Source organism: Lolium rigidum, chromosome 2 (genome assembly GCF_022539505.1).
Source record: "Lolium rigidum isolate FL_2022 chromosome 2, APGP_CSIRO_Lrig_0.1, whole genome shotgun sequence".
Taxonomy (NCBI): domain Eukaryota; kingdom Viridiplantae; phylum Streptophyta; class Magnoliopsida; order Poales; family Poaceae; genus Lolium; species Lolium rigidum.
In genome coordinates, this window is record NC_061509.1 from 286,774,858 (window position 1) to 286,846,946 (window position 72,089).

The following is a 72,089-nucleotide window of genomic DNA, read 5'->3' on the forward strand; positions in this document are numbered from 1 at the left end:
CACTGGAAAAGCACTAGCAACAGGGGTGATGTGAAAGTAGCGATGATATGAGAGCAATAGTAACAAGTAACACAACAGCAGTAGTAGTAATATGAGAGCAATGGTACCGTAAAATAGTTGACATGTAGAACGAGTATATGATGATGAAAGATGGACCGGGTTCCCAGCGATCTACACTAGTGGTAACTCTCCAATAACAAGTGACAAGTGTTGGGTGAACAAATTACGCTTGGGCAATTGATAGGATTGATAAGGCATTAAGGCAGAATATCAAGATCATTAATCATGTAGGCATGTTTTCCATATTTAGTCGTACGTGCTCGCAATGAGAAACTTGCACAACATCTATTGTCCTACCAGCCGGTGGCAGCCGGGCCTCAAGGGAAACTACTCGGATATTAAGGTACTCCTTTTAATAGAGTACCGGAGCAAAGCATTAACACTCCGTGAAAACATGTGTCCCTCACATCACCGCCATCCCCTCCGGTTGTCCCGATTTCGTCACTTGGGGCCTTTGGTTCCGGACAAGTGACATGTGCATACAACTTGTAGATACAATCTAAGCAATAAGTATAGAGCTCAAATCTAAGATCATGCCACTCGGGCCCTAGTGACAAGCATTAAGCATAACAAGATTGCAGCAACAATAACTTCATAAACTTTGTAGATAGACAATCATAATGTAACAATCCATCGGGTCCCGACAAACACAACACTGATTACATCAGATGAATCTCAATCATGTAAGGTAGCTCATGAGATCATTGTATTGAAGTACATGGGGGAGAGTATACCAACTAGCTACAGCTAGAACCCGTAGTCCATGGGGGAACTACTCACGGAGCATGATGGAGGCGATGGCGATGATGGAGATGGCTTCCGGGGCACTTCCCCGTCCCGGCAGGGTGCCGGGACAGAGACTTCGTCCCCCGAATTGGAGTTTCGCGATGGCGGCGGCGCCCGGAGTCTTTCTCGGAGTTTCGTCAAGTGGTACGGTGTTTTTAGGTCGAAAGGGGTTAAATAGGCGAAGAGGCGGCGAGCAGAGGGCCGACAGGGTGGCCTCCTCATAGGGGGCGCGGCCTCGGGGCTAGCCCGCGCGGCCCACCCTCCCCGGTGGCCCCCGGCTCTCCTCCGACTCTTCTTCGGTGTTCGGATGCTTCCGGAAAAATAAGATCTTTGGCGTTGATTTCGTCCAATTCCGAGAATATTGCCCGAACAGCCTTTCTCGGAACCAAAAACAACAGAAAACGAGAACCGGCACCGTGGCATCTTGTTAATAGGTTAGTTCCGGAAAACGCATAAAAACATCATAAAGTGCAAGCAAAACATGTAAGTATTGTCATAAAACAAGCATGGAACGACAGAAATTATGGATACGTTGGAGACGTATCAGCATCCCTAAGCTTAGTTTCGCTCGTCCCGAGCAGGTAAAACGATAACAAAGATAATTTCTGAAGTGACATGCTACTTACATAACCTTGATCATACTATTACAAAGCATATGAAATGAATGAAGTGACTCAAGGCAATGATCTATAGTTGCTAACAAGTAGATAACATATAGCAAAACTTTTCATGGAGAGTACTTTCAAGACAAGCATCAAAAGTCTTGCACAAGAGTTAACTCATAAAGCAATAAGTTCATAGTAAAGGCATCGAAGCAACACAAAGGAGGATATAAGTTTCAGCGGTTGCTTTCAACTTTCAACATGTATATCTCATGGATATTGTCAACATAGAGTAATATGATGAATGCAAATATGCAAGTATGTAAGAATCAATGCACAGCTTGACACAAGTGTTTGCTTCTAAGATGGAAGGAAGTAGGTAAACCGACTCAACGATAAAGTAAAAGAATGGCCCTTCAAAGAGGAAAGCATCGATTGCTATATTTGTGCTAGAGCTTTGGTTTTGAAAACATAAAGAGAGCATAAAAGTAAAGTTTTGAGAGGTGTTTGTTGTTGTCAACGAATGGTAGTGGGCACACTAACTACCTCATCAACCGGACTCCCAAGAGCGGCTCCCATTTTATTTATTTTTGGGTGGCACTCCTTCCAACCTTTCTTTCACAAACCATGGCTAACCGAATCCTCGGGTGCCCGCCAACAATCTCATACCATGAAGGAGTGCCTTTTTATTTAAGTTTTATTATGATGATGACACTCCCCCAACCTTTGCTTACACAAGCCATGGCTAGCCGAATCCTTCGGTGCCGTCCAACAATCACAAACCATGGAGGAGTGTCTATTTAAGTTAATTAATTTGGGACTGGGAATCCCATTGCCAGCTCTTTTTGCAAAATTATTGGATAAGCTGGATGTGCCACTAGTCCATATGAGAGTCCGTCAAAAGTAAATGACAAGGTTGAAAGCTAAACACCACATACTTCCTCATGAGCTATGAAACATTAACACAAATTGAGAAGCATTTTGAATTATTTAAAGGTAGCACTCAAGCAATTTACTTTGGAATGGCAGGAAATACCACATAGTAGGTAGGTATGGTGGACACAAATGGCATAGGTTTTGGCTCAAGGTTTTTGGATGCACGAGAAGCATTCCCTCTCAGTACAAGGTTTAGGCTAGCAAGGTTGTTTGAAGCAAACACAAGTATGAACCGGTACAAAGAAAACTTACATAAGAACATATTGCAAGCATTATAATACTCTACACTCGTCTTCCTTGTTGCTCAAACACTTTTACCGTAAAATATCTAGACCTTAAGAGAGATCAATTATGCAAACCAATTTTAACAAGCTTTACGGTAGTTCTCCACTAATAGGTTTAAACTACATGCAAAAACTTATGATCTACTTGAGAGCTCAAAACAATTGCCAAGTATCAAATTATCCAAGACATATGAGGCATTTTCTTTTCTCAACCAAATAAAGATAAATATTGTAGCTTCCAACTTTTATTCATTGAACATTAAAAGTAAAACGAAGAACAAGTGTTCATATGAAAAAGCGGAGCGTGTCTCTCTCCCAAACAAGGATTGCTAGGATCCGAATTTATTCAAACACAATCAAAAATAAAAACACACAGACGCTCCAAGTAAAGCACATATGATGTGACTGAATAAAAATATAGTTTCAGGGGAGGAACCTGATAAGTTGATGAAGAAGGGGATGCCTTGGGCATCCCCAAGCTTAGACGCTTGAGTCTTCTTGAAATATGCAGGGATGAACCACGGGGGCATCCCCAAGCTTAGACTTTTCACTCTTCTTGATCATATATCATCCTCCTCTCTTGACCCTTGAAAACTTCCTTCACAACAAACTTCTCATAAACTTCATTAGAGGGGTTAGTACTCAAAAAATTTGAATCCACCTTGGTCCTGTAGTGGCACATTGCAAGAACTCAATAAAACATTAGCTACAGCTCTCCACGTCTAGAAAGCCTCACATAAAGTCCACAAGAGACAATGCAAAAACAGAGACAGAATCTGCCAAAACAGAACAGCCAGTAAACACGAATTTTAAAATGGTACTTCCGTTGCTCAAATCAGAAAACTCAAAACTAATGAAAGTTGCGTACATATCTGAGGATAACGCACGTAAATTGGCATAATTTTCTGAGTTTCCTACAGAGAATTAGACCCAGATTCGTGACAGATAGAAATCTGTTTCTGCGCAGAAATCCAAATCTAGTATCAACCTTCGATTAGAGGCTTCACTTGGCACAACAAAACACAAAACTAAGATAAGAAGAGGTTGCTACAGTAGTAAACAACTTCCAAGACACAAATATAAAACAAATTACTGTAGCAAAATAACACATGGGTTATCTCCCAAGAAGTTCTTTCTTTATAGCCATCAAGATGGGCTCAACAGTTTAATGATGCACTCGCAAGAAATAGTATTTGAAGCAAAAGAGAGCATCAAGAAGCAAATTCAAAACACATTTAAGTCTCACATGCTTCCTATGCAAAGGAATCTTGTACACAAATAAATTCATGAAGAACAAAGTGACAAGCATAAGAAGATAAAACAAGAATAACTTCAAAAATTTCAGCATATAGAGAGGTGTATTAGTACCATGAAAATTTCTACAACCATATTTTCCTCTCTCATAATAATTTTCAGTAGCTTCATGAACAAACTCAACAATATAACTATCACATGCAGCATACTCTTCATGATTTGCAAACACATAATTTTTATCGAGCTCAAATATAGTAGGATCAAAACTTCCAAACTCACTTTTATCAATAATATAACAAGGTGATCGATCAATCTCAAGAGATATAGGACTCTTAAATAAAGTCAATACTCTTCCAATCCCATTTTCATTAGTAGTACAATTAATATTATCAAGTAACATAGGACCATCATCTAGAGCTTTATCATAAACATTTGCCAAGCAAAATTCTTTAGTACCATGCATTTCGACATCAGTGCACAAACAAAGCATTATCATAAGATTTATCAAAGTAGCATGGATTATCATATATAACAAGTAGCATAATCATTCTCACAAGTATTACTCATAGGTACTATTTCAAGAGAATCCACAGGAACATAACATTCAACCTCTTCCGGTAAGCATGGAGGACAATCAAATAGTGTAAGAGATAAAGAGTTACTCTCATTAGAAGGTTGACATGGGTAGCTAATCCATTCTTCCTCCTTTTGTTCATCACTCTCCTCTTCTTTTTCATCCAATGAGCTTTCAGGTTCATCAATTTCCTCCTCTTTTTCATCCAATGAGCTTTCAGTGTTCATCAATTTCTTCTTCCACCGGTTCCTGCAAATTGTGAGTGCATTCTTGTGCATTAATGTGTCTCTCTTTATAATCAAGGATATACGGATTCCTACCGTAGCATTCTATGCAAGAATTAAGGATAGTAGAGACATAATCTTTAAGGTCCTTACAAATAGCACAAGTTTCATAATTCTCAACCATGAAGGATTCTATCTCGGAGGCTCCCATAAATAAGACAAATTGTTCTACCTCTTCGAACCCATAATGAATATAGCAATTCCGATTATAGTTCTTAATTAAAATTTCCTCACTAAAGCCACATTGAAATTTAAGATGTTTAGTATCATGTTGAGAGCAACAGTTTATATCATGGCGTCTAAGCAAGATTCTAGCCATTGTATTCAATTTTTCTATCATAGCACTCATTATTTTACCAGTTCTTGATTTTCTATAATTATTATAACATTCTATAAGCTCCAAGTAGGTTGTAGGTTCTCCCATAACAGCAGTTTTTAATTTTTAGGTTTTTCAAATTTTTATGGATTTTTGGGTATATAGGGAAAATAAAACAAGACAAAAAGTAACTAGGCAAAAGTAACCTAAGCAAAATAATACTAGACAGAAATAAACTAAGCACAAATAAACTAGACAGAAATAAACTAGCAAGACAAAATAAAATAAAAGCAGAGAGAGTTGTAGAGTGTACTCCCTGAGTGAACTTATGAGTAGAGCTAGGCCTCCCAAGCAACGGCGCCGTAAAATAGTCTTGATGACCCACAAGTATAGGGGATCGCAACAGTCTTCGAGGGAAGTAAAACCCAAATTTATTGATTCGACACAAGGGGAGGTAAAGAATACTTATAAGCCTTAACAACCGAGTTGTCAATTCAGCCGCACTCGGAAAAGCACTAGCAACAGGGGTGATGTGAAAGTAGCAAGTGATATGAGAGCAATAGTAACGAGTAATACAGCCAGCAGTAGTAGTAATATGAGAGCAATGGTACCGAAAAATAGTTGACATGTAGAACGAGTATATGATGATGAAAGATGGACCGGGGTTCCCAGCGATCTACACTAGTGGTAACTCTCCAATAACAAGTGACAAGTGTTGGGTGAACAAATTACAGTTGGGCAATTGATAGGATTGATAAGGCATTAAGGCAGAATATCAAGATCATTAATCATGTAGGTATGTTTTCCATATTTAGTCGTACGTGCTCGCAATGAGAAACTTGCACAACATCTATTGTCCTACCAGCCGGTGGCAGCCGAGCCTCAAGGGAAACTACTGGATATTAAGGTACTCCTTTTAATAGAGTACCGGAGCAAAGCATTAACACTCCGTGAAAACATGTGTCCCTCACATCACCGCCATCCCCTCCGGTTGTCCCGATTCTGTCACTTCGGGGCCTTTGGTTCCGGACAGGTGACATGTGCATACAACTTGTAGATACAATCTAAGCAATAAGTATAGAGCTCAAATCTAAGATCATGCCACTCGGGCCCTAGTGACAAGCATTAAGCATAACAAGATTGCAAAGCAACAATAACTTCATAAACTTTGTAGATAGACAATCATAATGTAACAATCCATCGGGTCCCGACAAACACAACACCGATTACATCAGATGAATCTCAATCATGTAAGGCAGCTCATGAGATCATTGTATTGAAGTACATGGGGGAGAGTATACCAACTAGCTACAGCTAGAACCCGTAGTCCATGGGGGAACTACTCACGGAGCATGATGGAGGCGATGGCGATGATGGAGATGGCTTCCGGGGCACTTCCCCGTCCCGGCAGGGTGCCGGGACAGAGACTTCGTCCCTCGAATTGGAGTTTCGCGATGGCGGCGGCGCCCCGGAGTCTTTCCGGAGTTTCGTCAAGTGGTACGGTGTTTTTAGGTCGAAAGGGGTTAAATAGGCGAAGAGGCGGCGCAGGAGGGCCGACAGGGTGGCCTCCTCATAGGGGGCGCGGCCCGGGGCTAGCCCGCGCGGCCCACCCTCCCGGTGGCCCCCGGCTCTCCTCCGACTCTTCTTCGGTGTTCTGGATGCTTCCGGGAAAAATAAGATCTTTGGCGTTGATTTCGTCCAATTCCGAGAATATTGCCCGAACAGACCTTTCCGGAACCAAAAACAGCAGTAAAACGAGAACCGGCACTCGTGGCATCTTGTTAATAGGTTAGTTCCGGAAAACGCATAAAAACATCATAAAGTGCAAGCAAAACATGTAAGTATTGTCATAAAACAAGCATGGAACGACAGAAATTATGGATACGTTGGAGACGTATCAATGTGCTGTTGCCACTAGGGATAAAACATTGATTCTATGTCTAAGGATGTAGTTGTCGATTACATTACGCACCATACTTAATGCAATTGTCTGTTGCTTTGCAACTTAATACTGAATGGGGTTCGGATGATAACCTGAAGGTGGACTTTTTAGGCATAGATGCAGCTTGGATGGCGGTCTATGTACTTTGTCGTAATGCCCCAATTAAATCTCACTATATTTATCATATCATGTATATGCATTGTTATGCCCTTTTCTATTTGTCAATTGCCCGACCGTAATTTGTTCACCCAACATGCTTTTATCTTATGGGAGAGACACCTCTAGTGAACTCGTGGACCCCGGTCCTATTCTTTAAATCGCATACAATCTACTGCAATACTTGCTTTATCGTTTTCTTGCAAACAATCATCTTCCACACAATACGGTTAATCCTTTGTTACAGCAAGCCGGTGAGATTGACAACCTCACTGTTTCGTTGGGGCAAAGTACTTTGGTTGTGTTGTGCAGGTTCCACGTTGGCGCCGGAATCCCCGGTGTTGCGCCGCATCACATTTCGCCACCATCAACCTTCAACGTGCTTCTTGGCTCCTCCTGGTTCGATTAAACCTTGGTTTCTTTCTGAGGGAAAACTTGCTACTGTGCGCATCATACCTTCCTCTTGGGGTTCCCAACGAACGTGTGAGTTACACGCCATCACTGCCTAGATCGCAAGATGCGATCTAGGCAGCATGATGCTTACCCGGGAGAAACCCTCGAAAGAAGGGGTGGCGATGCGCCTGATTTGTGTTTGTTGTGAACGTGATTGTCCTCCTTTTCTGATAAACCTAGATACATATTTATAGTCCAAGGGACTTTCTAATTCGGGCGTGCACCTAACCGTGCACGAGATAAACTCTATCTTTTAATCTAAACTACCATACGATCTACTATATTACAGATACACGGGCAATTAAGCCCAAACTCCTCGCGCAAGGCCGCTTCAAAGATGCTCCATACGTGTATCTTTCAAGCCCATCTTCACTTACGGCCCATCTCCTGATTTGGCCAAAATCCGGTGATAACACATGCCCCCCTGGTTTTGGTAATGATAATTTCAAAACCATTTTGTTTTTACCTTCGAGGGGTCATGTTGTGGCAGAGCAGAACCGTCGCAGTATTCTTCATCATGATGCCTTGTCTTCTCAACTTCTCTGCACGATTTGACAGTTGTGGCACCACATCCTCGAAAACTGCTTGAGCATTAAATCTCTGCCATATCCCCTTTTATTTAGCCACTTTTCGTAATTCCCTTCCTCATCCCCTTCGCACTAGCACTCCAAAAGCCCTCCTCTGCCACCATGTCTTCGTTTTCTTCCTCCTCTGCCGCATCAAGCCTCTCTGTCCAATCCTCCCCCCTCCGAGAGCCGACGCCAGAGTGGGGCCCGCAAGAGGCCCACGCGGCCAACATCCGCCGCGCCATTGCCGACGGGGAAGAGTCGAGCCACGACTTCTCCGTCTGGTCGGAGGACGACAAATCCTCGACCGATGGGAGAGCGACCTCCGATTCCTTGCATACGGGGAATCGGAGGAGGAGAGCGACGACGATCGCCTCTCCTGGGGCGATTTCACCTCCTCCGAGGAGGTGAAGGAAGAAGAAGAGGAGGAGGACAGCACCTCCTCCAACGAGCCACCGGCCAAGCGCTTCTGCCCTTGGCCGGGCAACCTCAGCGACTTCGACAGCGACGACGACGACGCTGACGAGGAGGACGAGGATAATGAGGGTCCTGCCGGAGGTCGCTACAGCAGCGACGACGAGCCGGCCGGGAGCAGCGCCGACGGCGGCGATGACGATGATGAGGGCAGCAACGACCCCTAGATAGGACCTTTAGCATAGAGCTAGGGGTAGTAGATGGGGCAATGTATCCCCTAGTTCCTTCTTTTGAGAGCAATCAGCTCTTTGTGTAAGAAATCTTGCTATCAATGAAAAATTTCCTTCAACTTGATCTTGCTGATTCCTTCTACGCTATTTTAGCCGATTTCTCCTCGCACTGCTTCTGCCGATTGTTACCTTGATGGAGGCTCAATGAGCCGATGGCAATGCATCAGCTTTTTATAATGAATTGCAAGATAGGTCAACCTAGTCATCCCCTCAGATGGTAACTTGCAATCCTTGAAATTCAGATCAAACTTCCAATCGAACAGGTCCAGCACACAGCCTTGAGACCCCTAGATCTTTGGACTTCAAAATCATCCGATCGCGACGTTTGGCCTGACGGCAAAATTCCTGAATTAACGCCTCCAGGAAAGCTTCCAGGACCGTGGCTGAGACAGCTTGATGCTGAAGCTGACACTTCTGCAGAACAGGCACCACTTGCTCACAAATTCTCTTGTGATAGTTTACAGTCACCCTGCTCTGTTTCTTTGTAGCAACAAGATGGCCCGGAGCCTATCAATGATGATGGCTCCCTCTCCAAGTTCCTCCCACCAGCTCCGGTGGTTCCCTTCTGCAACAACTCACCAATGTTTAAAAAGATTGTGGTGCAGAGCTAGCCGATTTCAGTCAAAATCGGCTCCCAAGAGCAAAGGATCTTCAGGGCTAGCTGCCCCCCGAGCCTTAGTCAAGGCGAGAATAGCAGCAAAAAAGGTGGCTGCCAGGAAAACTTTGAAGGGCAAGAACCCTGTGCCGGCTCGAAAAAGGATACTGAAGGTAACATCAGCGAGAACATGCAAACCAGCCGACGAAGCTCCAGCTTGGGCACCTCTGGGGACGCCACAACAATAAAACTAGCCGGATGTGTCACCATCGGCTTCCAAGAGAAGGTCAACCCTCAACTCCCACCAAAACAAGATAGGGAAGCTTACGCACAAGGAGTTGATGCACCACGAGGACTCGGCCAGACCAGCAAATCCCTTCTTTGAACAGAGAAGCTCCACATGTAATGGCTGTTTAACTCCTCCTGACTCAATTCTTGCGCTTTGCTGCTCAGATCTGCTCACCATCCTTGACGAAATCCAGCCCCACGTCCCGAAGACGCTGCAGTTGATGCCCTGGCCAAACGTGACGTTGCTTATCTTCAGGTCAAGGATGTAGAAGTGGATCGCGTCCGTACTGGTGTACTCTGTGCCTTTCAGATTTTCCTTCAAATGAGGCCTGATCAAGTGGCAGCTTAACCTCTGTACTTCTAAAGTCGATGTCCTAGCATCGGCTGTGCTTAAATTTTTTTGTATTTTCGATTTTTTAGCCGATCGATCTCATGAATCGGCTTCCCCTGGGTACATACTTCATGGTGTCTTGTACCTTTTCCGTGTGTATGCCCCCCGAGCCGAATCCTTCAAGTGATTGAAGATATCGGCTTTTCAGCCCATTCAAGCTTGTGTCGCAACTCATCATGCCAAATAGCACATCAGTGAATATGTATGGTGCGAATAATTTTAGCCGATTGCTGGAATCGGCTTCCCTTGTAGTTGTCGATCTGATTATTTGCTGATAAATGTTGGCCATGGCCTATCCCCAGGACCAATTTTGATCTCTTCTAGTCCATCAGCTGCTGTAAACCCCATCTTCCCATCGCCTGCTACATCAATGATGAACACAAGCAGAAGTTATGTTGAGACTCTATGTGGCCGATTGCTAGAATCGGCCTCCTTTTCCATTGCAATGTGTAACAATGGTTTACAACTTCTTGGTTCTCTGCTACGACGACATGGCATGCTTGACGTGAGATCCTTGTTTCTTATTTTTTGGGGCCGATCACAGGGATCGGTCTTGCCACGTCCGTCCATAGACTCGGATCTTGCTACTCTGTGAGGCCAGTGGATAAGACCAGCCTCACCCCATTTTTTGTAGCTTCGATGCATTCACGTACCGTCTATACTGATTCCAGAGAGCGGCTCTTGGTCATTTGCTTCCCAGATGTTCATAGTAGCCAAAGAGATATCAATAGAATCATCTGCATGAACAACCTCCACTTCATCCCCATCCCATTGAATGATGCACTGATGCATTGTGGATGGAATGCAGCAGTTAGCATGGATCCAATCCCTTCCTAGCAGAACAACGTAAGTGCTCTTGCTTTCGACGATGAAGAAGGACGTAGGGATGGTCTTTCGGCCGACAGTTAAGTCCACGTTCAGAACACCCTTGGCTTCTGACGGTTGGCCGTTGAAATCGCTTAGCGTGACGTTGGTCTTGATCAGATCTTCAATAGAACGTCCCAAACGTCGTAACATGGAGTACGACATTATGTTGACTGCTGCTCCCGTGTCAACCAAGCATCTTGCCGATAGGCTGCCCATTGATATAACCCTTCGGGTATAGGGCCTTCAGATGCCTATAGCTCCTTTCTCGTGGCTTCTCAAAGATAACTGGCGGTGGCCCGCAATCAAACTGTGCCACTGATACTTCCTCGTCTTTTGGAGCACAAAACTCTGACGAGAGAACGAACACCATGTTTGTATCAGCCGATGTCCCTGCATCGGCTTGCGTCTGCTTGCGTCACCACACCTTCTTCGGTGGGCGAGGTTCTGTTTCCAGTGTTTGCTGAATTTTCACGGCCAGATCGGGCTGTGCTTTCCTCAACGTGTACAGGTACTGTGCCTCGGCTTCTTCTAGGTTTCGTAGCCATTGCACTCTGCGCTTTTGGGAGTGGTTGAGTCCATCAGGACACCACCTTGGTCGGTGATATCTATCTTCTTCCTCTGACTCCTCGAAGTCTTCATCTTGGGATGACTCAGCTTGTTTGTTTTGAGGTGGGAGAGGTCCTAGACGATCGAACACTGAAACTTCATTTGTGCCCTTCCTCTTCTGATTACATTCTGGGCAATTCTCGATTGTAGGCAATCGGCTCATTCCTGAATCCCAGCAGTGTTTGAAGAAAGGACAATTCCAATGCCTGTCCACGTCCTCTTGCTCTCTTGACCTCCCTCTGGCGTGATGCTCATACCCTTCGTATCGACGACCGACGATATCTATCATCATCTTCGTCGTAGCGTCGACGTCGGTCGTACTGCTGTTCATATTTATTAAGGAGGTGCGCAGAAAGTGGTCGTTGATACCGCACGCTTATCACTTCCTTCTCAGTTAAGTACCGTCTGTCATCATGCTGGGGCCGGTCGCGTGGATCGGCCTCCTTCTTATCTTTGCCGCGAGAGCGACTACTCTCCGACTTATCCTCGCCATGGCGATCTACAAACCCTGCCATATTGATATCAAACGAGAAACCTGGCTCGCCTCTTATGCAATGGCTGAGATCCACCATGTTGACCTCTGGAAACGGCTGCGTGTCAACTCTCATGGCAAACTGACCGAAGAGTAATCGGCCTTGTTCTATCGCCATCTGAATCTGTCCGCGCAAGACTTTGCGATCGTTGGTGGCATGGGTGAACGTGTGATGCCATTTGCGGTATGGCTTGCCGTTCACTTCTTGTGGCGTGGGGATTTTGTGGCCTTCGGGTAACTTCAGTCTGTTTCTCCTTCGATGACGAAATCAAAAATTTGCTCCGTTTTGCTCAAATCGAAGTCAAACCCCTTCACGAGCCCCGGTTGCTTCACCCACTTACAGGACACGGGTTTTGCCCCCGAGTCCACTCGGCTACGCCGACCTCCCGATCTCCTGCAGAATCTTCATCTTCGTCCGTCTCGATCGTGGCGACGCGCTTGTACTTGTCCCGGTACAATTCTGGATGGCGCCTGTTCATATGCTCGTCAACTTCGAACCATGTGCGCCAGTGAACTGTACTCGGCTTGGAAGGTCACATCTCGGAGCGGCGCTGATAATCCTGCTACCGCCAGCTCAACTGCTTCCTTCTCAGATAGGCGAACCGAATAACATCGGTTCCTGACGGTCCTGAACCTCTGGATGTACTCAGATACCGTCTCTCCTCGTCTCTGCCGAACTTGTGTCAGATCGGCAAGGCCAGCTTCAGTAGCTTCTGTATGGTATTGCTCGTGGAATTACTCCTCCAACTGCTTCCACGACCGAACCGAGTCTGGTAGTAACGAGGTGTACCACCCAAAGGCCGGACCCGTGAGAGATTGTGAGAAGAACCTCACACGCAGCTCGTCTGAAGCTGAGACCATGCCCAACTGCGCCAAGTATCGGCTCACGTGCTCGATTGAGCTGGTTCCTTCTGATCCACTAAATTTTGTGAAGTCAGGGAGCCGATACTTAGGTGGCAGCGGGATCAGGTCGTAGTCGTTGGGATACGGCTTGGAATAGCCGATCATTCTCTTCTTCGGCAGGATGCCGAACCGGTCTCTCATGATTGCGGTGATCTCATCCACCGTAGGAGTTGCAGAAGTTGATCGTTCCTGACTTGTAATGGTGGCATATTTAGTTAGCCACGCCTGTTTCTCAGCCTCTGCTCCAGAACTGCTTTCTGCTCCAGCAACTCCTCCTGCCGTGGCAGTCCTTCCTGCTGTAACCTGGGTCATCCGAGCTTGTTGCAGTCCGGCACGTAAGTGCACACGTATCCATGTGGAATCTCCTTGGGCGGCTCGTACAGGAATTGGTAATCGCCCGGGTCACCTCCAACCTTGTAGACCACGTACGCCGGTGAACCTTGTTGCTGTGGAGCTGGTGCCGTGAATGGCAGTGGCGGCCTGGTATAGAATGGTATCTCTCCTTGATGAGTTCCTAGAGCAGGTCCTGACGGAGAGTACTTGTGCTTCATGACTTCCTGCACCACATTGAGCGCGACACGCTCCAGATTGTTCACCAAGCTCTCAGAATGCCGATGAAGAGAGTGAGCAACGGCATAGTCGATTTCCTGTCGCAGGGCTCTGGTACGTTCGTCCGAAGGGAGAGATAGATCCAGTCCATCTAGCGCGCCTTCGGGTTGGAACCCCTTGAACTTGATCCCGTGCGAACGGGTTTTCTCAAAAGCGCCGATGAGATCGGCTTCCAAGATGGCCTTGAGCTCATCATATCTCTTCTTATGCTCAGGAGGCAGATCTTCATACTTGACTGGTTCCGCCGCCTGAGGTGCAGATGACGATATGGTTGCTGCGGAAGATTGTCCCGATGTCCCACCGGGCGTGCCAGAATGTGTTGCCTGCCAAAGCGCACCCGCGAGCAGTGGTTAAGCAACACGAAGAGCCGGGAGGCTTCCAAGGCGGCAGTGGGCCCTGGTCCCTCGACGTCGTCCCGCAAATTGTTTCGGCACACGTCCTGGCGGTTTGCAAGGGCGTGCCACCTGACCTATACCTGGCCAGGAAGGTGTAGAGTTGCTTCGATTAGGCTCCTGCATGGTAGACATGTAAACATTAAATACGAGCCCTATCGGCTCTCAGGTTGCCCTGTGGATCGGCTCGAAGAGCCTATCGCCCCATGGTTCACGATGGATTTTCAATGACATGGGGATCCTGCTTGATCAAAACAAAGCTAAACTAATCTACGACAGTTTAGGGTTTTCACCGTATGATCGGAACATCCTACGCGTAGTTGAGCCTAATAGACACGCGAGATAACGGAAAGTTAACCCTAAAAGAGGCCTAAAAACCAACGTTAAGTTAATTCCCGGAACATCCCTCTTAGGACTAACAAACCATACCTAACGCGCTACCGGATCGTTCAACCCGTTTGCAAGGCCTAACCATACAGATATCAAACTAATCTTTGAAGAATCAAGGAGCAACTATAACAGATTAGATCTACTGAGTAACGAACAAGCAAGATGCTGCCCTTACACCTGGATAGGCGTAAGGGCAGCTAGATATCGAGGGACGGCATAGCTAAGCAGATATGCGTAAGAAAAGCATCTATGCAAGCCCCAAAATATCTACGATAAGTAGTGCTACTCGCCATCAACAACGCTTCGGTACAAGCAACACAAGGTAAACGAATAAACGTTAGTCTTGCCTAGATCGCAAGATGCGATCTAGGCAGCATGATGCTTACCCGGGAGAAACCTCGAAAGAAGGGGTGGCGATGCGCCTGATTTGTGTTTGTTGTGAACGTGATTGTCCTCCTTTTCTGATAACCCTAGATACATATTTATAGTCCAAGGGACTTTCTAATTCGGGCGTGCACCTAACCGTGCACGAGATAAACTCTATCTTTTAATCTAAACTACCATACGATCTACTATATTACAGATACACGGGCAATTAAGCCCAAACTCCTCGCGCAAGGCCGCTTCAAAGATGCTACATACGTGTATCTTTCAAGCCCATCTTCACTTACGGCCCATCTCCTGATTTGGCCAAAATCTGATGATAACACACATACGATCACGTTTACATATTTCCTAACACTTAGATTAAGCATAGAGTCGGACTGACAAGTGCCGCGTGAATGCCATTTGTCTTTGCCTTCATATTTTCACTAATAGTGCAATATAGCATATTTTAACAGAACACTCTATATTTTAATAATTTTGCTCACTATGATGCTATATGTGAAATAGCATGTTCTAGTGCGCTAAAACACTATAACGTTAGCTCACTATTTTTTATAGCCTGTTGATACGAGGGTTTCAGTTTTCCTCGTTAAGAAAAAAAAAATTCCTTTTGTTTGTTGGGGTGATGAACGTTAATCCTGTTGATTTCTCTTCTAAATCTGAAGATAATATCAGTAATACTGATAATTCTTAATAAATAATTTATACAATGTTGTTTTCTTCTAAAATATTGATGTTAGGCTTCAAAAAATTGGAGGAACTATTTTTTTATGTGATGATGTATGTATGAATCTTTCACTTTGTAATGAAATTCTTCATTTTAGACTTTATGTTTTTCAAAACACTATTTCGAATATAGCACGCTATTAGCACAATATATTGTGCATTGCATTTCGAGGATGCCCCGCTATTTATTTTAGCACGCTAGTTTAAACCTTGGTTATGCCGTCGAGGAACGAACAATTTCTTTTCATCAGCAAATAAAAAGTACCTCTCGCTTGAACAACGGAGGTGCAACCGATAGTATGACCACTCATGGATCGGAGAGGAGCCAGTATATATGGAGCATGTGGAGAGTGGACAATGGAGACCGAGCTACATGTAGCTCTTTATTTTCAAAAATTCAGAATTTTTTTTAAAAAAAATTCAAAACTTCTAGAAAAAAATCATGGATGTAGCCAATGATGAAATCTACAAACATGCAGAATCTCCATGTGAAATTCTTAATACTTTAGGCTATACAAAAATAACAAATATGTGGATATGAGAATAGTGAATAGTGCACATTTAAAAACTATAAAATCTGTCAAATTTTGTTATTTTTGTGTAGTCTACAAAACAAGAAAATTCACATTGAGATTTTGCATATTTTTAGATTTCATCATTGTTTACATCCATTATATTTTTTCAGTTTTTTTAAAAACTTAAAAACATAATTTCTAAAAAAATTAAAATAAAATGCTACATGTAGCTCGGTCTCTTTGGGCATGTCATCTTATTTCAAGCCAGCGAAAGTAGGTGTTGTTGTACACAGGCGGCAGCTCAGCTGAGGTAGCCGTTCTTTTCTACCGTACATACCGACGGAACACCCAGCTGAGGATCTCAGTGTGCTCGTAAGTCGTACCCCGAGTCGGCCGGCCCGGCAGCTATCCGTCGACCGAAGGCGGAGGATCGGGCGCCCAGCGTTCTCCCGGCCTGTGGTGGCCGTAGGGAATCGGCGAGGGAGGATTGTCTAAGAGCATGTCTAATAGACCCTTTAAAAGGCTCAACTCCGTAAAATAACCGCCGATATACGGGGTAGGTTTCTACCCGGCCGTCTAGCAGATCCCATAAAACAGGGCTCACGTGTCGATTTTTTACAGTTTTGGCTACGGGGTGGCTTTTGGCCCCTTACTTGTACGGGGCGGGAGGCCGAATACAGGGCCAAACCCTCACTCTTGGCGCGCTGAATTTTCGAAATCTCAAGCGCTCCGCGCGACGGCTGTTGGCGCTCGTTGGTGCCTCACGGCGTGAGCGGCGGCTCGGTTCGCCGGTGAACTCGCGCCGTGGGTGCCAGCGGCGGGTTGGTCGGCTTGAGGACGACCTGCAGGTGGGGTTGGGGAGGCGGACGAGGTGCAGCAGCGGCCAAGGCTGGCGCGGTCGGCCGTGGCGGGCGGCGGCCGAAGCTCACGCGCGGCCGTGGCCGGCGAGGGCGAGGGCGAGGCGGGCGGCCGTGGGCCGTCGGCGGCGGCGGCGGCGGGGGCTGGCTGGCGGTCGGCGGTCAGGCGCGGCGGCGGGGGGCGGCCGGGGCAGGGGCTAGGCAGGGGCTGGCTAGAGGAGGAAGAAGGAGTGGAGGAAGGTGATTTTTTTTAATTTGGCATATTTTCGGAATATTCCCTTTTACGGTTTAGTGATACGGGTCTGCTAGCTCGTCCGAGTTTTCGGCCGGCGAAAAATAAATACAGAGCCCTCTACTCGGGTTTTAAGGGGCAAAAAAATACAAGACCTGTTAGACTCTAACGACGTCCTCCGCCCCAAGCGCCTCGCGGCACCCACAGCTAGCTCCCTCCCGTCACGCGCCCGGCTCCGGCCGCCGCGCTCCCAGGCACCGCCCGCCAACGACAACACTGCAAATTTGCAATCACATCGATCCGTCAACACATGTACGTACTACGGTGCTGCAATTCAGAGCACCCAAAGAAAATTTCGATGGGTGGGTGAAGCTATACCTGGAGGAAGAGGACGCGCCAGGGGATGCGCCGAGGCAGCGCAAGAGCTGAGCAAAGGTAGCATCACGAGAGCGGCGACGGCGAGCAAGCAGGTGGCTGTCCTCCGGTTCATCGAGCCGTGTAGGCGGATCAGAGACCACTGGACACTGGTGCTAATTCAGCTGCTGTCTGCAGATGTGAGGTGCTTCTTGTACGACATCAGGGCATTCATATTTAAATCCTCGATCGGAGACTCCTCCGGATTTTGGCGCTGCATCCAGGTCCGCGAACGCGGTCGTTTGTGCAGATTGTCTTTTTCTCAGCGTGTTTGTCCTGGCTGTCAATTAAGACAAGAGCAAGGCAGCTTCCTGGAGCGTAGTGGAATTGGGCCACATCTGGGTTGAATACAATGTAGCGCTCCAACGAAATATATTTTATTTAAAAATGCGAGAGGAGAATTTGGCATGGGAGCAATAACTTGCTCCAGTTCTCTCCTTTTCTCAATTTGTAACTACACTCGTAATATATGGAACTAGTTTCAAATGTCAAAAGGTAAATTGGCTACACGCTGTGGCCACCCTAATGTTATATTTTCTTGTGCGAGAATAATAATGCTATTTTCCTAGTGAAGTATATGAAGCACAGTTCCAGCAGTCCATCAAGCATCGTCAGGAAGTAAAAGATAATCCAAGAAGAAGGTCGTGCACTTTTTTCTTTACGGGAAGACAAAGTCGGTCAGTTTCCCCGAAGCAACACTGCAAAACATAGGCAGCAGGTGGAATCATACAAGTGTGCACCGCGTCAATTCTTGATTGCTCGCGACCGAACCGGTACGGGGCCTCTCGCGTTACTCCCCAAGGCGACACTAGGGGTGTTAACCCTGGCACCGTCACCTCCCCTCCCGTGGCCTCCCCTTCCGCCGCTACCGTCGGCGCCGGCCACGGTGGTGGCGGGCCTCGGTGCCAAACATGCTCGGGGGGTTGGTGGCGGCGGCGACCCACGGTGGTAGCTAGGACGGCTGCTACTAGATAGACGTGCACGACGTTCAGGGCGGAGACCCTGGATGAGCGGCGACGACTGCTCCCTCCATGGCCACGCCGATAATGGATGGTGACAGGGCTGTTGGATCTAGTGCCCGTCTAGATCCATCGCCGGCTTCAGCTGGCGGCGCGAAGAGGGGGCGGCGATCTTGCGGGGCGAGGATGGTGTGGTAGCGGCGCCCGTTGTCCACCGTGTCCTCCTTCGTCGTCGTTGGCCAGCGGATGGCGGCGTGGGGGCCTGCTCGTCTACATGAGAGATAAAAGGTGGTGGTCCTAGGGTCCTTGTTGTACGAAGATTGAGACCTTCCTGAGGTTAGTCCTCCATGTGGCCGGAGTGGTGTGTTCCGGAAGGCTCCGCCGGCGGAGCAATAGTGCACCTTATACCTGGAGTTCGCTGGATCGGGTGGTATTCGGTCGTGTGCACCCATGCTATTTTATATTTCGACCGTTTGGGTTTAGAGGGAGCGGGGTGCGAAGCTCTGTTCTTTATTGCCATCAAGTGACATTTTGGTCCAGGATGAAGACAAAGAGACAGAGAATATCATGAAGGCTAGGTTAAAAGACTACCAATGGAGGTTCGAGTCTCTGCGCTATTAAGGGACTTGCTTTGTGTTCTGGATTTTGCAGCAACATTATGCAAGTGGGTGCGACAACACATGTGAAGTTCATAGTACTACGTGAAAATCCAAGGTCTGGTCTTAATTGATTGTGCCTGGCCATGACCTTGTTGAAGACATTGTTTTGAGAGCGGAAACTATCTTCAGGTGAAAACCTGAGATCTTTGATCGGGCCACGACGGATCGAGCGATGATGGTTCAAGTGTTTCCTTCTTGAAGACGTCTCTTTTGAAGAGCCTGAAGTTCAAGTGTTATGTTGGTGGTGGTTGTATTGTTGTTGTGAGGGTCGAAATACCGTAGCGGGACTTTTTTACTTTCTTAGTTTTTTTTTTCTTTTTTTTGGCTGTGCATCCGTACCGCCATTATTAATTGATATTAATATATTCCCTTTATCAAAAAAGTACTAATTTAAGAAAATCGGGAAATGCGAAATGGTTAAGCAAACTCTTTCTTTTGATCACGGATGCACTCAAGCCAACTGCTCCTCTGACCGCCGGGTGATGCTACTGCTACTGCTACTAATAGCAAATAAACATAACGAAAACGTAAATTTTTGCAATGATTATCTCTCGTACTTCTACAGTATTTCTTTGTGAACAGGCTGCCTACTGTCGAGAAACCGGCCAGGACCGGTCGGTGTCGCGCAGGATTGATGGCCACAGCCAGACAGAGAGGCCCAGCACCGTTGATGGGTCAAGCGTGCCAACCTACTATATGATACTACATGCAGCTCCCCTGAACTTTAACTAAAGTTTTTTTCTTGATCATTATCAGTTCCAGTTATAAACAGTCAGCCAATGAGATAGATCATGTTTGGTACCCTGTCAATTCGACTGGGAGCAATGTTGTCGCTGTCTTTTTCTGGGAATGATGCTCTTCCCTTTGGATATTATCAAGTGTTTTTATAAGATCGCCTTGGTGCTTATTGGTAGGCAACTGAGAGACATAGACATATTAAAAGAATATAGTTTTCAGTTAGTTGTGCTTACTCCCCGTCCGAAAACGACCTGGAAGTTCCTGTGCCGTGGCGCAGAGAGGCAGCTGTACTTGGATGAAAGCAGCCACTGTGCACCACGTCTGCATAGCTGAATAGACAATTGGGGCTTTTTGCTCCAATACAAGCCCTTCCCCAAAACTCAAACTCGTCGAGGGCTGGACGGCTCGAGAACGCTGGTACAGCCGACGATCGATTGATCGTTGGCTATTGTTGGGATGATCGATCGAGCCGCACCGGTTAATCGGGAAACACGGCACCTATGGCGTCAACTTTTTGTATAGGTGACGTCTGCTTACACACCCTCACAGGTTAGCGGCGAGCAAGGTTTTATTTGTCGTTCTTTACAAAGATAACGGTGGGCACCTGTATTACCGTTTACAAGAAATACTGGTCGAGATTTTTTAAATAAAATTTATTAAATTTATTAAATTATAGTTAATTACATAAATTTCCGTAAATACTGGCCGGTATTTTTTTTATAAAACTGATTACCAGCGGGATTTCGGTAAAAAAGAAAAACCTTGGCTGTGACCGGACGCGTTCGCGCACGAGCACCGTACTTCAACTTGCACTAGGCGCGTCCATCACCTGTCTTTGGCTGTCTGTCCGTGTGACCAACGGGGAAAAGCTAACGAGCTTGGAGACACGTACGTACGGCAAAGTTGCGCCGTTGTGATGTGCCCATGAGACTGAGAGCACATTGTTTGCACGCATTAAACCGTGCGTGACTGACACGTACACCCGTGCTTCGTGTAGTACGGTCAGAGGCCGTTTGCCGCTCCAAAGGGGGACAGTGTATTCGCCATTCCGTGTCGCCACGTACACGGCATGTGGCTTCAGGATCCAATGCCAGACATGTGCGGCACTTCCTCTATGGACCCATGGCTCGACTTGCCCAATTGCACCTTCAAAGTTCAAACTAGCATGCACGAAATCCTGTCTTTTGTGTCTCCTATCTTTTGCCTTGTTTCAAAATAGAAAAAATAGAAAAAAAATCCACAAACACTACAAATATGTGTCTCCTATCTTTTGCCTTGTTTCAAAATGATAATAATAATGTGCCTCCTTCCACGGCAATTTCTATTACTAATCCATTCAGGGTGCTCCTTGATGTGTTTAGTTTTATCCCTTGAGATTCAGATTTTAATAGAGATTGGATTTGTCGCATCTAGAGGAAGATGGTCTATTCATCCCTCCGTTGGTCCGACCGCCACCCACAGAAAGGTCGCCATGGTCAATGTTGCAAATCCTTGCACCTCCTTTCATATGGGTGGAAGATGGTACATGTACCTGGCGCAAACCCTAGTCCTACGCTATCTCCTTTCATGTCCGGTTACAACACTTCATTTTTTCTAACTTCCTCTTCATTTTTTTCAAAGTTCAATGTATGAGCTATGTGCACACATATTCATCATAAGCTCATTGACTCTTGTGGTGAGTATATTCCCGTCTCCCATGGGACTAGTTTCATGGGGTGTTTCTGTTACGCGGATCATCGGCCTTTTTTTTTGCGGATCATCGGCCTTGCATTCGATGGGTTATCATCTAACGTGTTAGGGTCGGTGGAACTTGAGGTGCGTCTTGGGTGGTGGTAGTGGGTGTGTTGTGTCTACGTGTGTGTAGCGCCGGGTGGTTCGGAGCCGGTTGATTTGGTTAGTGATTTTCATGTTTCGCATTTTGGTTTGGTCTTGATCTTCTTTTACCTGACAATACAATAACGAATCAAGCTGCCTTGCAAGGGGTATGTTCCTTCCACCGTTTTTAACGGTCTTAGGTCCGCGCATATTAAGCTGGATGGCTCGTGCATCTTTTCAAACCGTACGAGGTTAGTTAGAATGTGCGGGGTTTGAATTCTGCACTTTGCTCACCGGCTCACATAAAAGTCGAGGTGCAAAAGATGAAGTAAGAAGCAATTTCTACGAGTGACTTTGATGTACGCTTGGTGTACCAGACCAGAGATAATGATTCTCCTTTGTGTTTCTTTTATTCTCGATCAAATGTGATTTGTTTAATTGGTGAATAAAGTCTAACTGATAAAAAAATCATATTGTGTTTTTAAGGTGAAATTCATACTACAGTATTATGTTTGAGTACAGACGGCAGTTAACTACCGATGGCCCATCACCATTCTCCGTATTTTCTGTGGACTAAAAATGCCATTTTTATGTGTTCTTCACTGTAGCGCGAAAGTCAATGGTTTGAGATTCAGATAAATCTCGCATTTTGCGAGCGAAAGCAACATCGATAAAGCCACACAGCCCCCGCATCCACGGCGAGTTCCCTCTCGCCTTCGGACGAATCAAATCCATCCAGAAAAGCGAGCGGCGAGCGCGATGGGCGCCGGGAGCAGCTGCGCCGCCGGCGCGCCGTTGTCGCGGCGCCGGCCGCGGATCGGCCTCGGCGGGTGCTTCGGGGGCGGATCCTCCGCGGGCGGCGGCGCCGGGGGGCTCGCCGCGGCCTCCTCCTCCTCGTCCGCCTCATCCTCCTCGCGCGCTCGCCAGGTAGTCGCTCCTTTGCCTCCTAGGACCGCGCCGGTCGCCTGGCTTGAGATAACGGAGGGTGGACACCGCGATTGGGGTTTAAACTTCGTATGCCTTGTCTCGTGGAGGGGTGGATTTGCTGGTGGTTCCGGCCTGGGCCGTGGGGAATGTGGATGGTGATTTGGTGGCGTAGCCTAGGTTAGGGGGAAACCATGGAGTGCTTCTGGAAAGCGGACATGCTTCTGGAACTTTAATCACCATTTCGTGAACTGTTGCTTGCTCAATCATGGATGAGCACTTGACAAACTTACCGAATATTTATGACCCTTCCTTACAAATCCGTGGCACGCAAGCATGATTAACTGCCTATGAATTTGCTAGCCTACATGGCAATCCCCCATAATGCACCAGCACATGAATGGTAAGTGGAGAGCTCACATACTCCATCATCCCACATTAAAAGGGTCAGGTGTCCTGAGTAACAAGTAACTAAATGTCAACATTCTGAATGTTGAAGTACAAGTGCTTTCATGATTTCAGGGGACAAAGTTACTTTTATGTTCCTTGTGCTTTGTTATCTTTGCTTGTTAACTGATGCCAGGAAGGTGCTTTGTACAGGTAGAAACTCTGCGAGCAGAGCGAGAACTGGCTGGGCTGGATTTCCGTCCTTCTCTGTCTGCCAAGGATCTTCGCCACACCAGCGAGCCTGATCCGAGAGTGCATCCGTCTTCGAGCACCATAAGTCACCATCTCAGGTTCAATCACTTGGACTGTCGTGAGGACAAGGAGGCTGCGCTGGGAGTTAAAAATCCCGAGACAAGTGGCCTGGAGAGTTCATCGGGAAAGGATGCCATGGTTAGGGGCAATGCAGAGGTACCTATGGGGAGAGAGCTTGCAGAGCATGCACCCCGTAATGTTCATGCTGACACAGTTTGCATCACAGATGCTGGTGGCTCTATATCTCAATCTGATTTCCATTCCTCACTGATGTCATCTGAAAGGATCATGTCTGACCTGGAAGATGCACAGATAGCTCTCCACAGGAACCCATCCGCAGCTGTTCTGGCAAGTGAAAGATCAGATATTTCTCTATCCAGCTTAACACCCGTGTTGCCTGCTACTTCAACCGCATTATCCATCATTGGGGAATCAATCCCAGATGCAACTCCTATCAGAGCAGATGCTCCAATGGCCAGCGGATCCATTGGTCAGATTGGTGGAAGTACATTGCATGATGACATGATCAGCATTCTCTCAAATGATGGCCCAGGACACTCTAGAGATTCGAGCAGCAGTGAATCAAGAAGAAATCATAGAATGGTTATATGGGATGCACTTTCGAGACGTGGCTCTAGAGGTTATCTAGATTCAGACACTGATGATCTAGGTAGTAGATGGCTAGACCTTGGTGATGACCTTTTTGGAGATGAGGTTGAGGAGGCACGATACTTTCATCGCAGACGCCATGGTTCAGTCAGAGTAAACCAGTATTCAAGATCTCGGGTAATTGCTATCACAGCTATGCCTACTCTTTGATATGCTGCAGTTCCATATTTAGGATCATGTTCACTATGTGCAGATTAGTAGGTTGTTAATTGTTGATGTAGGCTTGCACTACTATCCGCACAAATACATGTACCTTTGATTATCATAATTTTCTCCCTGTTTGATTTGAGCGTATTCAGAATTATGTCAACTAATGTACTTTATATGTTCCCGTATCCTGTTTCATTTCTGCACTTCTTTTATGTCTTATTATCTATTCTCAGTTCTCCCTCTTGCACTCAGTAGCTCTGCTTTTACGGTCTAAATCATTTGCTACTTGATCTCATGCACATATATCCTGAAGTTAGTGTTATTATTTTGGTACAGATTAGGGAGCATCGCCGTGCTATTTTTGATAGTGGGAATGGACAAAGTACTGCTGCTTGTCCTTTGGGGATTCACCAAATTGGCAGATGCACCTGTGATTCTTTCCTGGTCGCTGAAGAATCTAGTGCTCGAGCAAGTGTATCAAGAATTGTCATGCTAACTGAGGCATTATTTGAGGTTTGCTCTTTCCCTTCATCTTTCTTTAAGTGTGTTCAATTTATTTCTCTCAAGTCTGATTTATTGGATTATGATCGACATCCTAGTTGTATCTGTAGAAGAATTAAGTGAGGCAGCCAAATGTATATACGCAGTACTTTTGACAATGTCATGTGATGCAACTTCCTTAGAGTTCTACTCCGGTTCCTGATTTCGACAAAAAAATCTTGATAATCTCACACAGATTCACATATAAATTAGGAAGCACTAGATTAGATTGGGACTTCAACTATTACTGTTTTAGTGATTGCATAAAGGTCGTGTCAACCTGTTGATTTAGTAATTTAAGAGGCCAGGTCATCTCCAAAAAAAGTAGAATAGCAAGTTTGACAGTTCAGGATATAGAGTGGTGTAAAATCCAATTCTACGTTAATTTTGCACCCATTAACTAAACTAAGACTTGAATTTTTAGAGGACAGCAACTTTGCTGCTCCTTGTTTTTTGTAAGATTTATATCTTCTAGTTACTTAGTATGCTTGTCTGTGCAATTCTTTTCAGGTATTGGATGAAATTCATCGGCAATCCTCATCACTTTCACTTTCCATGGTCTCTGTTCAAGCTCCAGAATCTGTGGTTAATGCATTACCATGTAAGAGCTACAAAAAGCTTGTGACAGCCCAATGCAGTGCTGATTTGGAACAGTGAGTTTCTCGTAATTTTGATCTGTCTAATTTCCCTAAGGAGGCAGTTTTACTTAATCTTTTGTTTGCATATTTCTGGTAGTTGCTTCAAATAAACTGCTCGACTACCAGTTTATCTTTCACCTACAATAATCCATTGAGCAAACATATTAGGAGACAGTGAACAAGAAATCTATATAACTTGAACTGCTATGCATGATCTTTGTTGGCACCTTAGAGATCTAAGCATTTTTGGATAATACTCGTAGCCTTCTAGACATAATGGTGAGAAGTTTATATGCTGCATCTGGAGACCCTTAATGCTGTAAATCGCCTTATGCCAGTTTTACTACTCAGGCCAGGAAAAGGATTGTTGCCCCCACGCTTCACTATTTTGTTATGCCTACTTGCCTAGCACTCAAGAATTGAGAATAATATCGTACCTATCAAATTTATTGTGCGCTCGAGGCACATTTGTGAGACCTAGGATCTATAGCTAAAAAGCCGCCCTTCAGAAATCCTGAAATATAGTTTGCTAATGCAAGTTACTAGGAGTTCTGCTGACTCGTTTTTTCCCAACCGACCTCTTCTGATTCATAGAGGTCTTCAAATGCTGAAATGTTGTCATCTTGCTTCTCTCCTGCTTCAGGTGTCATATCTGCTTAACTGAATATGAGGATGGAGATCAGATAAGGACTCTCCCGTGCAAACACGAGTTTCACCTGCAGTGCGTGGACAAGTGGCTTAAGGAAGTACACAGGTAAAAAAAACACGAACCTCTTGATGCGAAAAAAGGGTCATTTTAGATTGCCGATACCCATGACACTAGCTACATCCTGCTAAAGTTTGGTCGATACAATCATGTAGGGTGTGCCCGTTGTGCCGTGGGGACGTCTGCGAAGGTGGCGCCTCCTGATCTTAGCACCGGCTCACCTCCTGAAGGCGCCTTGTTGGAGACAGTAGCACCAGGCGGCACACCTCCTGCAGTCACTGATGAAGCTGTTTGGTAAGGCATTAGTTAAACCCTGCCATCTCTAGAAGAGCTCTGATTGCCCATGGCCAAAACTTGCGTCTCTACTCAATTGATTCATATCAAGTTCCCAGAATATAACAAAGCCATGTACATATCTTTTGACTTATGTAGCCCTCCTCATGTATGACAGCATGTATATATGTGGTAAATTCTTGGTCTGATTTTTCCCGTGAAATAAATTCCTCAAGTGTGCGATAAATTCATTTCGATGTGTCATGTGAATTACGCCTTCATAACCACAGCAAATTGGTTTTCATAAGGTCATCATAATATTCATACAAGTCCTGGTAGGTTTTAGTTAGAATTTGCAGACTCAAAGCTTGATTTATAGAATTGGCAAGGGCTGCGCGAACGCGTACCCCCTCTACCACAAATTACGTTGTCCACTCTTCCGCTAGGGGAGATGGTAGACCAACGCGCTCGCCAAGTGCAATGTGGGCCATTGACGTGCCTAGCCAGGTTGCATCCACACCGCCGACCGAGCAGGTCGGGCTTTTTGAGGACGTCGGCACGCTAGCTTACTTTGGCGCTGATCGTCAATTCCTCGATCGCATGGTTGCTGTAGCGCCAAGAAGTTGTCTTCACAATTGCAGTTTTTATTATGCAATGCTCTCGGAACTGGCGAACTGCATGGGTCGCTGTCATATGTGTTGTGAGGCATGTATTCTTGCTCCTCAGTTCTTGCGGCAACTATGGTTCTTGTTTTAAATCCGATTCAGATTGCGGGCATCATTACCTATATTTTGGGTGCACTACACCCTATACATAATTGGAACCAGCGAAAGAATTCGTTCTATGATCTCAATAACTACAGAAAGCGCGTAACTATTTCAATCGACAATTGAACGCGCACCCTGATCTGAAGAACTGTAGAAACACAAAACCTTTTTTAAGAATAAATCAATACATAAATACATTGCAGATTATGTTCTATTTCCTGATAGAGAAAACTATTGATATCCAATCATCTGACATGAAAGAGTAACCACCACACACTGAATATGCAGAAGTAACAGATTAAAAGATACAATTGCTTAGGAATTCTGTACAGTGCTGCGGTCCCAGCAAGTTTGGTGTATCTTGGTTGCTATATTAATATAGCGGGGCGAAAGCCTATTTCGAGAGGAATTCTGTACAAAATTTAGAAGGCACAGAACCAGAATGCAGCCATATTCCACTTTGTTCTTCTTTCGCTTGCAATACATTGGGAACCGACACTGAGTTATTTAGGACAGTGCAGCAAGGTATCGGTCATCGAGGATACCTTGCAGACAGCAATATTTATTCCTCCATACTGTACTGTCTGCTTGTTTCTGCGGTAACTCTTTTAATTGGCATGCACTGAGCCCTAGTTTGATCCCTATCGGATCTCCTAGTTGAATTATCAGGCGCCACATGCATGTTCTTAACTCTCAAATTTTCCAGTTTCATCTCCACTTCCCTCATTGTAGGCCTGTCTTCTCCCTTCAACTGAATGCACATCGCTGCTAGTGTAGCTACTTCCTTGGCTTCTCCATCTTCCTCTTCCATGACTTGAGGATCTATTATCTCATCAAGGTTGCCTTCAGCGAGCAGCGAAACAAAATGCGAAACAAGACCAACACCATCACCCCCGGAACGGTAGAGGAATGGTTTTTTTCTAGTTAGGAGTTCTACGAGAAGAACACCAAAGCTGAAAACATCACTCTTGTCTGTTAACCGACCGGTATAGTAGTACATGGGGTCTAAGTAGCCTATTGTTCCCTGCACGGCTGTAGTCACCCCTGTTTGGTCTATTGGGATGTATCTTGAAGCTCCAAAATCCGATACCTTTGCTGTCAAATTATCATCAAGAAGTATGTTGGATGATTTAATATCCCTATGATAAATTGGCATCGAAGCAGCTGAATGAAGATAGGACAGAGCTCTGGCAATTTCAAGCGCAATCCTTATTCGATCATCCCATGCTAGTGATATCGGGCCTTCAACATGTAGATGATGGTCAAGAGTACCATTTGAAATGAACTCATAAACTAGTAACGGGACTTCTGTCTCAAGACAGCATCCGATTAGCTTCACAATATTCCTGTGGTTGATCTGAGAAAGAATTGCAACCTCATTTATGAAGTCATCGATTTCTCTTTGTACGACAATCTTGGATTTCTTGATGGCGACAACTAGTAGGTCTAGAATTCCTTTATACACAACACCATGCCCTCCACCACCAGCCTCTCGAGCTCTGTCAAAATTGTTTGTTGCCTTTTCTAGATCCAACAAGGAAATTATCATCCTTTCACCAAAATCTGTATTCTGTGATATTAGCTGTCGCAACAGCAACCCATGATTTTGCTTGAACAATCTTTTTTTCAGCTTGTTTGCTCTATTTAACTTGATTTTCCGTGTTATAAAAGGGGCAGCAAGTGCCATAAGGAAGATAACTGAGCCACCGCTGACCACTAGACCTATTCTCAAACCTGTAATATACAGTATCATAGGGGAACTGGTGAAGTCATCATTTTGATTTTTGAGCAGTTCAAAAAGAGTAAATTGATGATAATGATTACTGTTACCTGTAAATGTTTTTGTTGTTGTGAAGCTCACGCATCCCTGTATTATCAAGGGATTTCCGTTAGTACCATCAGGACACCGGCAATGGAAAGTTCCAGGCACATTGATGCAGATTCCATAACATGGATATGCTTCCGGGTGTTCACACTCGTCAATGTCTGAGAAAAGCACATAGAAATATGAGAATACCGTCATATGCTTCGATGGGAATCAGATTAATCTGTTAGTCGTAGAACTACAAAATTATTTGGCCAATCCTTAGTAAGATATAACACCATACGTGAAGAAATAAGTATAATGCTTATTCTGGTACCTTCACATCCATTTTGTTTAGAAGCATTGCCCTTGAACCCAAGAGGGCACTGACAATCATATCCTCCGCGTGTGTTTCTGCAATCGCCGTAGCATGGATATATGTCTGGAGAATCACATTCGTTGATATCTGGATGATATCCGGAGAAACTAAATATAAATATGCTGTTGCAGATACATATATTGAATATAGAAGCAACTTAAAAAAAGAAGCAACTTATTGACGTTTAGCTTTAGCCTGGCAGAAGATTATTTTCTCCATAACACACATACTATCATTTTTTTGTCAGAACAAATCAATTGTTTTCATATGGTCATTCCAAAAAAGAGTCTAGGTGCGTGGCTAAAGCTAAGTGCTTTGAGCATTAAGCTGAAAAGGAATTAGTTTGAGCAATGTATTATTACCGTAGCAGCCATGGGAGATGTATGGGTTGCCTTGGTATCCACCGGAACACCGACAGTTATGCCCATGAGGCCCATAATTGTTTATCGGAGAAAATTGAGGCCCATGATTAAAAGGACCATCATAAGGAATACGGGGAATTTTAACAGGGTCAAAAACAGTGGTATAGTTTAGACAAAAGCTGTGTTTACTGCGGCATGAAGGCGAAGATCCATTGGTACGACATACCGAGTTGGTGATCGTCCAGGCTAGCATGGCAGGGACCGTGTGACCGTAGCCGTCATCTGAATACTCCGTGACATTAAAAAAGTAGTCCGATTCCACAATGAACACTCGGACTTGGTCGTATTCAAATAAACGAGTACCGACGGCAACCTCCTGCAACTGGAGTGTGTAGGACGCGCGGCCCTCAAGTATGGTTGCCTGGCAACAGTAGATGCCGGAGCAGATATAGATGTCACCTTGTCCGCTTCTATCCAGGCAGAAAGGAGAGCAAGAGCTGACAAGGGCGTCATTTTCTCCCAGGAGGACGACTTGGACGTTGCACCCGAGTGCTACTAAGTTATTCTGCGCCCCCGCTAGAAAGTATGGCCCGTCGGCAGCGTACCCTGGGCCGCCGGCGAGCCACGACGTGCTGTTTACGACAATATTATCCAGCCTCGCGGTGCTGCCATTGACACGTACCATGCCGTTGGGCATATCGATGGCGAGCACCTGAACGGTGCCGTCGCCGAGGAACAGCTGAGGTGGGCTGTGCGAGTGGTTGCAGGTGAGGTTGAAGCCGCCGTCGTGGTAGCAGCCAGGCTCCACCCCGAAGGGGTACGGGATGCTGATGTTGCCACATAGGGTGGTGCAGCTGCTCCGCCTGACCGCCGGTGCGTTTGCCATGGCGCCCAACGGCCGCAGCAGCAGCAGCAGCAGCGCGGCAACCACGGCAACAGCAGGGAACATTGCAGATGCGAGGGGAAACGGCAAAACACTCATTGCTAATTTGTTACTTGGCTAGCTCCTAAACACGCACCTACAAATAGAAGTATATTACGTGTTTGTTCAATGTACTAGTGCTTAGTAGTTCTACCTGCAATATCTAATTTATGTGGAAACAATCTATCTAGATGGCACATTTTAGTAAGCTTTTGGCCCGCATGCACTGACATGATCCGCAAGATCATGATTTTTCATGAGGGAAGTTACATGGAACTTCACAAAAGCTAAACATTGTATCGAGTTGGCCCTGTAAGAGATCGACTAATGTCGCTACACAGGTATAACATAATCCGTCCTGGCCTCCAAAGAACGCGCTTAGAGTGGTAAACATTCGTCAATCCATTGAAAGGGATGCAATGTTAAGAACCGTACACTACGGGCCAAGCGTGACCGGCAACTATCGGACTCACTACCGGAAAAATCTGTCTCCTTTGCCGTATGCCGGGCACCACGGAGAACGGTAAAGACATATTTTGCCGAGTATGCTGCTGAAAAACACACGGCAATTTTTTTTTGAGAAACACAGTACAAACACAGACGCTCACATACACGCGCATACACTCACCCCTATAAACGCACGCACGCACACCCTATCCCTATGAGCACATCTGGAAGACTAAGCCGGCGGATTGGATCTTGAAATTGACGAAGTCACCACAGGCGCCTCGCTGTCGACGGGTACGCTGAATGAATATTCCACCTTTATGAGACACACAAATGTCAAACCTGGGTTTGAACTCTGCTGGGTTGGGGGTACAACCACCCTCCTAACCACCCAACCTCAAGTTGGTTCTCCACACGGCAAAATTTCGATCCTTAAACAAAAGCACACGGAACATACTAGGCACGACACACAATGAAGAATACACACTGAAAACACATGACAGCTGGGGTTTCTGCTCTCGACTGGCACCGGCGCTGCAGGCGCCTAATCCAGTTGCTACCAGCAAGCGGCGGCGGCAGTAGCTGGACTCGCCGTGTTCTTCCACTCCGCCGGCGTGCCGCCGTCACTCGCCGTGTTCCGGAAGGTCACTCCCAAGGGTTGGCGCCGGAAGCTCACTCCCAACGGTTGGCGCGTCCTGGTGGGCTTTGTCGTGCTCTTCCGCTCCGCCGGCGTGCCGCCGTCACTCGTATTAGGTCTTTGGCCAGTCGGCCTGTCTGGCAAATTAACTAGCTATGGCTCACGGCGGCGCACTTGGACCGTCTGCGGGTTCACGCCATCCGACTTCCTCCGGGCGCTTACGCATGTCTGGTAGGTCTTTGGCCAGTCGGCCTATCTGGCAAATTAACTAGCTATGGCTCACGGCGGCGCACTTGGACCGTCTGCGGGTTCTGCCATCCGACTTCCTCCGGGCGCTTCGCATGTCTGGTTCATCTTCGTGGGCAGATGACTCCAACTCGGCGCACGCACAACACAGATGACTCGCGACCTCCATCGCGCACGCAGACATGCAGATGAGGTGCTCCCGCACGGAGATGGTGCGCGGCGCAGGCGGGCAGCCCCGCAGCGGCTAGCGGCGGCGGTGCATGGTTCCAGCTGGGGTTTCTGCTCTCGACTGGCACCGGCGGTGGAGGCGCCTAATCCAGTTGCTACCAGCAAGCGGCGGCGGTAGTAGCTGGACTCGCCGTGTTCTTCCACTCCGCCGGCGTGCCGCCGTCACTCGCTGTGTTCCGGAAGGTCACTCCCAAGGGTTGGCGCCGGAAGCTCACTCCCAACGGTTGGCGCGTCCTGGTGGGCTTTGTCGTGCTCTTCCGCTCCGCCGGCGTGCCGCCGTCACTCGTATTAGGTCTTTGGCCGGTCGGCTGTCGGCAAATTAACTAGCTATGGCTCACGGCGGCGCACTTGGACCGTCTGCGGGTTCACGCCATCCGACTTCCTCCGGGCGCTTACGCATGTCGGTAGGTCTTTGGCCGATCGGCCCGTCCGGCAAATTAACTAGCTATGGCTCACGGCGGCGCACTTGGACCGTCGCGGGTTCTCGCCATCCGACTTCCTCCCGGCGCTTACGCATGTCCGGTTCATCTTCGTGGGCGGATGACTCCAACTCGGCGCACACACAACACGGATGACTCGCGACCTCCATCGCGCACGCATACATGCGGATGAGGTGCTCCCGCACGGAGATGGTGCGCGGCGCGGGCGGGCAGCCCCGCAGCCGGCTAGCGGCGGCGGTGCATGGTTCCAGCTGGGGTTTCTGCTCTCGACTGGCACCGGCGGTGGAGGCGCCTAATCCAGTTGCTACCAGCAAGCGGCGGCGGTAGTAGCTAGACTCGCCGTGTTCTTCCACTCCGCCGGCGTGCCGCCGTCACTCGCCGTGTTCCGGAAGGTCACTCCCAAGGGTTGGCGCCGGAAGCTCACTCCCAACGGTTGGCGCGTCCTGGTGGGCTTTGTCGTGCTCTTCCGCTCCGCCGGCGTGCCGCCGTCACTCGTATTAGGTCTTTGGCCAGTCGGCCTGTCTGGCAAATTAACTAGCTATGGCTCACGGCGGCGCACTTGGACCGTCTGCGGGTTACTGCCATCCGACTTCCTCCGGGCGCTTACGCATGTGCGGTAGGTCTTTGGCCGGTCGGCCTGTCCGGCAAATTAACTAGCTATGGCTCACGGCGGCGCACTTGGACCGTCTGCGGGTTACGCCATCCGACTTCCTCCGGGCGCTTACGCATGTCTGGTTCATCTTCGTGGGCGAGATGACTCCAACTCGGCGCACGCACAACACAGATGACTCGCGACCTCCATCGCGCACGCAGACATGCGGATGAGGTGCTCCCGCACGGAGATGGTGCGCGGCGCGAGCGGGCAGCCCCGCGGCGGCTAGCGGCGGCGGTGCATGGTTCCGAGCTCGGGGTTTCTGCTCTCGACTGGCACCGGCGGTGGAGGCGCCTAATCCAGTTGCTACCAGCAAGCGGCGGCGGTAGTAGCTGGACTCGCCGTGTTTTCCACTCCGCCGGCGTGCCGCCGTCACTCGCCGTGTTCCGGAAGGTCACTCCCAAGGGTTGGCGCCGGAAGCTCACTCCCAACGGTTGGCGCGTCCTGGTGGGCTTTGTCGTGCTCTTCCGCTCCGCCGGCGTGCCGCCGTCACTCGTATTAGGTCTTTGGCCAGTCGGCCTGTCTGGCAAATTAACTAGCTATGGCTCACGGCGGCGCACTTGGACCGTCTGCGGGTTCTGCCATCCGACTTCCTCCGGGCGCTTCTGCATGTCTGGTAGGTCTTTGGCCAGTCGGCCTGTCTGGCAAATTAACTAGCTATGGCTCACGGCGGCGCACTTGGACCGTCTGCGGGTTCTGCCATCCGACTTCCTCCGGGCGCTTCTGCATGTCTGGTTCATCTTCGTGGGCAGATGACTCCAACTCGGCGCACGCACAACACAGATGACTCGCGACCTCCATCGCGCACGCAGACATGCAGATGAGGTGCTCCCGCACGGAGATGGTGCGCGGCGCGGGCGGGCAGCCGCGCAGCGGCTAGCGGCGGCGGTGCATGGTTCCAGCGGAGGCGCCTAATCCAGTTGCTACCAGCAAGCGTAGTGTCGTGCTAACGTGCTTTCGACACGTGTTGGCGCCGGAAGCTCACGACGCAGATGACTCGCGACCTCCGCTGCGCACGCAGACGGGTAGATGAACCTTATGCCACCCAGTAAACCTTATGCCACCCAGTAAACCACGCCAAAAAGAAAAGGAAGATGATGTGCACGACGACCACCACCAAAAAAATAATCACAAGCAGCGTTCCGAGGAACGCCACTGCTATCAAATTTTGAATTGGCGAGTTAAGAACCTGAGAACCATAATCCGATCGAATGAATATAAGGTTTTACGAGAGGCGATTTCTGCTCTAGAAAATTCCATACATCTCTTTATCAAATATGCATCGAACACTAAGACCTCGAATATAAAATATTGCTCCACAGATCAAGCAAGGTGCTTCGACACTGAACCATCACGCACAAAGCCTTGTCCATGTAACTGCTAGCCGCTCCACCGTAGCATGCATAGTTCCCGTCGATTGGACAAATATTTTCTTTACAAGATTGTGGATCGGACAAATATCTCTGTGCATCGGTGCCAGCACCTATCTCTCGATCTATATATTCCTCCTTGCGATAAGCGCTGAGATCGATCGCGATCACGCACCAACTGGTGGAAGGTGCAGTGGGAGACGAGAGCGACAGTACATGGCAACTGGGCAGCGTGGTGGTGGGGTGTGCTCCCTCGTTGGATTCTATGCGCCCACTCACTCACTCACTCGGATGCATCGGCGACAAAAGACACGCCTTGTTCACCTGAGACGATGACGACGGCGGCGGATATATAGATGCTCTCCGGCCAGGGGGAAGGGTGAAATTTAATCAAAAGTGGCCGGCGTCCATGTCCACGAGGTAGGGGCGAACGGAAACTTCTCTGTTGATTGGAAAGGCCACCAAGGAGCTTTGCGTGGTGCGTCAATGAGTGTTGCTTTCGTGCACATTAAGGAGATTTTGATTGCACTTGGTGGTGGCGCCGCGGGGGACGGTAGCTTGCTTTGCGTTGTTGCCTTGCTACATCAATGGGTCACGTCGGATTGATGAAATGTGGGTTGGCATTATCTATGGCGTGTTTGTTTCATCTTCCATTTTGTAGCCGCGACATAATCAATAAAAAAACTGCAGAAAATTTTGAATAATCATGTAGAGCTTGCTCATATGCCCAAATACATTTTAAAAATTTCAGGCTTTCAAAAATCTAAACAAATATAATTGAAAGGAAAGCATATTTTTGTTGAGGTTTGAAAGTTCTAAATTTTCATGGCCATATAAAATTTTATCCAAAATTTGATTAAAGATTTACAATTGATTTCCCCTTAGACTATGACCATGTTTTGCTCAAATTTGAACATAATAATTATGAAAAAAATTTACGATTTACTGTAATATTTCAGGTTTTTGGAAGGTTGAAATTTTGGCAAAATTTTTATTATGTTAAACAGTCATGCTATTTTCATCTAGTTTTCCCTATTTCATGCTATTGTTTAATATGACTGTTTGGGTTATTTCCATACTAAAGTTTCAATGCCAAAATATGACACATAATATTTAATGAAATCAATATATCACAAGTGCTAAATCAATAGGTTCTAGCTAAGGGGAAAATCATCTCAACCACTTGATGGTTGCGGTACTGGCTGGTCTGTACCTAGTGCAAAACTTCAGTGGCATAGTGTTGGAAGCCAATTTTTCAGAGTGGTAGAGTAAGTTCTCTTCGGTATGTATGAAATTTCCTAATTCAATTTTCCCTGACATCATGATGTCTAGTCTACCACAACAATGGGCACTAATTCAAGAAATATAAAGTTGCGACATTGTTCTCCTACTCATTTGAATACCCCCCCCCCCCCGGGCCCCATCGACACCACCTTAATAACGTATATAATATCAACTCACATGCACGGAAAGACCAGAATGAACATGTGTTTCAGTGTACTCACATCCAAAACTTATCCACGTAAATTTTCATAAAATAATACAAACATTTACTAAATCATGTGAATATGAGAAAAAGAGGATAGTACATTGTAAGTTTCAAGACTTATACGTAACACTATACTTTTCTTATTTTACCCATGTAAAAAAATATTTTATTATTTTCGAAAGTTTACATGTCTAAGTTTCTGGAGATACTAGACGAGCAATTTGCTTCATTATTTTTCAAGAATTACAATTAGATGCTTCGCAAAGTTTAAAAAAATATATTCTCCTGTATCTCGATTCCAAAATTTTGTTCCACTTGTCGACCCGACGAGGATGAAGGTCCAGAAAATTGCAGCTAAACTATGGTAAATATTTTGCTCAATAGAAAGGAAATTTAGAGAAAAGCATGAGCATGACAACCATTGAACCGAGCCGGAGATAGAGCTTAATTTGGGCTGCAGTATTAGTCAAACTGCGTAGTTTTCATGCGCATTAAGGAGATTTTGATTGAACATGGTGGTGGGGGACGGTTGCTTGCTTTGCTACATCAGTTGGTCACGTTGAGTTGATGAAATGTAGACGTGGATCGGGAATATCTTTTGCGTGTTTGTTTCGTGTTCAATTGTATACCATTGCAAATTTTAGTGTAGTGATTTCCGATAGCGATTTTGGTTGGTACCCAAAAGCAATGCAATTGCCCTTTCTCTCTCACATGACTCATCTAGTCAGCATCACAAAATATTTGAGTAACACGAAATGCAATTTTGTTCTCATGTTGTTTCGTGAGAGTTCACTCAATCACTCATTAGCATATTATCATCGAGAACAATTTCTATGAGAAGTGTGGTTTAATGTATGTAAAGTTTTTTTTTTTAACGGAGACCAAAAGCCTCGAACCATTAACAAAAAACTGAGTGAAAACCGTAACATGCTTGTTTATGAGAGAAAAACAACACCTGTTTACGGGAGGAAAAAAAAAGCAAAAACCCGACACGGCATGCAACATGACAAAGCATGACAACCATCCAAAGCATGCTAAACATTTTGGTTCACCACAGGCTAAACTTAGCTGTTGGATATCTGTTGGTGTATCTGTTGGGCTGTCTTTTTGTTCTCTTTTGTGGCCCATCTGGCCCAGCCCAGTCCTGACCTATATAAGGTGCTTCTATCTCTGTAACCCTAAGCTAAGAGAGTTCCTCCCTGCAGCCTCCTTCTACCCCAGGTTAGGCCCTCACCTCTGTCCACATGGTATCAGAGCAAGAGGCAGTGAGGGCAACGACAGGAAGGACTGCCGATCTGGAAGCCTAGTCTGCTGTGGCAGCTAGGAGGAAGAGGAAGAGGAAGAGGAAGGAAGCAGGCTGCTGCGGCAGCTAGGAGGAAGAGGAAGGAAGCAGGCTGCTGCGGCGGCAAGGAGGGGAAGGCAGTGACGAGTAAGAAGACGAAGAGGGCATCCTGCGGGTAAGCCCTTTGGTGTTTCTGAGAGGTTAGTTTGGTGTCAAGCATGGGGGACAACGGGGATTTGGCCAAGGCTGCGGAGAAGGCTGGCGGAACTTATCACTACCAAAGGAGATGGAGGAGGAGGATCTGCTGGAGGGGGAGCAATCGTTCCCCATACCAACATCGGTCAGAAACTTGAGCTGCCGGCGAATGAAATCAAGTTGGAAGGAGTGACCAACTATCTCCGGTGGTCAAGGAGGGCGCTGTTGATTTTGAACTCGAAAGGAGCTGGATGAACGTGTGAGTGGTGAAGGCTGCGAGAACCAACGGACAAGGCCGGTCCGGAATGGAAACGAGTGGAATGCCATAAATTCTCCGATTGTGGCATGGTTGCTTAACTCTTTGGTTCCTAACATTCTTTGCTTCTGTAGAGGCACTCACAAAAGCTTCGGAGGTATGGGACACTCTATCAAATCTATATTCTGGAAAGGGGAACATTATGTTGATTGCTTGAGATTGAGGATAAAGTGCATGACTTGCAACAAGGAAACAAAGCTGTGATGGCATATGTGGCTGAGTTGCGGCATCTTTGGGGAGATTTAGATCATGTTGACCCTCTGGAACTTGCCCATGGGGAATGTGTGAGTCTTCTTGCAAGGCTGGATTGAACGTCGGCGAGTCATGAAGTTCTTGAAAGGCCTTAGTCAAGATTTTGAGGGGAGAAGGGCTGCTTTACTGCATCAAACCACTACCCCTTCTCTCAAAGAAGCCATTGCAGCTATGTCCAGAGAGGAAGTGCGTCTGAATATGACAAAGGGAAGCGATTATGTCCCTCATCCGACCTTCTACACTACCGAGAGACAAGAGATGAGAGACACATGGCAGAGGAAGCTACAGAGGAAGAGGTGATGGCAGAGGTGGTGGACAGCCATATGGACAGCAGTATGCAAGAGGTGGTGGACAGTCATATGGACATCAGTATGGCAGAGGTGGTGGACAGCCATATGGACAACAGTATGGCAGGGGTGGTGGACAGCAGCACACTATATCACCCAAGGCACATATGGCAGCGACTTCGAGCCAACTACCGGTACCTCTCGGGGACAATCAAAGGAAGAAGGACAAAATGAAGCAACCTTTGGGAACTTTGCTCACTTTGTCTACAAAGATGAAGGTAATATTGATCGAGTTTACGTAGCCACTCATAATGCTAATTCGGATTGGATTCTTGATTACGGAGCATCCAAACATGTTACTTGGGAATATTAGTGAGTTTGACTCTTATACTCGGTATCCTCCCACACATAGAGGCACTATCCAAACAGCGGATGGCACGAGCACAATCTATAAAAGGGGAGGGTCGGTGCAATGTACATCCAACATAAAATTGTCATCGGTTCTACATGTTCTGCTTTTCCAGTAAATCTGCTATCTCTAAGTGCCACTGATCGATCAGCGAGGACTACCGTATAATAGTTGATAGATATATGTGTTTAATTCGGGAAAGGGAGAGCGAGCAAGAAGATTGGGACTGCAACCAGGCATAGAGGTCTTTGGCACATAGATCGTGACAAGATGGGGCATGATGCTAGTTCCGTGTTTGCTGCAATTGTTGGAGGAAAGGAGAGTATGGCACTAGTTCATCATTGCCGAATGGGCCACATGGCGTTTGATAAAATGTTTCGAGTTTTTCCTGATGTAATGAATGGAGTGGACAAAACCAAATTATGTTGTGATGCCTGCGAATATGCTAAGCATACGAGAACCTCTTATGTTAGTAGAGGGATCGAAGTGTATCCCCATTTGTGTTAGTGCACTCGATGTATGGACGTGTCCTGTTGTGTCGATAAGTGGCATGAAGTACTTTGTGACTTTTATTGATTGCTATTCCGGAATGACTTGGATTTATCTTATGCGTCACAAAGATGAAGTGTTCACTTGTTTTCGAGTTTTTGTGCCTATGTGAAAAACCAATTCAATGTTCGAGTGCAAGTGATCGAAGTGATAATGGTGCTGAATATATCAACAAACCTTTTCTTGCTTTCTTATCTTCGCAAGGTATACTTGCACCGGACTTCATGTCACGACACTCCTCCCCGGAATGGAGTTGTTGAGCGGAAGAATAGGCACATTCTTGAAGTGGCTCGATCTCTTATGTTTACCATTAATGTTCCCAAATTCTTATGGAGTGAGGCGGTTATGAGCTGCTACGTATTTGATCAACAGAATGCCTTCAAAGATTCTAGGTATGCGGTCTCCTTGCCAACTCCTTCTAAATAACAATGACTTTGTTGTACCACCCAAACTCTTTGGCTGTACATGTTTTGTAAGGGATCACGAGACCATCGTGTTGGCAAGCTAGATCATCGGGCTATCAAATGTATCTTTATTGGCTATTCCTCCGGACGGGAAGGGTTACAAGTGTTGGAGTCCCACCGACAGGAGGACATTTGTAAGCATGGATGTTACGTTTCGCGAGTCAGAACCATTTTATGACGGTGAGAGTGATCTTAGTGGCTTGTTCCAGGGGCTTGACCATCTTGGTGATGCTCAAGAGGGGGAGCAACAGCAATGTGGTGATCAAGAGCAGCAAGATGGTGACCAACATCAACATCAACATCAACAAATTCCTATTGTTGCGGAGATTCCTGCAATTCCTGGTACACCTACACCACCTAGACCTGTACCAACACAAAGATGGGCTGCAGAATCCACTTGTGTACTCTAGAAGACAAGTACAAAGGGAACAAGTAGATGCCTTGGAGGAGCAACAAGACCGAGGGCGGGGAGGAACCCATTGGACACGAAAATCAAGGAAGCACAAGTGTAGATTCTGCTAAGGAGAATCAATCTCAGACTGAGTCCAATAATAGCCTAGACTTGCCAATTGCAATAAGGAAAGGGGTAAGGAAAGTTGGGCCCCCAAAGCGGCTGAGTTATGATGACTATGACGTAGGAAATTATATTTCTTACGAGGCATTGTCACCCTCTTTTCGGGCTTTTGTTGCTTCACTACAAGCTGTATACTGTTCCTAAGGATTGGAAGGCAGCCAGGTTGGACCCAAGATGGTGCAATGCTATGGTGGAAGAATTAGAGGCCTTGAAGAAAAATAAAACATGGGAGTTGACAGATCTCCCTAAAGGAAAGAATACAGTAGGCTGTAAGTGGATCTATTCTGTGAAACAAAATGCAGAAGGAAAAGTGGAGAGATATAAGGCAAGACTTGTGGCAAGAGGATATAGTCAGACTTATGGGATTGACTATGATGAGACGTTTGCACCAGTGGCAAAAATGAGCACTGTCAGAATATTGATCTCTTGTGCGAGCAAATTTCGGATGGCCCTTGCATCAACTTGATGTCAAAAATGCATTTACTGCATGGTGATCTTCAAGAGGAGGTGTATATGGAGATGCCACCAGGATTTGTCGGACCGGAAACTAAAGGGAAGGTATGTAGGCCGAAGAAATCTCTATATGGCCTCAAACAATCTCCACGGGCCTGGTTTGATAGGTTTAGACAAGTGGTGTGTGGCATGGGATATGGTCAATGCAATGGAGACCATACCTTATTTCTGACGTACATTCCGAGAAGAGAATCAGTATCCTTGTCTGTGTATGTTGATGATATTATTATCACGGGAGATGATGATGTTGAAATCGCAAAGCTGAAAGGATGCTTGAGTCAAGCCTTTGAGGTGAAAGATTTGGGAAAACTTAAATACTTCCTTGGAATAGAAGTTGCACGATCGTCAAAAGGGATATCACTATCTCAAAGAAAGTATACATTTGATCTCTTAGATGATATGGGCATGCTTGGGTTGCCGAGTGGCTTCAACCCCTATTGACCAAAATAATAAAATCACGGCGAGTCCGGAGCACCCATAGACAAGGAGAAATATCAAAGACTCGTTGGAAGACTAATATACTTATGCCACACAAGACCGAGATATATCATTTGCAGTGAGTGTAGTGAGTCGCTATATGCATGATCCGAGGGATGGACACTTGGAAGCAGCTCAAAGAATCTTGAGATACTTGAAGGGCACTCCAGGAAAAGGATTGTAGTTTAAAAGTAATGGACACCTAAATGTAGATGGATATTGTGATGCAGATTGGGCTAGTCTGCTTAGATGATCGGAGATCCACCTCGGGGTATTGTGTTTTTGTTGGAGGAAATTTGGTGTCATGGAGAAGTAAGAAACAATGCTGTTGTCTCGAAATCAACGAGTGAAGCAGAGTACGAGCTATGTCACGGGGCACGGGTGAAATGTTGTGGGTACGAAACCTTCTAAGAGAGCTAAAACTTTTAAGGCAAGGAAGCTTGAAAGTGTGGTGTGATAATATGTACGCCATAAACATAGCAAACAACCACTGTCCGAGCATGAGCGAACTAAACATGTGGAGATAGACAAATTCTTTATTAAAGAAAAGATTGATGCAGGGATTATCTCATTGGCTTATGTGAGATCAGGACAACAAGTGGCAGACTGTTTAACAAAAGGACTAGGATCAAAGGAGTGTAATCTTGCCTGTGCCAAGATGAGGATGATTGACATTTATCACCCATCTTGAGGGGGAGTGTTGGGCTGTTTTCTTGTTCTCTTTTGTGGTCCATCTGGCCCAGCCCAGTCCTGACCTATATAAGGTGCTTCTATCTCTGTAACCCTAAGCTAAGAGAGTTCCTCCCTGCAGCCTCGTTCTACCTTAGGTTAGGCCCTCACCTCTGTCCACATTAGCCAAAGCATGGCAACCCCAAGCAGGTGCCGTATAGATCGCCACGGGCCAATCATCCCACCAAAAGCCCTGCCCTACCACCAAACAAACCATGCTTGGAATTCCGGTCACGTGGGCGGGCACGCGCGGGGATCACATAAATACACTCGCGTCCACTCGATTCCGCTGCCTTTGTATAGATCGACAGAAGGTAGTTGGGGCAATTGGCATGCACAGTTGAAGGGCGCCCACACCATGACCATGACGATAAGCTCCTCCTCCTCCTACCTCTAGATAGAAAGCTTCTGCCCCCCGTCCAAACGACGAGCCTGGTTGGTTCATGGTTGGCCGGGCATGGACGAGCTCCTCCTCATCTTCCTGCTCAAAATGGAGGCCTTCCACATACGCCGGTGATAGATTCTCTCCCAGCTCCTGAATCTTGTAGCTTAGCGCGTCAGGTACCGGACTAGAGGACAGGTTGGTAGATTGCAGTTAGCAGATAGGTAGTACGTGTCTAGGCAGGCAGGTGCTGTGTTGTTGTCACTTGCCGCGTGTGTGGTCTGGGTGCGGTGGATGGGCCTCATGGCCGGGATGCTGCCCGGCGTCGAGTTCGCAAGGAGGCGGCGGCTCCGGGCGGTCGGGTCGTCGGCGGAGGCGCCGTGTGCCGGCACGTCGCGGCGGACGTCGCTGGGTCTATACGGCGCCGGCAACGGGCAAGGCCACGCTGCAGCAGGGTTCCCTAAGGTAACCGAGAATCCATGGATTGTTTGTCGTCCTACGCTGTTTGATTCTTGCATGTTTATTTGTCTAATCTCGATCTTGTTGATTGATTGATTGGTTTGGAGCAGAGGAGCGGCGTGTGCGAGGAGATGTTGGCGATGCAGCTGGATAGCAACGCCAGGGAAGCCAAGGAGCGGCTGGATCAGAAGCTCAGGAACCAGAGGGAATCTGTGGTCATGAGGTACTTACGAAACTTGTTCAGAGCCACACGACCCTTGTTGAATTCGCCTTTTTTTAGTCAAGGTTGAGAGTGAATTCAGACTTAGAGAGACTCTTTGTCTGAATTCATGTGTTGGGTTATGTCCAGATTGGGAAACATACCTGGACTTCAATCATGAGCAGCTTCCTTTGTTGATAGTATAACGTGACCGAGTACTTTTCTGCATGAATCTAGCTTCATGCCTTCATCTGGCATGGTTTGTATTCTCAGAACAGAAGTTTCAGTGCTTTATTTGATAGGGATATAACTGGACTGACTAGGAGTGCCTCAACCGTGCATGACAGCATGAGCTCACCGATAATTCTCTGTTCATTTGATTCTGCTACTAATCCAGCTTAAAGGTTTATAACAACCTTCAAAAGAAGCAACAGTGTCTTGATTAATCATTTTCCACTGAAACTTGCAGGCGTCACAGCACGGGAAGCCTCCGGCTCCCGGTCCCGTCGAGCAGTCCCAGAGACAGAGACGCTGGCAACCACCAGCACCCGGCGAAGGACGCGACGACCGTGCTGCAGCGGGAGGTGTTCACGAAGAAAGGAGGCGGCCGGAGGTTCAGCTGGGGCCTGCGGAAGGCGTCGCCACCGCCGACGGAGCAGGCGGAGTGCGCGGTGTGCCTGGAGGAGTTCCGGGCGGGCGACGTGCTGGCGCACCTGCCCTGCTCGCACCGCTTCCACTGGGCCTGCGCCGTGCCCTGGGTCCAGGCCGCCTCCCGCTGCCCCTTCTGCCGCGCCGCCGTCCGCCTCGCCGCCGACTGAGCGCACCGAGCCCGCCGGCCGCCGCGTCGGTCGTGTCACGGTATTCGTGTGGTGCGTTACGTGTACGTAATGATACATGCTACAACCGACTGTAGTCTGCAGAGTCTAGACACAGACATGCGTGGGTGCAGGTGGCTGCCATGGCAGCTCACGGGACGAGGTCGCCCTCCCGGCCGGCAGCACTGCAGCAGGCTTGCGGTGTGTGGGGTAGCGACGCACTGTTGCGGCTGCTGCCGTGTACGACGACGCGCTGGGTGGCCGAGCGTGTGGTACTGGTGCGCGGAGAGACATTTTTCTCGGCAAGGCCGGGAGCTGCTCTGGCCCTTTGCCCAGCCAGTGAACACTGCATGTGACCGTCGTTTCGATTATTTTGTTTCTGTTGCTGATTTCTTTATGAGCGATGGATCACCCACCACATTGCGCTAGCTGCGTGCTCTTATTACTTGGCTGGAAAACGAAAGAGAAGAGATTAAAACTAGCTACAGGTTGCTCAAGCGATTTTTTTCCAAAACTTCAGGGATAAAAAGAGTCGCCGAGCTACCCGCAGTTGGTGTTTCTGAAAAACATTTTTTCATCAGAGCTTAAGAGCATCTCTAGCAGATCTCCTATATCGGTCTCTATATAGCAAATTGTGCCTACATGAGGTTTTTCGGCCGTTTTTTCGGATAAGCCAGACACCGCATCGATCGTCTGGCCCGGATAATTTTTCCAGGCTGCAGCCCAAAACCGTTATCGACCGCTATATATACTGGTCTGCGGCCGCGGATGGGAGTCAAATCCCATCCATCTCTTTGCCGCTTCCGCTCTCGCCAACGAGCAATCTGCCCCGTTGTTTCATCTTCGGCGAGCAATCTCTCTGTTTCCCCCATGCCCGCAAGCACCATGGTGTCCGGCGGAGGTCGAGGAGGATGCGGCGGATGGAGGGTGGGCGGCACTGGATCCACCCCCGTGCGCAAGCTCGCCACCAACGAGCTCGAGCAGCTGCGGCGGGCCTCCGACGCCGCCCGCATCCGCAGTTCATACCGCTACCTCCACCACGAGGTGAAGCCGCCGCACGCATTCGCGCGGCGCGAGTCGTAGTACTACCGCGACCTGGAGGCGTCGAGGTCGCGGGATCCACCACCGCGCCGCTCAAGCTGCAGCAAGGCATCGAGCTCCAGCGCGTCGCGTCGCCTCGCCTTCACCGAGGGGGCCAGCTCGAGCGCCTCCGCACCGGAGCCGCGGTTCAACCTCGGCGACTACGCGGAGGACGACGACATCCCCACCCTCGCCGCCAAGCTCGAGCTTGCCTCCCCCACGCTGGTGGCCGGTGACTTCGTCCCTGACACGGCCCTGGGCACGGTGACAAGCTGCTGGAGGAGAAGAGACGTCGCGACACTGAAAAGAAGGAGGAGTGGCTTCACGAGCAGGCGGCGCAGGACGCCTGGTACATTGAGATCGACAGCGACTGAGCTCCTGCCAGATCCACCGCTGTGACACGAAGCTCCCCAGTGAGCTGTATTTTGGTAGCGGCGGTGGCGGCGCCATTAATCTAGAAAGTGGAGCACTAGGCTCCGCTGTTTCATCTCCTCTATGTCAATGTAGCGAACAAAATCTAGCGTGAATGCTTATTTAAATTATGCAGTTTGATTTGCCGTTTCTGAATTGCGCGTGCAATTTTCAATCCGGATATATGCTTTGGGGTGGCTTGAATAGCTGCATATGGGGTTTGAGGGATCTGCTAGAGATGCTCTAACATCCGACATAAGACTTTCCGTCACCGGATGGTACCATTATCCTCCTCGAGTCAGGCTTTCGGCTGCGCTATATTAATATAGCAACCACCAGATACAACCACGAGTCTCGAAATCTATCGAATAAATTTCCATTAATGAAACCACTAATTTGTTACAGTGGAAATAATAAAAGAGGCTAAAGAGAAAACAAGACTTTCCATCAAGTTGTAATGTTAAGTGCAGATCTAGTATTTTTAAGCAGGGAGGTCCACCTTCATTTTTTTAACACAAATAGGACAATGCCAACACAGTAGCATATAATTTAATATACTAACACTACGGTCTTACAAATATATAATAATTCATGGTTAAATGTGAATTTTAGATAAAACTAGCACAGCGGACCGCGGAAATGCGACAGCATTATCTTTACTGTATTGAAGATTAATGGTCTTAAATTCTCAGTAGTACAATTTTGTGTTATCCTCCTTTTCAACAAAATAATGACATCCACACTAAGTATGATTTAGGAAATATCACTCGGTTCCACAAAATTAAGTAATAAGTGGGATGGTATGTGTTTTCCTTTACATGCCACGATTATTGACGGCGGCTTTTTAACACATGTAAACACAACAATTGACTTCAGTAGCGTGGATCGGCCTTTAAAAGGGTTAGGTAAATGCATGTGTATTTATTTGTCTTCTTCTTAAAATGTCTCGTCGTCATTTTAATGAGTATAATTTTTCATCGCATGTCCAACTTAAACAGACTCGTTGCCACTAAAAATTTGTCCGCGAACATACAACTTTAGGGTGCTTAGAAATACGCAAATTAATTAAGTATACTTAGAACAAAGTAAGACCGATGATTTGGTGGAATTGGTTTATTGACAAACTATCAGCTAGAGACCATCCATCGATCTCTTTATCGGAAAAAGAGACTATCAGTCGTATCATCTTCAAAAAGTTTCGTATAGTTTTTGCAAAAAAATAAAGTTTCGTATAGTGGCTCGGATTTATCTAGATTTATATGTATTGTTACGCATTTTTATATGTAGATACACGTGACAATCTTGTCAAATGCGAGTCACTTATTTTGGAATGGAGTAAGTACTTAAATTTATATTTGGCAAATGCGAGTCACTTACCTTCAGAGTTGTGCCTTTTTTTCAGCTGTATTTCTCTGTCAGTTGCAACACGATAGCGACGCTAATGGCGGGGAGGAAGGATGTGAGAACCGGGGTGTATGTGCACCCGGTTTTTTAAACATTGAAGAAAAATTACTTAAAATTTTCAATTTTTTATTTTTGAATAACAACAGGAGAACTGTTATATTCATCGCAATAGAGGAGAAGGTCAAGACGACCGGTTGACCCAGTTTATGAGAAAAACCGGGCCCAAAAACCGAACAAAATGACCCCATTTTTGAGGAAAAAAGGGTCGAAAAACCGCACAAACAACAGGGCCTCGTCGCCCACACGACACAAAGCCACCATTGCACAAAACAAACACATCCGTGCCGGAGCCGCCACTCCGGCTTCCCCTGCCCGGTTTCGAGCCGCAACGCCGCACGGACTAGACGCCTCGTAGCCCAAGCTATACTAGACGACCATCCGCAGACCACGAACGCCGCGCCAAAAGATCCGGGGGCCGCCGCCCCGACATGCCATCCAGGCCAACCATCCGATCGCGCCGACCGGGCCGACGGACTCGCTACCCACGTAGCACGAGCACGCCACCCTTGCCTTGTTAGACCACAACCACACCCCATGTGCCTGTAGTTGCAAGGCCGTTCGAGGCCGCCGCCTCAACGCACCATCCACCATCCGGAGCCGCTGCCCCGGCGTCCACCATCTTCGGCCGCAAGGCAACCATGCCTAGTTGATGCAAACCTACCACACCACAAGTGTCGAGGCCTCCAAAGGCGGCGCCTTCTAGAAGGTAGCGGCATAAATGTCGTCGTCGCCTGCTCACGAGGAGCTCAGGTTTTCACCAGGAGAACACCAGACACCCGCGACAGCAGGAGATGTACCTCACGAAGACGCCTTCAAGAAGGAGTACGGCTCCCGTGGGCACCGTCGTCATCGGCACCTACTCATGATAGGTGCAAAGCTTTCGCCTGGCATGCCATCTCCGCCATCGAGCTCTCTTGAAACTCGGGTTGAAGGAGCGCGGCCAACAGAGCATGTGACCTTGCCGCCAACCACCAGACGCCCACACCCGACGCATCAGTCAAAACCAGCACCACACTCCGCTTCAAACAACTGCCGGAGCACCAGATCGGGAGGGGAGACGTCAAAGATCCGTTCCCCAGCCGCCGCGCCGTCGAGGAGGCGCGCCATGGGGCCGCAAAGGCCCAGATCGGCCGGCCGCAGCGACCCCGACGCCTCCACCGCGCCAGGGATGAGGGACCCTGGCCGCCAGCGCGCTTACACGTCTACGCGCAGAACCGGAGCAGGGCCTCGCGCCACCACGCAATGGCCACGGCCCGCGCGGCCCAGATCCGGGCCCGCGCCGCCAGGCGCAAGAAGAATGCCAGCGCGCCCGCGCCTGCCGACCCCCGTCGCCATGCCTGGAGCCTCCGCCACCACGCCGACGCCCGCCTGAGGCCGCGCACAACCACCGCAGGCCGCAGCCGCCGCATCCCGAGTCCGCTCCCGCGGCGCCGATCTGAAGTCGCCGCTCGCTTGAGCGCGACCGCGACCCGCCATGACGCTCGCACCTACCCTAGGCGCGGCCAGGGGTGGGCCACGCCCAGGTATGATGTGGCTGCCGCCTGGCGCTTCTTCGTCTCTCCTCTAGACTCCGTCTTCGTGATAGAAAAAATAGGAACTTCGGCTTTTGTTTCATCCAATTCCGTGAATATTTCCTATACAACTTTTCTGAAATATAAAAGTAGATGAAAACAGGAACTGACAGACATCTTATTAATAAGGTTAGTTCTCGAAAATGCATAAAAATGCCACGAAGTGTAAATAAAACATATATCAATTGGTGTAAAATAAGCATGAAGCATCAAAAATTATAGATACGTTTGAGACTCGTATCACCGCGCGCGAGAGATTTGGCGCGCGGTATAAAACGACGCACGTGACACATCCCCAACCGCCGCTGAAAACTCCCTCCCGCCAAGCGCCACCCTCTCGTCTGCCACGCACCACGGCCGTGGAGACTGCTCCACCTCCATGCCCCCCAGGCGCAAACCCTTCGGTTTCATCGGTGTGTGTGCCCGCCCGAGCGGCACGTTCTATGCGGAGATCCACGCCGGCTGCGCTCGCCTCACCCTCGGCACCATCGACGTCGTCGAGCAGGCGTCGCGCGCCTATGACGTGGCGGCATGATGCCTCGAGCGCCCTGCCAGCAGCTCAACTTCAAGAACTGCGAGTCGCTCGCTGAGGTGGAGTTCTTGGGTGGCTTCGACTGCCTCGTCACCGCCCAGCAGTGTCGCCGCCGCAAGCAGCTTCAGCGCGACGCGCCATTGCGCAGGCGGATGAACGCGCCATGGAGGCGTGGGCCGCCTCCTTCCCGTAGGATGTCATCGACGAGCGCGCCTTCTTTGCGCAAAAGAAGGCAGAGCGGGAACTTCGACTTCTCAGATATATTGATGTATTGTATCCATTTAATTATCGTTCTTTAAAATGTACTTTTAGTACTATGTCTGATCTTATTTTCAATCATATGTATGCAAAATTTATTTTTGGCGTTGTATTTTATAGCATCTGGTAAAGCGCTTTTTCCGCGGTGTATTTATTCGCGCGTCTGAAAAATCTAGAGACTCGCCCACGTTCAAAAAATTGAAAACCGATTCTGTATAAAAAAAATTAGCGAGCGTCTGTTGTGTGAATCTGTATAAGGAAGCGCATGATTTTGGAGATATTCACTTTGGCTCATAGAAGCATTTACTTCTGCTGTGTGAATCTACATTTCGAAGTGTTAAAAAATTCTAAAATAAAAAAATTCATGTATATCTACATATTTTATGTTCGTACACAAGTTTTCAAAAAAAAATTATCTGGCTCTTCTAAAATGACAAATTTTGATGCTATAACACGACTAGGTACAGTAGATTTTTTTTGTCTTTTTTTTACACGCCACATAAAATATTGTTTCTCCACAAAAACTTGTGCACTAACATAGAATGTTTGGATGTACACCAAAAAAAAATATGTCAGAATTTTTTGACATTTTTTAAATTGTTTTCTAAATTATTTTGCATAATAGAAGCATTTGCTCATATGAGCCAAAACGCCGCCTCCTTTATTTTGTGCGCTTGCTGTTAACCCTTTCTGTTGGGAGACATGTTCGGTTCGTCAATCCGCTCGCGGATGTTTGTATCCCATTAATTTTGATATAATAAAAAGTGCCGGATGATTCTCAAAAATAATAACAAGACGGGTTACTTTGTGTCCTGAACAGATCAAAACAGATATTTTTAGTGTTTAAAATAAATCGGGTCGCTTAAGAGTACACAATATCTCTTTTATCCGACTTTGTGTCCTGAACAGAGATCAAACAGATATTTTTAGTGTTTAAAATAAATCGGGTCGCTTAAGATGTCACAATATCTCTTTTATCCTCCGAAGACGATTTTAGATGATTGATTTTTTTAGGATAAGGTAGAATTGCTCTTAGTTGCACTGCTTTTGGGTGATACTGCTCTAATCGCCATTTTTTATTGACCGGAAAATAGAATAACATAAAACAGACTCAAAACTCCTAAAATTGAACAAAACTATCCACGGTCCTTAAAACAAAGTCAGCATCCTTTCGTTGCTTTCAAGTTCGGGGGAAAAAAAAAGAGAAATGGTTTAAAGCAAAAAAAAAAAAACAGAATAAGTAAACAAAAAATCAGAAAGAAAGCGACATTAGCCCAGGGGTCTCAGTGGTCACGCCCCCGCATCGCAAGCCAAAAGACCTAATCCGCCGCCGACAATCCGCCGCCGGGAGACGCTGCCGGCGAAGAAGAGTATCACCGGCTTGATCCTGCAGTCGAACCTCGAAGGTACCCCACCTCAAGCCCCCATCGCCTATTTTAGTCCGAACTGTGCCAACTTCCGATCAGATCCCTAGCATATTTTGCAATCTGATTCCCGATTCTCGCGCTGTGACATCTGATTCCCGATTCTCGCGCCGTGACATCTGATTCCCGATTCTCCCGATACCCGCGCTGACTGTCACATCTCCTTGATTTTGTGTAGAGATGGTTGACTTGCCATCAGTTTGCGATGCGTGCCGAGGGAGGTTCGTGAGCAACAGAGTGCGGGCAGAACATCGGTGCTCAAACATGCTCAAGTTCGTCCGAGCCCAAGAAGCTAAAGCAGCAAAGAGGGAGACGCTGAAGAGGGTAATTCAAACTCTGGTTACTGTTAAAAAAACTTATACAACATTCAGCTGTCCTGGCGTTGCTCTCGTTATCCATCGATTTGTTAGTGTGCATCGATTTGTTCATCACTATTTTTCTCACTATTTGCTCTCGTTAGCTGTCCTGGCCTTGCTCTCGTTATCCATCGATTTGTTCATCACTATTTTTCTCCCTGCCACCAGAATTGGCACACCATTTCTATTTAGCATGTGTAACAATAGATGATAAATGATAAACTGGTTTAAGATGCTACCCGATGGAACTAAACCTTGCACTTCCATGTACTGCCACCATAATCATCAGTTTCCAAACCAGTGGCCTGAAAGTCAAAATCCCAATGTGTCTAGTGTATTACTCATATATGTTGTGTATCGGGTACTTATTTTCTGCCTAGACTTTAAATATATATATACAGTATGTTAAGGGAACTGCCTCAGCGCTTCTGGGAATTTACCCTCGCAGCCTTGAGCTTGTCGTCCATCTGTGAGAAGCTAAACACAAGTGCAGGTGGGCCCCTCACAAAGGGACTAGCAGATTCACACCAGCCTTTCTCAACAGCAACAGGTATCACTGGAGCGCTTGCAAATGCACGCAGATATGTATGACTTCCCATATGTGCATCAAGAAACAAGGCCTTCGAAGGAGCAAATTTCGTGATGCCCAACTGCCGGCCAAGCAACCGCATTGCAGCTGTCAAAATTCGCAGCTGCGGCATGCTACCCAGCAAGAGATGAGTCATGCCTGGTGTGAGAACCACAAACAAAGCGGAGCAGGCAGAATCGGTAGCTTTTGCCGTATCTGCCTCGCGCGGCAATTCCAGATCTTCAAGGTCCCAGCCACCTTCCTCTTCTCCATCCTCTTCATTTGTTTCACTTCCTCGATGTGGTCTTCATATCCCCAATCACCTCCAGCACCAGCATATTCATAGTCTTCCTCCTGCTCTGCCCTCCCAGTAGCATCTAGTCCACCATCAAAAATACCACGCAGCACCCTCAACAATGACCAATCACTACAAGCTGTGAGGTGCAGGAGCAATTAAAAGTGAACTAGTTTTCCATTCAGGAGGAATTAAAAGTGGCCAATCACTACATTTTCTCCCAATTCACTAGCAAGCCTATCACTATCAGCAATTTCAGCAAGTCTGTGAGTGGCAGCAGCTACATATACAAGAGGTAGCTGTCCCGCATTCTCCAGGATCTCAACTCTTTTCCTAACATACAAGAAACAACGCATTGTGGAACTGGCCCATCAAATTTTTATTCTGCCCACAGCTATCTATGTATTCTGCAGGAATGTTAGGCTGTGCCTCACGCATCAAAGAAAAAGCTAGGCTCTGGTCTAAGGCCGGCGCCAAGGGCCTGAGAATAGTGCTGCCAGAAACCTGGGATGTACATATGTTAGGCTGTCTATAAGGCTCTTTAACTTTTTCTACCAACTTCCTTGACCTTCCGGCACTGGGCAGGCGTCAGCCCCCATAAACGATCTTACGACTTTGCGGAGAACTGTGTTTTTGGTAAACAGTCGCCCGGGGACATAAAGCCCACCTTGTCCAAATAACCAGTTATCAGATACAGAAAAGCAAGCCTGTCAAAATTCTTCGTCCTCTGATATGCATATTCAACAATACCGACATTTCCTTTGCTTTCAGAGCCTCAATTCCCAACTTGTACCAATGATACTTGTCATCAATCTCCTTTGCTGAAGCAACAGCAATTTGGATGTTGCCGCTTTCGAGGGCCAGGATAAATCTGGTCTTTCAACTTTCACGAAGTGGAGAGCAACTTCTGGAAATCATTTTTGTTTTAAATAAGAAATGACTGCCTGTTCACAAAGCTGCGAATTCTTGACCATATTCATGACTACATCACAGGGAAAGGTAGATGGATGTACCAGATAATCAGATTTTTGTCCATATAATATAGGAGTTATACCGTACAACTCTTTTGTGCTAACTGTGAGCAAATAAAACTAGACTTAAATTAACATATCCATGCTTTGAAAAGGTCAAAAGGAAATAAATAGTGGAGTGCAGGGTTTAAGGTCCTAGGCGACAGGCTGCTTTTTAGCATAGGCGTGTAGTTGAGTTTTACTTTCTGAACTATTCAATGCTCTTTAGGAATACAAACAGCAATACCTGAGTTTTGAACAGTGTAGTGTGCCTGTAGTGGTGCAGTATTCACACAGTGTGCGCGATGGAATGGCCTATGATGACTTGAGTCTGAACACCAACCTACTGTTTTTTACAAATAACATGGGCCTGGTTTAGCAAATGATCATGATCATGCATGGAACTACTGTATACTATTTTGCTACTATAATTTCTACGATATTATTACTAACATAATGTTTCTTGTTACAGATCCGTCACAAGAAGAAGAATCATTAAGCAGAAGAGAGATATTGCAAAGCAATGTGAGAGGCAAAGAGAAACTGTGGCTTAGTGCAATGATGTCAGACTGATACTTATGTCGATGTGACTACTTACCTATGATGCGTGTAAAACTCCCGAGGTTTAAAAGTCTGCACCAACGCCAGTATAAACTGTTTCTGTACTTGCTTTTGATCATTCAAGTCTATGGATGGAAGTCATTTACTGCTATCTGTGAAAAAGGGAATCATGTCAATGACCCAATGACCAATTAATACCCACGGATATATTTCATTGCATCAGTCCAACGTATAGTCTGTGAAGAAGGAAAATAGGTTCATTTAGTATGTATATTCATCCTCAGAACCACCAGGTTTATTTGCAAGCTAACGTTACACACAGCACAAATTTCCCCATGCGCAGGGACACACGCTGTTTATCAATTCATTCATGAAAAGAAAAGACATGCGTATAATTGCATTTACTTGGGTGACGTGGCAATGCAAAGCTAGTACATAACAGCAGCATTCATCTCCCTATAGAAGATCATATGCGGTTGACTCGACTTGCGGCAAAACACATACTTGAGGCGATCTTTGAGGCCAACAAACAAACTTGGCAGACCATACCTACGCTATGGCCTGGAAGGCTGCTGTCAGAGCCACGGCAAGCACAAGGAGGCAGCAAGGGGAACAAATGAACAAGAGCACAAACAGAGTAAAAAGCATTTGGACAAAGACCAATATCAGGCGCATGCGCATGCAACTGGTTGCCCAACGCCACCTGAAACGCATCTACAACATAAGATAACACCAAAACCATCACCAAACAAACAACAGAAGTAACAAATTCCAATCCCGAGCACAAAAGCGTAAGATGGAAAAAGCGAACCCCAAGAAAGTGACAACTAATAAATCGGACAAATTAGGAAATCGTCCATACCCCCTGTCCCCATTCACCAAACCCCTCAGCCCTCATCACAGGAACACACAAACAATCCAACCCGAGGAAATCATATCCAACACAGGCACTCTCTATAAGCACCAGCCCACACATCAGCAGGTCCCTAAACCAAAAACATAAACAAATTACAGCTGCAACAGGGGAGATAAAAGAACCAACCTCAGTCAAGGAAGAAACAGAGCAGCAAGGACCAGGTCGACGACAACCGAACTACCACCGTAGAGACAATCACAACGCACTGGTGCACACCGCAGACCACACAAACTCTGCAAAATCCATGGAGGAAGGAGAATTAAGAGGGAAAAAAATAACGCCATTCAACTACCGCCTTACTCAGGGAGCAGGTGGCGACTTCGCACTAACACGCAAGCTGACGCATAACTTGCCGTCACCACGGAGAACAATCTCAGCAACTGGCAGCTCAGGGAACTACAGGAGTAGCCAGGGCACAGCATTTCAAGCGGCCATACAGTTTAGAGATGTATAAGATATTTTCTGAGCGATGCTGATTGCTTGTTTTCTACTAACATAAACGAGGAGTTTAACGCCTACAAGTAAGACCAACAGATAGTAAATGACTAAACTGGTTTTCTCTCCATGTTTCCGCGGGATCTATGCTTGTCTATGAGGCAGTAGCTACTCTTTGACCCCATCTCCCCTAATCACCAACCCACCAGACCTGGAGTAAGCTGTATACAGCACTGCCACCAGAAACATAATCTGAGTTTGTAGGTAGCGCAAGAAAGACTCGTGGATGGATTACCTTGCTAGACCGCTCATCCCCCAAAACTGCATGTTTCAGCTAGTGTTTGTGAGGGGGCTTCGGAGCCTGCTGAGCGGAGGCTTTCATAGATAGACCACACGCCACAGTGAGGTGTGGCTATGTTACATCTGCCTCGGTAATACAAGTGAAATTCCAAGCTGTTGACCTTGATATTGGTTATGAAATTTCTTGTCATGCACAATGAAAACCCCCAGTTTCATCTTCAATGTTCCCCTGAAAGATAGTAAAGTTCAATCGAAATAAAAAAGAATGCATGTAAATGTTGGAGATAATGCAAACAGGTGCTCAAGAAACAGTTTGAGCATTCGTTATCACAGCAGTAGGTTTCAAAACAGAAAATAATTATACTCGAGGAAATAAAACTAACATATCTTGTCATCTTTATGAGTTCATAACTTCGACCAGTAGATCACATTAAAGCCCTCCAACCTGCTCTAGTTATAATAGCCTGAGCTTAAGAAATTGTTGACATTCTCAAGAACCAATTTACTAAGGTGGGTGTGATAACTAGAAAAACCAACCGAATAAGAATCATGATGACTTACTGACAGCATAGTTATTTATCAGAAAGCAGCGATAAATGAAATTGTACCTTGACCAAGATATCATAAAAACACACTGTGGCATTTGGTGAAACAAGCATCATCCGTGAACACGATGTTCATGTAAAGGTATAATGATTCATTGAAAGGTCAGATGTGAGATTCAGTGTATAGCTGGGGATGAGCAAGTGTAAATTTTGACGTGTTTGTAGCAATGTGATCTTCTAAAATACAAAAGTTACTACCAAGCAATTTTCTAACATCAGATTAAACAACAGTTGAAGTCTCAATTTTAGATATGATGATCAACATCTTCAATACAAACAAGTTCCTAACAAAACAATTTTCCAACATCAGATTAAACAACAATAGAAGTCGTTTTAGATGTGTCACAACACTTTTGTGACCTCAGAGGATGCGTAGGATGGAGTCCGAAGGTAGTTTAAAAAAATCAGATACCACTAGATAACTAAACTAATCTAGGCTGCTGGTACATCTCCAGTAAGTAATTCACATTGTGATCTGCACATGCAGGGAAAGTTCTTTCTGAAACAAGGTTGCAAAAATGTTCTGCAAATGCAAAAAAAGAAAAAAGCAATCGCAAACACTCTCAGTCTACCTTTCATCTGGTGAACCATTTATACTCAGATGAAACATTTGATCTCATTACAGAATATTGCAAATTGTGATCTGTAAATGGCATGGGTGCCATGAGAAGCAAACAATAGTTGCATGTGAGGATACTTGAAATAAACAACACACAGTTTTGTTTACCCACTCAGTTGGATGGTCAATGTGAATCCATAGAATGTTTAGACATAGGATTGTCTCAGTGGACATGCTTCATATGTGAATGTTTGAGACAACATTTGAGACAATGAATCCACTGAATCTACATAGCTCTCTCTGATTACATGGATCTAAGATGCTCTATATAAAGGAGAAGGTGAGACTGCCTGAAAATGATGGTTTCATCAATTATCAAAACTGAGTATTTTAACATTTAAATGCTGTTATTTTCGCAACAAACACATATGGCTGGTTTAGTGCCATTTGCATCATCCAAAAATATGTATTTTTGGGGCAAATCTGGAGTTCTCCACCTTCTTGCTTCATAAATTCATCTAGTCACCATCATGCACATTGAATCTGCAGCCCCAGAATCGCAACATTTAGTTTTTTGTAATTGATATATTTCAAATTGTATGCTAGATGACACCATTTCAAGGCGTATGCAGTCATGATGGCATTCCTTCTGCAAAGGATGTATCCCCGTGCCACATCATAGTGCATATTCCAAGGTGTTGAAAGTCTTGGCCTCTAGAAGTCAATAGAACTATATGTGAAGCACCGTACCAGTGCGTGCACAGTTATTCTGGATCAGAAACTTAGCTGCTATGGAAGTCATCACATCTCAGCCTGATCAAATTTCCTTGTGGTTAAAGTTGATGCTAAGGAAAAAATATGTACACTGTGATCTTTTGCATTCAAGTTGATTGACCTGTTAAAAGTGGGACTCTGGACTCACCAATTGCAAGACTGCTCTATGCCAAATAATATAATATTATTCGGAAGAAAACCTCTTATTTTTAACATGAGCTGAATTTTCGTATGTGGCATTGCATTAGTACGACAGGTGGATCATGATTCATGGCTTCCTCAGGAACAACGCTACTTGGATTGTGACTGAGACCTATGTTGTTGGACCAAACACAATGATGGCTCTGGTTATATGTTCAGTAATTTAGATTCACTGTTACATTGTAAACAGGTATGCTCTTCATATCACCTGCAGCTGGTAGCACTTGGCTCAAATGATGAGAAAACTATCCAGGGTTCATGTATGGGAAAAAACAGAGATCTTCTGCTCCAATATTTAAGCATGCAGTCTTGATGGCAATTCTTCTGCAAAGGATACGTCCCCGTGCCACATCAGAGTACATTTTCCAAAGCGTTGATAGTCTTGGCCCCTAGAAGCCACGTGCACTATATGTGAAGCACTGTACCAGTCTGTGGGCAGTAATTCTGTTTCAGAAACTTAGCTGCTATGGAAGTTATCACCTCTCAGCCCGATCAAATTTTCTCGTGGTTCGAGTTGAAGCTAAGGAAAATAATGTAAGTCTGTACGTTATGATCTGTTATTCAAGTAGATTGAACAACAAAAAGTGGGAGTCTGGACTCACCAGTTGCAAGACTGATTTGGGCCGAATATGGAAGAAAATCTGACATATTTTTAACATGAGCTGAATTTTGGTATGTGACGCTGCATCAGTATGATGGTTATTTGACACTCGCTTCCTCAGACACGACACTTCTTAGATTGTCAATGAGATCAATGTGGTTGGACCAAACACGTTGATGGCTCTGTTTATATGTTCAGCAATTTAGATTTTCTGTTGCATTGTAAGGAGGTATGCTCTTATACTTCATATCACATGCAGTTGGTAGCATTTGGGTCCAAGGATGAGAACAATCCATGGTTATATGAGAAAAAACAGCGCTATTTTTACTCCCATATTTACTCCTATAAATATTAGAGTTAGTGGTGATGATCAGCCTGCCCACTCGCACTTCCCCTCTACCAGAGGTAACTTGATAAGCAGGCATGTCCATTCACAATCTCTGTGCATTGTTTTGAGATTTTAAATTTCATAACATAATATTTGTGGTGTTCCTAGTTGTAATCTGTTTGCTCTTTTATATCAAGTCAATTCTTTGAACAGTGGATTTGTTAGCTATCAGCATACATCACCTAGACATTTACTCTGTACATAGTTAAAAGGCTGATTCTCATATGAAGATATCAATCAAACTACATGATATAAATCATAGAACAAGCTAGTAAACTCAATCATCAGGAAGAACGCATCTTAAATACAAGTCCAACAAACATAAGTGTTCTATCTTTAATTCTAGTCCGCTGGACACAAATTCACCAATAAGACAATACGTTATATAGAAAACTGAAAGTACGAATGCTTTCTAAAAATTTAAGAACTATTTCGCAAAAAAATCATACTGATGTCTATTAAAGGTGGGTGCCACAAACCACCAGACTATGCCGATATGGCATATGAACACAAATCGACCAATGGAATCATACTAGATGGCGATAGTTGTCTACACAAAAAGGTATACATTATGTTTATTAGACCTTTGTACAAGATAAATGTAATCATATTGTCCACGTCGTCATCAAATTTGAGTATACTAAGCACAAAAGCATAATCATATATCACACTAGAACACTTGATCTATCATCATGATTTATTACAATATGAACTCTTCCTCAAGCAAGTCATCAATTTATGTTTATTAAAAAATGTAAAACGAGGCACATGACTATGCCATCTCTATCACATTTACCACTTGATATGGATGGAGATCAATGTTACACATGATTGTGTTTTACTTAGTTAATAACAATGAATTCCGCTAAGGATGAAAAATACATAAATACTGATGACTATACATATGTGAAAGGCGCATATGAAATATCAATTCAAGTTTTTTCACCATAAATTATATATATATATACTTATCTTTAATTTTGGTATAAATGATACAAATTTACTAATGAAATGCCACTTTATATTAGAAAACTAGAACTAACTACAAAGGCTAAGAAAGAGAGATTTTTAACTTATATTTTCTCAAAATATTGATATATTTTTTATTTTTTATCAAAAGCTTGGTACGACACAAGGGACAATACTTTTCCATGTCACTGCAGATCACAATGAGTACAATCAACCAATGAAATAGTATTCTACAGATCATACTAGAAAAACAGAATTATCTACACACATAAAATCTTTTTCGTATTGACATTAAATCGTGGTGTTAACACATGTATGATTATTTCATGTCCTATCATTTTTCTACTAACAAAGTAATAGAGATCGTAGTGGAAGACGGCAACTACCTCATCTAAATAGCCAAACGTAATACAGTACAAATTCGTTTTTCAAAAGACATGCATATATTTAAACTTATTAAAAAAATAAGCAAAAGAAAAAAAATATGTAATTTTAATAAAGTATACTCTGTGTTGATATTGAACACAAACAGAATTAACATAGATCACGAATAAAATGACACTATAAATCATACTATAAAATCAGAACTACATCTCTTTCAGAAAATAATACAATATTAAACTATCAAGTAACAGAATTAACAAAAGTAGTTACACATCTTTCAATCTAAATTACCTTTAAAAAATAGAGATAAACAATTTCCTTAGATTGACATAGCAGTCGTGCGAAACAAAAACAAAATCACTGGATTCTCAAGGGCCCAGCCGTTGACGGAGAGGAGGCTGTTGATATTGGCTTCAATCAGAGGTCCCTGCACTGCCAAATGGTTAGACGCATCCAACAAAAGAAGCGACGGCCTGATTAAAAAAGTCAACTCGAAACCAACCTGTGGCCGCGGATAAAAAGATTTCCCCTCAAATCAGCTAGCCAGACACCGGTAGCACCAGATCTGGTGGATCCAGATCTATATTTCATCGGATCTGATGTCTATCGCCCCCTTATTGTCCGTGTGCGCGGATCGATTACTGCCATCTGCCTCGGCGCTTCCGGGTCCTCCGTGTGGTCGGCGCCGGCGCTGCGGCGGATACTTCACGTGTCCTTCCGTTGCCGTTCGCCGTTCGCCGTCCGCCCTGCGGCGGAACGCGGGCTGTGGCCGGCGAAGGGGATATGGTTAGGGATTGCATCGTAGGTTGGAAAAGAGAAAGGCGTCGAGGTCATGCCGAAAAAGCAGGGCGTATAGGGTTTGTTTGTGCATGATGTCACGAGCGAACCCAGCCAGGAGGCCCACGCCCGATGTGACGAGCAACCCCAGAGGCCAGAGTGCCAGACCATAGGCAGGCGCCAAGATTGGGCCCAAGACGTACGCCAACATCTCTTTCCTCCTGCCGTAAGGGCAGGGTACCACTACCTAAAGACCAACCTTCGCAAAGGGAAAATTCGCCCCGCGCATCGCATAAAAAACTGACACGTGTCAACCTCCGCGCGATGCTGGCCATGCGAGCGAGTACGATCCATCCCCGCGCTTACTCGCTCCGTCCCGCGCGCTCCGTCCCGCGTGTACTCGCTCCGTCGCCCGCGTGCTCCGTCCCGCATGTACTCGCTCCGTCGCGCGCGTACGAGTACGATCCATCTGCACGCGTACACTGCCGCGGTATCGATCCATCCATGTGAGGATGGCTCACGTACTTACGCCTGATGAAAACAAAGCTTCATAATTTACATACAAGCAGCTCACTTGTACTTACGTGATTTAGACACGAGTACAGTTCTACAAACTAGCGAGTACAAGTACAGTCACGCACACGAGCAGGTACATTTGTGCACATGACCAGGTACAGGTGCTCACACGAGCAAGTACATGAATAGAAGTACAGTCGCGCACACGAGCAGGTACAGTCGCGCACACGAGCAGGTACAGTCACGCACAACACACGAGTACAGTTGAACACACGAGCGAGTACAAGTACAGTCGCGCACACGAACAGGTACAAACGCTCATACGAGCAGGTACAGTCGTGAACACGAGCAAGTACATGTACAGACGTACAGTGCACACACGAGCAGGTACAATCGCGCGTAAGTACAGGTACAGTCCCGCACACGGGCGAGTACAGTTAGCGAGTAAAGGGAAAAATTGCACCAAACACACTAAAAACATAAGTACTTTTCAGTTGAAACACAGGTACAGTTAGGTACACACCACAGGTACAGTCATACTACTATTGGAAGTACGAAAAAAAAGTATCTTCAAACCTATCAACATGGGATCTAGTTTCGAAGATCTCGACGCGAGGATCTCAAAAGTGAAAACGGTTCGCAATTTGGACTTACGGTTCTCAAGATATTTAATTTTGAAAAAACGAATCTAGAAAAAAAAGGGAAAACTGACACAACTCAGTCTTCTCTCTCCTCCCCCATCCCCACCTTGCTTCCCCTTGCGACACGTGGCGAGCAGGGAGATCACTTCCCAGGGATTTTCTGGCACCACAGCGCGCCACTTGTCGCGTGCGGAGTGAGTTGCCTTCCCTTCGCGAAGGTCGGCCTTTTTTTAGAGTTTTCCGTAAGGGCATCTCCAACTCGGGACCCCCTACCTATCGCTTCAAGTGAGCCGAACTCGTGCTCCCTCACGAAGCTCGGCTATCTCGCTAGATCGGCCCGGCCCAGCTTCTTCCAAACGACCAGGCAGAACACAACTTCAGTGACGGAAAATAGATATAGCGATCAGGTTTGCAGTTCCGAATCCTATGAGAGAACAATTTTTTAAAATTGTCCATGATCTAAAAAATATTCTATTTTAAAAATTGTTCATGGTTTTAAGAAAGATTCAAATTTTAAAAATATTCACCAGGTAAAAAACATTCAAATTAAAAAATGTTCATTGGGTAAAAAAAAGGTCAACATTTAAAAATGTTCACGGGGTAAAAATGGTAGGGAGTACAGTTCTACCAGGTCTCGGGCGTAGATTATAGGGATGGAAGTGAGGGCGGTGAGGCTGGAGGCGCAGACGCCGACGGCTGGGCGCCGTCGCTGCGAGAGAGAGAGAAGGCGGCGGCTAGGGCAGGGCGCGGCTAGGGTTTGGGCTCCCGTCTCCAGAGGGAGACGACAACAGTATATGTTTATTGTCTGATTATAATCGAAGGGGTACATGTGTTTATATAGGAGGACAGCTCCTCTAAACCCTAGATAACTTGGGTAAGCCTCTAATTCGGCCCACTATTGGGCCTCTTCCGTGCATACTGGAGCCTGACCATAAAATCTCTCCCCGCCTTCTCAAACCGCTCATCCTCGAGCTGAACATCTGGAAACTGCTGGCGGAAATTGTCGAGCTTCTCCCAAGTCGCCTCCTCCTCGGGCAGGCCGGCCCACTGCACCAAGACATGCCACACGCCGTGACGCAGCTACGCCTGCATCACCTTCACCACCTTCGCGGGAGCTAGCAGAAGTCGGCCAACCGAAGTAGGAGGAATGGTCGGGGTCGCCGCAGGAGGGTCCCTGCGGTAGGCCTTCAGTAATCCTACATGGAAGACGTCGTGGAGGCGAGAACCAGCTGGCACCTCAAGGCGGTATGCGTGTGTGCCAACACGCTCCAGCACACGAAAGGGACCGGCGTAGCGGGGTCCCAATTTGCGCTTGGAGCGCGGGTCCAGGGATTGCGTGGTCCTGTGAAGGAGGCGCAGCCACACCCAATTGCCCACCGCGAACTCCGCCTCGCGATGATGAGCATCATAGTACTTCCGGGCCAGCTGCTGTGCTTGGAGAAGACGCTGGCGCGCCTCAGCCTGGATCTCGTCGCGGGTGCGGAGTAAGTCGCCCGCCGTCTCGGATCGAGCCGTGCCAGGCTCATAAGGAAGCATCAGCGGAGGTGGGCCCCCGTAGACCACCTCGAAAGGCGAGGCATGCAGGGCGGAGTGATATGAGGTGTTGTAGCAGTACTCCGCCCAAGCCAACCAGTCCACCCAAGCTCGTGGACGATCACCTGTAACACAGCGCAAATACATGCGATCACCTTATTGACCACCTCGGATTGGCCATCCATCTGAGGGTGGAACGCCGTACTCATGCGGAGCTTTACGCCCGCCAGCCGAAAGAGATCCCGCCAGACGTGACCCGTGAACATAGGATCACGGTCGCTGACGATGGATGAAGGAAACCCGTGGAGGTGGACGATGCCGTCGAAGAAGGCCCGGGCCACGGACGCGGCTGTATAGGGGTGACCGAGGGCGATGAAGTGCGCGTACTTGGAGAAGCGGTCAACCACCGTGAGGATGACGGACTTTCCGCCCAACTTGGGAAGGCCCTCGTTGAAGTCCATGTTGATATCAGCCCACACCTGTGAGGGCACATCCAGTGGTTGTAACATACCCGCGGGTCGCAGCGTCTCCGTCATGTTCCGCTCTCATGTCACGCATGACCGCACCCAGTCACGGACCAACGCGCCATCACCGGGGATGTAGAAATCAGAACGGAGGCGATGGAGGGTCTTCTGCACGTCCTCGTGTCCAGCAGAGTGCACCAGGGACAAGACCTGGTGGCGCAGGTCACCATGGGCGGGCACGAAAAGGTGGCGCCCATGTAGAAGCAGCCCATCGTCCAGGCGTTGTGCTGCTGGGATTCCGAGGAGATCTACTACACCTCCGCTGCCCGCTGGAACGGGGAGAGAAAGGACTTCATCGACACCGTACGTGCAACCGAGTACGAAAGTGCTGCCGGATTGCAGCACCGTTACATCGTCTACATCAACCACGAGATCTGATCTCATTTAGGCTTTGGATCTTTGAGGGGTAGTCTCTCTTCTTTCTCATTGCTTCGATCTTCATAGATTAGATATTGGCTTTTCCTAGATTGGATCTTGGTTTTGTTCTTATTCACGGTAGAATTTTTTCTTTCCTATGCAACGAACCCTACAGTGGTATCAGAGCCGTGTCTATGCATAGATCTGTTGCACGAGTAGTATACAATGGTTTTGTGGGCGTTGATGCTTTTGTTGTCACTTGCTTTTTATGCACTTTGCATCTTGCGGGATGGGGGGATGAAGCCGCCCGAGCTAACTTTACATGACCTCGTTCATGAGATTTGCTCCACGCTTAACATGTAACTTGTATTGCATAAGTGGCTTTGCGGGTGTCTGTCTCTCCCACCATAGTTAAGATCCTATTTGTAATCTGCACTTGACAACACTTGTACCAACATTGTGGTTCTTGTTGGTAGGTAGATCGGATCTTACTCGACAGCCCCGAACCACCACGTAAAACATGCAAACACTTTTAGAGGCGTCTAACTTGTTTTTGCAGGAGCATGTGATGTGATATGGCTATGTGAGGATGACTATATTTGATGTATGAGATGTTCACTATTGTGTTATGGCAACCTGCAGGAGCCTAATGGCTGTCTTTAATTTTGTTAAGACCTGCATGTGTATTCATCATGTAATAGCTTTATTTCAAGTAGTTGTTATAGTTGCTATTAGCGATGGACAACCATGAAGCAGTGCCATGGACCTTGGCGCAATACTGGTGATGATGGAGATCATGCTCATGTGCTTTGGAGATGGAGATCAAAGGCACAAGAAGAAAAGGTCATATCATATCACATTATCCATGCATGTGATGTTAATCCTTTTATGCATCTTTTTTTTGCTTAGATCGCGATGGTAGCATTATAAGATGATCCCTCAAATTAATATCAAGATAATGAAATGTTCTCCCCTCGTATGCACAGTTGCAAAAGTTCATCGTTTTGAAGCATCTCGTGATGATCGGGTGTAATAGATTCTACGTTCACATAAAACGGGTGTAATCCATGTTGCACACGCAAAAATACTTGGGTTTGCTTGACGAGCCTAGCATGTACATACATGGCATCGAAACACATGAAACTGAAAGGTTGAACACGAGTCATATAGATGATATGATCAACATGTTGATGTTCACCATTGAAACTACATCATCTCACGTGATGATCGGACTTGGTGTAGTAAATTTGGATCGCCACTTAACAACTATGAGGGATGTTGAATTAAGTGGGAGTTCATTAGTAATTAGATTAAAACTTGAACTAATTATCCTGAACATAGTCTGAATTGTATTTTTGAGTTAATTTTGTATAATTGGCGTCCGTTATCTACCATGCGCTAGTCTGATAATTGAGATAGAAACACAGTTAAATCTGACAAGTAACTCTACGAACTGGTACCGTATTGTTAAAGAATCAAGAATTGATTAAGTACTATTGCAAATTTTTGGTAATTCTCAAATTGCTGATTCAAAGAGCAATGGTTTCAATAAGTATAAAAAATTATCTTGTCTCCATGAAACTTGATGTTCAAATCTGTTTGAAAAGTAAGGAGCTGGTAAGTTTTTTTTCAGAAATAAGCCAGGTGTGAGATATATGTGATATCTAAGACCTCTTGTTGCAAGATGATAGAGTATAATTTAGTGAGACTACATAAACTCATAAGTTTTATGATAATGTACGAAGGTTGAAGATGCTAGGCGTCCCGATCTCCAACTATTTGGGTACTAACGATATTCGCACATCCATGAAGTGGTCGTCCTTAGTATGCACTGTTGCTAAGACTCGCCGTTTCGAAGCATCACGTGATGATTGGGTGTTATAGTTTCTACGTGTGCATACAACGGGTGCAAGCTAGATTTGCACATGCGAATACTGAGGTTAAACTTGACAAGTCTAGCATGTAAAAACATGGTCTCAGAAGTCATCATGATTTGATGGATAAAAATTGTGAGTGAAATTGTTCATCACATTAAAAATTTACAAATAGAGAAATCTGAAACACTTGTCATGTGATGATCAACTTCAAAGTAAGAACCTCAAAGTTATTGGTATTTCACTTGTCATGTTGAAGTGTTTTCTGAAAAATGAAGAAAGCTAAAAGAGAAACTACAAAACTTTTTTGGCAGAAAGAAAGAAAAGACTAGAAATGAATGTATTCTTTGTTTAGTCACACTATGAAATTCTTATGTATTTGTACCATATTGGTTGGTATGAGAAGTCATACACCACAACGTAATATAAGAATATAATGGCCTAAGTGACTAACAAGAAATATGGTAAGAATGCATGTCTGGAACAAAATAAAATGTTGTTATGTTCATCATTGGCATTCTACCTATCCCTTCAGATTTATAATAAAGAACTTTATAATTGTTATTTTGTTCTGGTCAAATGAAAACAATGAGTTGTTCAAATTATGATCGTACTCCATGTACGATGGAGAAGTTATTATAAACCTTATTGGTGAAACACACATGCATAACACTGACGCTAAAACGCCATAAGGAAAATGATGAGAATTCCACTTATTTGTGGAACCTACATTTAGGTCATGTTACAAAGGAACACATGAAGGAACTCCATGCAAATGCATTTTTGGAGTCATTCAATTTTTGAATCGTTCGGCGCTTGCAAATCTCTTCTAAAGGGAATGACTGAAATACCGTTCATAGGCCAAGAGTTGAACAGGCAACTAGCTTAGTGGAAACATACATGATGATGTATATGGTTCTTACGCATAGTTGTGTCCGGAAGATTCCTCTACTTCATGAAAACTTTCAACAATGAATTGAGTGTATATATATGGACATATTTATTCAATGAGGAAGAAATTTGAAATATTTGAATAGATTCAAATAAATTTCAGCATGAAGTGGAAGTCATGTTATGAAAAAATCAAATATTTATGATTGGAAATATTTGAATTACGAGTTTTAGCAAACATCTAAGAGATTTACGAAATTGTTCAACACTCACGTTTTTCGGAACACCATAGTTATGATGGAGTATTCGAGAGACTGATACGTCCCAAACGTATCTATAATTTCTTATGTTCCATGCTAGTTTTATGACAATACTCACATGTTTTATATGCACTTTATATCATATTATGGCATTTATTGGACTAACCTATTAACAAGATGCCACGAGTGTCGGTTTCGTTTATTATGTCCGTTTATTGCAGAAAAGGCCCAAAAACCAAAGTGCTCGGAAAAATCCAGAAAAATCACAGAAATTCTATTTCGCCCGAAGACTCACGGAGCCAGAAGGGCAAGCCAGGGGGAGGCCCAGGGTCTCCTCACGAGATAGGTCGGCGCGGCCAGAGGGGTGGTCACCCCACCCTATGGGGTGGGCCCCTCGGGACTCTTCCGACTTCGCCTCTTCGCCTATAAGATGCCTCGTGACCTAAATCTTCGACACCGATTGACGAAACACCAGAAAACCTTCCAGAGCCGCCGCCATCGCGAAACTCCAATTCGGGGGACAGAAGTCTCTGTTCCGGCACCCTGCCGGGACGGGGAATTGCCCCCGGAGTCATCTCCATCGACACCACCGCCATCTTCATCGCCATCGCTGTCTCCTATGATGAGCAGGGAGTAGTTCTCCCCTGAGCCTAAGGGCTGTACCGTAGCTATGTGGTTCATCTCTCTCTCCCATGTGATCTTTATGTGATCATGAGCTTTGTGATCTAGTTGAATATCATCTATGTGCTACTCTAGTGATGTTATTAAAGTAGTCTATTCCTCCTCCATGATGTAATGTTGACAGTGTGTGCATCATGTAGTACTTGGTATAAGCTATGATTGTGATCTCTTGTAGATTATGAAGTTAATTATTACTATGATAGTATTGATGCGATCTATTCCCCCTTTCATAGCTATTGTTGACAGTGTGTATGCTATGTTAGTACTCGGTCTAAATTGCAATGGTCTATCATGCACTCTAAGGTTATTTAAATATGAACATCGAATGTTGTGGAGCTTGTTAACTCCGGCATTGAGGTGCTCTTGTAGCCCTACACAATGAATGGTGTTTGTCATCCAACAAGAGAGTGTAGAGAAAGTAGTATTTGTTTATTCGAGTTATGTGATCAATGTTGAGAGTGTCCACTAGTGAAAGTATGATCCCTAGGCCTTGTTTCCAAACATCGAATCTCCGTTTATTTATTATTCCATTGCATGTTTACTCGCTGCCATATTTTATTCAAATTGTTATTACCACTCATATACATCCATACTACTTGTATTTCACTATCTCTTCGCCGAACTAGTGCACCTATACATCTGACAAGTGTATTAGGTGTGTTGGGGACACAAGAGACTTCTTGTATCGTGATTGCGGGGTTGCTTGAGAGGGATATCTTTGATCTCTTCCTCCCTGAGTTCGATAAACCTTGGGTGATTCACTTAAGGGAAACTTGCTGATGTTCTACAAACCTCTGCTCTTGGAGGCCCAACACTGTCTACAGGAATAGAAGCGTGCGTAGACATCAAGCTATTTTCTGGCGTCGTTGCCGGGGAGGTAAGGTAAAAGGTATTCACATCCTCCGACTACTAAGCTATCTCCTAGCATTGTTGCCGGTGTGTGAGTGCTCGAAGCTATTTCCTTTAGATCCTGCAATTGCATCTTTTTTGTTTCTTGTTTTTATTTTTCACTAGTTAGGCATAATGGAAAACAACAATGAGCTTTTTAATCTATTTCCTGAGTTAAGATATGAATTGTTTGATGCGAAAATTAAAAAACCTATGGAACCTTGTCTGCATGATTGTAGCAATGTTATTAGTATGAATGCAATTACTGCTAATGCTATGGAGAAGTCTAAGCTTGGGGAAGCTAGTTTTTGTGATATTTTTAGCTTCCCATCTTTAGGGGAGACAATTTGCTCTGATAATGCTTTATCTCCCATATGCGATAACTCTAATGATGCTTGTGATATTTTAAATCCACCTACTGAAAGTACTTCTTTCAAGATACCCATGAAAATTATTGAACGTGTTATGGATAACCGCTATGAAGGGGATGGAACTATCCATCCCGGAGACCATTTACTGTTTTTGCATGAATTATGCGGGGTATTCAAGTGTGCAGGTATCTCTATGGATGAAGTGAGGAAGAAACTATTCTCTATTTCGCTGTCTGGTAAAGTGGCGCATTGGTATAAATTGTCGAAGAATAGTCATTCTCTTGATTGGGAGGAAATTGTACCTCTCTTTTATTCTAAATTTTATCCTCCTCATGAAGTGCATACTGATAGAAATTACATTTATAACTTTTATCCTCGTGATGGAGAGAGTATTTCCCAAGCATGGGGGAGATTGAAGTCACTAATGCTCAAATGTCCCATTCATGAGCTCCCCTGTAATGTTATTATTAATAATTTTTATGCAAGGCTTTCAGGACACCACAAGGACTATCTAGATGCATGTTTGGAGGGATCTTTCACAAGCAAGGAGGTTGAAGCTAGGTGGGATTCAGGGTGGGCATAAAAACCGTGAAACTGAAAACCGAATCGAAGCCGAAACCGAACTAACCGAAATCTCGGTTTTTTCCATTAACCGCTATTTTTTCGGTTTCCATTTATACTAACCGAATTAAATTTGGTAGAATTCGGTTTTTAGCCCCACCAACCGAACAAGACCGAATAGACCAAATTGAGTAACCTACCATCAATTTGTGCATAAACCGATTATTCCATAGAAGCCCAATTGCGTTTGATGTTCCAAAAATTGTTCATTCAATGTATGACTTTGGTCTTTGATGTACTAGCTTTTTCTGAATATAGCGTGAACCCTGCATAATAGAACACGTCGCTCGAAGTCTTAGCTACCCCTTTTAACCGCTCACGAGTGATGCACCTGTACCACGAGTGCCGCAGCCTACCAAATAGCATCCCTCCACGATTGGTGCTCATATGTCGATTTCTTGCGCAGTTGATGTTTTTTGTGTTGATATGTCAATCACTATTTGCTTTCTTCGGTGATGCCTACTATTTGTTCAAGTGAGTAGGTTCATTCGGTTTTAACCGAAAACCGAACCGAATTTGTCGGTTAACCGAATCTTCGGTTTCCTAAATTTTCATGCCAATTTCGGTTACCATTTTCGAAAACCGAATTTGTTCAAAAACCGCAAAAACCGAACCGAAATTTCGGTTAAAACCGAATGCCCACCCTGAGGTGGGATCTTCTTGACCGGATTGAGGAGAACGCCGAAGATTGGGAGAACGGCAAAGGTAAAGAGTCAGGTATAAATTATGATTATGAATGCATTGAAACTTTTATGGATACTGATAAAATTCGAAGTATGAGTGCTACTTATGGTCTTGACTCTCAAGTTGTTGCAAATCTTTATAAAGCTTTTGCCTCTCATTTTGAATTGCCTAGGAAGAATTTTGATAAGTATCATGAACCTTTTAAAGACACTTGCATGAAGGATGAAACTGTTATTAATGATTGCAATGAACATGCCCAAACTTCTGTTTCTTATAAGCATGTTAATTTTTGTGGAATGCATAGACCATTGTGGAATTAATCAAATCGAAGATGAATATTGTATCCACCATATGAATGAAAAAACTAGAAAGTGGTCTAGGGCTCTAGATGATCTTGGTAAAAAGGTTTGTGCCATCTATCCTTTTATTTGCGAACTTTGCCATAGAGTGGGTGATTTTAATTTTCAATGCTCCTCCAATGATAATTCGAACCCCATGAGTGCTGCAAATTTGAATTGTGATGATGAAATTACTCCTAATCAGCATGATGAACTTACTTTATTTTTGTGGTGTGAAGAGTTATCAAGAAAAATCTCTTTGTTACATATGAGTGATCTTGATATTGATGATGTCCTGCGTGGGTGTTTTTCTTATTGCATTGATAATTGCCATACAAATACTTACAAAATATTTTAGAAGATGACACTTTGCCAACATATGATAGGACCGTTGTGTGTTTTGAACTTATTAATGAAAAGGAGGAATTCTCCCAAGTTTCTTCTATTGTTTCTGGAAATAAATCAGGTTATGTGGAGGAGCCTCCCTTCAAGCCTCTTCCTCCTAAAGAAGGGAACGAGGAGAAGGAAGAGAAGAAGAAGAAGAAGGGAACGAAGAAGAAGAAGAAGGGGAATAAAGAGAAAGAGGTAACGGCATATCCCCGCGTGTATGAGATAACGATAGGTAACCGTAAGTATGTTGCTCCTAATGATTATTATGATAATGAATCTGAGTACAATGATCTTCCTATGCCCTTTACCTACATTAGTGATCATGATTTGAAAGAGCACACTACTTTTGATATTGGAAATCTCTGGGAAACTAATTCTGAAAATGATGACGTTAATAATTGCCATAGTATCAGTACTATCCATGCTTCCTCCCATAATGATATAGAAAGCTCTAAGCTTGGGGATGAGGTGTTTGAAAATCCTTTTGCTACTGATCATTATATGTTTGATACATCTCCTTCTAGTAACAACGATGGTATGGTCGCAGATGAACATACTGTGAAAGATAACTATTCTATTTCTTATGATGACACTATGCCTCCAATCTTTGATGATTATTATAAAGAATGCTATGATATAGGTTATAACTATCCTTATAAAACTTTTCATAGTTATGATTGGATTGCTAAAAACAATTCCCTTAGTATGCAACTTGTTTACCATGTTCAAATTCTTGATAATAATCTTGCTCCAATTACTATTAATGAGAAGAACTCTTCTTATGCCAAAATTGATGATACTTTTATGCATATGAATCATGATAAGAATGTTTTAAGTGATGGGTATATTGTGGATTTCATCAATGATGCTACTGAAAGTTATTATGAGAGAGAGAAACATGGTTATATGCGTCTTAATAATATTAAGCTTCCCCTCTTTATGTTGAGAATCTTGAAGTTACTCGTGTTTTATCTTCCTATGCTTGTCACTTTGCTCCACATGAATTTATTTGTGTACAAGATTCCTTCTCATAGGAAGTGGGTTA

The 72,089-nt window shown here is 45.6% G+C and overlaps 2 protein-coding genes and 3 pseudogenes across 2 annotated transcripts; 2 read left to right on the forward strand and 3 right to left on the reverse strand.

Moving 5' to 3' along the window:
* Positions 1-22,551: 22,551 nt before the first annotated feature.
* LOC124693610 lies at positions 22,552-26,642 on the forward strand. Its single transcript, XM_047227089.1, has 6 exons — positions 22,552-22,719; positions 23,317-24,201; positions 24,571-24,747; positions 25,285-25,427; positions 26,056-26,166; positions 26,274-26,642. Exons 1-6 carry the CDS (start codon positions 22,552-22,554, stop codon positions 26,320-26,322), a joined length of 1,533 nt encoding a protein of 510 aa, XP_047083045.1. The 3' UTR covers positions 26,323-26,642.
* Positions 26,643-26,776: 134 nt separating this feature from the next.
* On the reverse strand, positions 26,777-26,929 carry LOC124693794 (annotated as a pseudogene).
* Positions 26,930-27,690: 761 nt separating this feature from the next.
* On the reverse strand, positions 27,691-30,685 carry LOC124691111 (annotated as a pseudogene).
* An 11,871-nt stretch (positions 30,686-42,556) lies between these two features.
* Positions 42,557-44,425, forward strand: LOC124689034 (probable E3 ubiquitin-protein ligase RHY1A). The gene is made up of 3 exons (XM_047222640.1): positions 42,557-43,028; positions 43,133-43,245; positions 43,691-44,425. Exons 1-3 carry the CDS (start codon positions 42,858-42,860, stop codon positions 44,037-44,039), a joined length of 633 nt encoding a protein of 210 aa, XP_047078596.1. The 5' UTR covers positions 42,557-42,857; the 3' UTR covers positions 44,040-44,425.
* A 6,948-nt stretch (positions 44,426-51,373) lies between these two features.
* Positions 51,374-59,983, reverse strand: LOC124693611 (annotated as a pseudogene).
* Positions 59,984-72,089: the final 12,106 nt, after the last annotated feature.

Bases quoted from the DNA above. Each gene is read 5' to 3' on its own strand.
- LOC124693610 (XM_047227089.1), top strand. From the start codon at position 22,552: ATGGGCGCCGGGAGCAGCTGCGCCGCCGGCGCGCCGTTGTCGCGGCGC. The intron at 24,202-24,570 runs GTAATTGCTATC...ATTTTGGTACAG, and splicing joins ACCAGTATTCAAGATCTCGG to ATTAGGGAGCATCGCCGTGC. The intron at 25,428-26,055 runs GTGAGTTTCTCG...CTCCTGCTTCAG, and splicing joins TGCAGTGCTGATTTGGAACA to GTGTCATATCTGCTTAACTG.
- LOC124689034 (XM_047222640.1), top strand. From the start codon at position 42,858: ATGGGCCTCATGGCCGGGATGCTGCCCGGCGTCGAGTTCGCAAGGAGG. The intron at 43,029-43,132 runs GTAACCGAGAAT...GGTTTGGAGCAG, and splicing joins CTGCAGCAGGGTTCCCTAAG to AGGAGCGGCGTGTGCGAGGA. The intron at 43,246-43,690 runs GTACTTACGAAA...TGAAACTTGCAG, and splicing joins AGGGAATCTGTGGTCATGAG to GCGTCACAGCACGGGAAGCC.